The 71248-nt window shown below is 44.4% G+C and overlaps 2 protein-coding genes and 1 long non-coding RNA gene across 3 annotated transcripts; all 3 read left to right on the forward strand.

Annotated features, from left to right (window-relative positions):
• Positions 1-9728: 9728 nt before the first annotated feature.
• On the forward strand, positions 9729-17877 carry LOC131573379 (elongation of very long chain fatty acids protein 4-like). Its single transcript, XM_058827292.1, has 8 exons — positions 9729-9800; positions 10422-10487; positions 11957-12144; positions 13286-13366; positions 14115-14174; positions 15288-15396; positions 16299-16426; positions 17707-17877. Exons 2-8 carry the CDS (start codon positions 10430-10432, stop codon positions 17875-17877), a joined length of 795 nt encoding a protein of 264 aa, XP_058683275.1. The 5' UTR covers positions 9729-9800; positions 10422-10429.
• Positions 17878-24944: 7067 nt separating this feature from the next.
• On the forward strand, positions 24945-27305 carry LOC131572684 (potassium voltage-gated channel subfamily A member 5-like). The gene has a single exon (XM_058825947.1). It carries the CDS (start codon positions 25052-25054, stop codon positions 26936-26938), a length of 1887 nt encoding a protein of 628 aa, XP_058681930.1. The 5' UTR covers positions 24945-25051; the 3' UTR covers positions 26939-27305.
• Positions 27306-28368: 1063 nt separating this feature from the next.
• Positions 28369-51749, forward strand: LOC131573413 (uncharacterized). The gene is made up of 3 exons (XR_009276191.1): positions 28369-28438; positions 49739-49824; positions 51632-51749. It is a non-coding gene; the product is annotated as an uncharacterized LOC131573413 (long non-coding RNA).
• Positions 51750-71248: the final 19499 nt, after the last annotated feature.

Raw genomic sequence — 71248 nt, forward strand, 5'->3', positions numbered from 1 at the left:
GATCTACAGGATATCTCTGGTAATCTGTTTAACTAAGGTGTAAGGGCCCCAACAGAAGTGATTTCCTGATAGTACTGAGGGGTGGGTTATTCTGTTAATTTAAGGCTGAAGCTGGTCTGTCCTCTTTATGAGAAATCCCTGCCATTCATGGGGTGGAAACCTTGCTGCACTGCTCCCACAGTGCTGAGGGAGTGTCATCAGCTCCCCAGGACACCACTGGGAGCTCTCAGATGGGACATGAGGCCCTTCTCTCATAACCTGTTACTGGTGGCAGCTGGTTTTTGGCTGACACATTGCTCCTGGGGAAGGGGCTGGGCAGGTGAGACCGTGAAATCCTGAAGTGAATACTTTTGTAAGCAGATGGTGATCTGTTGGTGAATTGTGTGGAGGAATTCTGGCCCTGCACAAACCAGCCCAGTGACTGCCTGTGCTGGCACTCAGCAGAGTCCTAAATGCATGCCTTTGGAGATGCTTTTGCAAGGGGCAGCAGGAAGCCTCTAAATCTCTTTTGTTAAATCTTCTTCCTTACCTACTTAGAACAGAGATGGAGCTATCAGCCTGGGGCTGAGTAAATTATCCTAATTTCAGTGCACAATCTCTGTAGTCTTAAGGAAGTCCATGAGCCATGTAGACATTTTTTTTTTTGCAAAAGGAGGCCCCTTTTTCTTCTGCCTGCTTTCTTTATATCATTAGTTTGGGCCTTGCTACCTACAGAGTAATTGTATCATATTTTAATTGTCTGAATCTCCTCCTGACAGAAAGTCATTAAAAGGCTTCCTTCATCCTCTGTAAGACAAACTGTACACCCTCCAATTTTTAACAAACAGATGAGACAGGGATGTGTGACCTGCATACTCAGAACCAGGCTTTCTTTGCAAGGTCAGTGCCTGCCCTGTACTCCATCGTGTCTCCTGTGGCAGAGATCAGTGTTTTCCTCTCAGAAGGGTGGTTTCTTGGCTTCCAGCTAGAATACTCTATCATTGTTTTTCCCACACTGGAGTGTAGAAGACTGTGCCTCAAAGAACTGCAGAGCAACAAGGACAAATCCACAAACCAAAGGAGAGTGTACAATCCCAAATGGATCAGTTCCAAATGTCTCAGAGTGATCAAGATAAAAAGGAAGGACAAAGTCTATTGAAGTACAGTGAGCTAGCCCACATCATCCCTCAGGGTTTGGTCTGTAGAGTGGAATTATGACAAGACCTGTGCCTGTAGGCCAGGTTAATTTTCCCTAGTACCTAATACAGTTGTGGGGAAATACAAAACAGCAGGAGAGGGAATTCATACATGTTAGTCTGGCTCATTTACTGCCACTTTTACCAGGACTGTACTTGCCAGTAGCAGCAAAGATATTAACAGTTCTTGCCATGAACAGATTGCCTTTCTGTAAGGATCCCTAAGAATAAAACTGTAGCTAAACCTTGTAATGCCTCAGGGAGTTGCAAAGGACTCATATCACTTTTATGATGCAGCTCTGCAGCTGTTTGACTGTGTATGGCCCTTCTATTATTGACTGATTCACCACAGGCCCAAGGAATCTGAACTGGAGGAGTCCCAGCCACATTGTTTTTCTGCAATAAGTGGAGGGGGAATGACAGTTTTTCTCCAGTGATTCACCCATGCTGTTTTCAGAGAATCCCAAAACTATTTGGATTGAAAGGGACCGTAAAGACCATCCAGTTTCAACCCCCTGCCTTGGGCAGGGACATCTTCCACTAGACCAGGTTGCTGCAAGGCCTGAGCAAAACCTGGCCTTGAGGATTTGAACAGAGTGTTCATCGTTTTGAGAGCAATACATAAAATCCAGCCAAAGTCCTGCCCAGCAGAGATGTTACCAGTTTTTTTCTGCTTGGAGGAGTTTGTTGCCTCAGTAAGGACTTCATGTCACTGTCTTTTGAGTGCTGCTTTAACTCAAGGCAAAAATCTTCTATTTCACACATAGATAGAGATTCAGAATGGACCATGACAAAACAGAATCTTTTTTGCTATTGTAAATATAAGGCAATTTCAGGAAGGTGTCTGCTGTTCTCCACACAGTAATTGCTTTAGAGGACAGAGATCAGGACACTCTGTGCTGCCTATTGGCTTCAGAATCCACCATTGGAAGCTGGAAAGTCAAACTGCTCATTTTCTGGCTCCTATAAATATCTGCTCTATTTGGCTTCCAGATCACTGGGAGCAGATGTACCAGATCATTAGAGGAGGAAAGAGGATTTTGTATCCTCAATTTTTATTGCTGCCATAAATACTTTGGTAGTCACTGCACAGGGAATCAGACTCTGCAGAGCCTGCAATCTGTATGTTAGACTCGATCCAGTGCTTTGCAGGCATGGGCAAGAGAACAGCAGGAACAGGCAAAATGGGAATAAAATGTGAAGTGGAAAAGTCAGGGATACATCACTTTCTGATTGACCACCACATGTCAGAAATTTGCAGGCATAATTAGGGTGAAAGGTTTGATGATGAAAAGGAGCCATACTAATTTCAGTGGGGAGGTTTCTCCAGGTGTAGGGCAGGAACAGAAGGGGATGAAAGCATGGTATCATCACAGAGGGATCCAGGTAAGTTTAATTTGGTGGACACACCTTTGCAGAGAGAGGATGATATGGGCATCTGCCAGGCAAACAAAAAAAAAAAAACCAAACAAAAGAACCCAACAACAATAAAAATAAAAAAAAAAAAAGTTGTCTTAGACTTTCAGAATCCCCATGAGGCTGACAGATGTTGGTGTGGGTATTCAAAGCATTTGATTTTAAAAACAGAATACACATTATTTTCTTTTAACAGCAACATTTCAATTACAAGAGCACCCTCTTTCCGATAGTGTGAACTCCAGAGATTTGCAGGTGGCCTGCACAATATTTGGGCACCATTTAACGTCTCTCTTCAGCTTCTGAAGTAGCATCTGGTATGATTGGCATGTTTGATCAAATGAGTGCACATATCAGGAGGAATATCAGAAACTAGAGGGAAAAGAAAAAAGAGGAAAAATAATCCCTTCCCTAATGGCAGTGGATGTTCAGTGGCAAGTTCTATTATGTGCTCTCCCTTCAATAGGAACGGCTGGTCAGAATTAATTTCCCAGCTCAGTGCTGTTGGGGAGTTTGTGTGGGAGTGAAATGGAAGAGGAAAGTTCTCAGAAACACAGAAACATTCAAGTATTACCAAGAGATAGGTATATGGAGATTCCGTATTCTCTTGATTTCAGATGGGAAGAGACAGCAGTCATCAGCACCGTACTTGCATTACGTGGGTACTGCACTAATTATAGCAGGAATTAAATCTGTGCTCTACCCATGACTCCAGCATATAGGAAATGCCATGAGGTCTGGGTTTGGAGACCCACAGGCTTCTATTGGAGCCGTTGGACAATCAAGTTTGTTCCATGTTCTTTGTAGAGCTGTAGGATTAGACCAACATTCCTTGGGTGTCTAAATGAAGGCTCATCACCTTCTCTTTCTTTTGGCTTATCACTCCTTTTATGACAAGATCTTGGCATAAAAACCTTGTTGCTACCACGCTAAGGTTTGGTTTTTGGTTTGTTGTTGGGTTTTGTTTTGGTTTGTTAATTTATTTTTTTTTTTTTTGTAAGAGGTTGTTATTACCCAATTGATCAATACATAATTTTAAGCTCATTTCTGGGAGGTTTTTGGATGATGCTTGGGATCAGCATTAATTTCCGTCTCCTGGCCAGTCACAGTGCTACTTTGAAATAACACTGATTCAACACAGGCTAAAAAGACAGCAGATTTTTGGATGAAAGTCAAAGGTTTCTGAGTTCTCTAGGCCTGGGAATTACTTGGGATTGCAGTTTTGGAGATAGAGCTGTTTCGGACTCCCACAACCAAGACTGATGCTTGATCACAAAAGCACATCACAAGACAAGGTTCTTATCTCAAAGAACCGGTCAAGTAAGCAGGCAAGGCTGACAAAAGGTGGGTCTAGAAGCAAAAAGGATTCAACTAAGATACCTTTACATAGGTAGATGTCCAGTGCCACTGGAGGTGCCTTAAGACAGCTCTGATATCCACATGGATGTCAGAGTCTCACAGATATGGCACAGAACTTGCAGGAATCCTTTGCCTACCAGAACAGTGGGAGCTCAGGTGAGATACCTTGGGGCACCCTGAATGTCAGCATATTCCTTCTATGTGGATAGCTGGATCAGCCCTTACAATTCCCTTATGCCTCCCAAAAGTTCATTAGGGTAGACACCTAAATTTAGGGCTTTTGTTAGATGATTCACACTTGAAATTACTGGTCCATGGTCACAAAGACAGCAGCCCCGGAGCCAGAAGTATCCTCCTTTGCACCCAGATGGGTGGAACATGGCAGATTTGGCTCTCCACTCACTGCAGGTCACCATCACCACACTCCTGTAGGAGAGACAAGGTTAATTTCTCCTTTACAGTTTTGGAAACTGAGGCACAGAGAAGCCGAATGGCTTTTCTGAGACCCCCTTGGATTAATTAAACTGAAAAATTTATGCTGGTAAAATCAAAATATTGGGGTTTAAGACTGCAATTTGCATGAGAGTTGATACAATCTCCCAGTCCTATGCACAGAGACAGGCTGCTCAGTCCCTCTGCCCTTCCTGTAATCTCTTCTAAACCTTTCAAGATCTGTGCAATTGGTTGCATGGTGTATAAGCGAGGCAATCAAGAAACAGAATCCCTGCTCCAGAAGCATCTTCAACTGCTTCACTGTGCCTCTTAAGGGCTTCTTTTTGCTCTAAATAGGTGTGAGTTTGGATTTTTTCATGCACAAGAGCTTTGTGGACTAGACCTAAATGTGCTGAAAAGTTTGGTGAGTGTTTTAGTGATGGCTGATTGTCACCTGAAACCACTGTATTTCCCCAGAAACATATATAAGCCAGTAATTGCATATTCGCAAAACTAACTCAGCCATTCAGTTGTTATTCTGGAAATTCCATTGCTGTAAAAACATCTATTATTGTATTCTGCATTGTTGAGAGAGTACTCATGAAACCAGCTGTCATTTATTTCTGTTGCAAGCAATTGAGAGGTGAGGTGGTTGTTAAAAAGTGAATTAGGGGAGATGACATGAACCTCCCTTGGCAATATATTCACAAAGATACTATTTCAGGAGTTTTGAGCTTGCTCTGGAGCACACTCTTGCCATGGAGCAAGGTAGTGCTTCATCTGCTGAAAGTGTTGACAATACGCTCCTTGAACTGTTCCTGACTCATAAATGGGTTATCCCATAAGCAGCTTGTCTAGCAAGAGTTCATCTATGAGATGAGCTGAGTAAGAGATTTGTGGGTTTGTCATCTTCCTTCCTGTTCTGTGGCATCCTCAGCTCTGATATTTACCTCTCATTGAAGCCAGTTCCATACATAAGTTACCAGTAATTTTTATTATCTGCATGTAAAACACTACTGTCTGAATATCTGTATCCATCAAATACTTGAGCAGTTTGATCCACTTGAATTGCATAGGAAGTGGATTTGATGCTATTCAGGACTTCCAAGGGCCAGGTGTGTGTAAGTTTGAGAAGATATGTGGCCACCTCAAATCATTAAGTGTGTGCTGGTAGCTAAGGTTGTGATGGCTAGATATTCTCTGACACAGCTTGAAATTCCTGCTGCTATTATTTGGTGTTTTGTTGATTTGAGCAGGTTGGTCATATCACTTGAAGGTGTATTCTGCTGCAGAAGGGATCAGAGAATCACAGAATGGTTTGGGTTGGAAGGGACCTTAAAGATAATCTTGTTCTTCTCCTTGGGAAAGAGAAGGCTTTGGGGTGATGTCATTGTGGCCTTGCAGTGCCTGAAGGGAACCCACAGGAAAGATGGAGAGAAACTCTTGACAAGGGCCTGGAGTGACAGGACAGGGGGAAATGACTTCACACTGACAGTGAAAAGTTTAGATTGAATATTAGGAAGGAATTGTTCCCTGTGAGGGTGCTGAGGCCCTGGCACTGGTTTCCCAGAGCAGCTGTGTCTGCCCTATCCCTTTCAGTGCTCCAGGTCAGCTTGGATGGGGCTCTGAGCAACCTGGACTAGTGGAAGGTGCCCCTGTCCATGGCAGGGGTTGGAATTGGCTGATTTTTAAGGTCCCTTCCAACCCAAACCATTCTGTGATTCTGTACTCTGCCAAGTCTCTGCGGAGGGGTTCAGAGCAGCACCATGACATAGCCCGTGTATCCAGATGAGAGTGGACCCCTGCTCCTTGCCTATCTCAAGCATTAAAACAGGTCTACCTTGGTAATTTGTGCTTCTCATACAGCTCTGGTTGGAAGCAACAGAAATTGTAGGACCAAAGAGCAAAAACTGCATGGTCTAGAAGCCCTTAGGATTGTTTTGCTGCTGGTATTTACTATTGATAATGATTTTGTGGCAACCACCTCTAAACTATGCTGGAGATAGCCAGATTTTTCATTAGTTAAAATATTTTTTAATCTCTGATGGAGTTGTCAGAGCTCTCACATGCTCTGCATAACTGAGTTCCTTATTACTGTGCCTGTCATTCATGTCTCTGCAATGCCCTTTTTTCTTGCCAAGTCACTGAATGAAAGACCCAATTCACTTTGGCATTCAGAGCTCCCCTAATACTATTTCAGTGAAGGAGCAATATTGGGGGTTATTTTTCCACTGAGTTCTTGCTGAAAGTTAAAGCCCTGAGGCTTTTATGTGCAGTCCCTGCAGACCTGCCCTCACAGTTGTACTGACATTCATCAAAGGACACCCATTCCTGGAGTGTAAAAGCACCAAGCTACTGATGACATCTCTCCATCTGCCAGCCATGCTGGTGAGCATCTGCAACAGCACCACTGGGAATACTTCAGGAACAGGGAAGGTTTAAAAAAAATTAAATATGTTTCATGGTATTAAAAAAAAAAAAATCCAGTTTATGTGAACAATGAAATAGTTTGCCCCAAATGAAATTTGTGGGAATTCACTGAAGGTGAATTATTTTTCACCAGGATAAAAAATAATGGATGGAAAAGTTTTGTGTCTGTAATTCTGAGTCATATGCATCAATATAAATAGCTGAACAAACATTACTTAAATTACCAGATAGATATAATAAAATACAGTCCCATCTACATGTGACAGATAGAAAGGACTCGTCTGATTTATCAGTTCCATTGATTCACACAGATAAATCACTGAACCTTTTTAAGGACTGGGGCACCAAAAATATAGAAATGAAACCTGCTGGTTCATGAGCAATTAGAAAACTTCAAGAAAAGATCTTAATAGGAAGCTCTGCAAAAAAAAAAAAAAAAAGAACCACAAAAAAAAAAAAAAGAAAACAAACCCAAAAAGCCCACAAAAAATGTGTATAAAGCTGACTATGATTGCAAAGTTCACTATAATTGTAAAGTTCACTACAGTTGTCTCCCTGACCTTGAGTCAGCAAAAAACCCCAATGTGAGACCAAAAGTCGGTTAAACCCTCTTCTAAACTGGATTGCCCTTCTAATCCCCTGACCCCCAAAATTCCAAACCTTCATCCTAAATCACCTTACCCAAAAATATTTATTTAAATTCTTTCATGTTTTCCATAAATCATAGAAATGCAGTAGCTGTCCATCAGCATCAGCACGTGATGTGTTTCAGTGAAAAGCTCCCAGCACATGATATGCCTAATTCCTAAGCTGCTTTGAAAAGCTAATCTTTGGTGCTTTGCCCTTCAGAAAGGTTTGTCATAGATCTGGTGACAGACACAATGCAATGGTATGAGAAATGGTGCTACCCTCTGTTTTATTTGGGGTCTGTTAATAATCTGTGCCCACTGCATCCACACACCAGGTGACCCAGGGTGACCAAGCTGAACCCCATCACTTGGCTTTGGGCTGTTTCTTGGAGGTCCCTGGTCCTAGGGGTCCAGGGTCCTGGTTCTGCATTGGTACCCCCACATAGGACTGAATCACTGCAGCTCTCTGCAGTTTCCCTTGATGCAGTTGCTGGGATCACTTGGTAACCCTGTCACACCCCTCCAAATATTTTCCTGTCTCATTAAACAGGCTAGATGTGACTCCCCTGGGGACACAGGCTGGATATGAGGGGTTCACTCCAGTTGAGTTTTCCCTGCCTTCTGTGAGTGAGTGAGTGAGTGAGTGAGTGAGTGAGTGAGTGAGTGAGTGAGTGAGTGAGGAGTGAGTGAATGAGTGAGGAGTGTGTGAGTGAGCGAGGGAGGAGTGAGTGAGGAGTGAGTGTGAGTGAGTGAGGAGGGAGTGAGTGAGTGAGGAGTGAGTGAGGAGTGAGTGTGAGTGAGTGAGGAGGGAGTGAGTGAGTGAGGAGTGAGTGAGGAGTGAGTGTGAGTGAGTGAGGAGTGAGTGAGTGAGTGAGTGAGCGAGGGAGGAGTGAGTGAGGAGTGTAGGAGTGAGTGAGGAGTGAGTGAGTGAGTGAGTGAGTGAGTGAGTGAGTGAGTGAGTGAGTGAGGAGGGAGTGAGTGAGTGAGTGAGGAGGGAGTGAGTGAGGAGGGAGTGAGTGAGTGAGTGAGTGAGTGAGTGAGTGAGTGAGGAGGGAGTGAGTGAGTGAGTGAGGAGTGAGTGAGGAGTGAGTGAGTGAGTGAGTGAGTGAGTGAGTGAGTGAGTGAGTGAGTGAGTGAGTGAGTGAGTGAGTGCGTTCCCACAGTTCTCTGCCCCCTCATTTGGTGGTCTGGACCTATTCTGAGCACACAAATGGCTTGCTGGCAGCCCCTTGTGCTGGTCTGAAGGAGTGCTCCAAACAGACTGCTTTCCAGCCCTGATCCCTCGTTTTTTACTATCGGCAAAGCTGTCGTGGAGCGTCCTGAAGAAACCTGCAGAAGAAATGCTGGCCCGGTTCTCACTTAGCCGGGCTCCCGAGCGTGGCACTAAAGGTCAATGCTTCACTCCTGTGGAATCCCAGTCCTCTTCTGCATTCGTTTCCCTCTTCTTTCCAGTCCCCTAATGTGATAGACCGTGTGGAGAGAGGCAAGAGAGGGCGGGGGAGGAGTGTGTGATGTAACCTCTGACTCCGGTGAAGTTGCGCTACAGCCCCGCGGTGCCTGCCGCTCACGGTGGGGTTTTGGGGGCCGCCGCTGGGAGACTGAAGAGGAGGCATGAAGATCCACCAGGGCTGTGGGAGACCTAGCCTGTGACTCATCTCCCTTGTGGAGAGGAAAGCTGAGCGCAGGCTGCAGGTCCTTGTCTTGCCGGCTCTACCTGCGCCGCGACCGGCGGGTAGACTGACTGGGGACACCTCTGGAGAACGGGATGCTCGGAGGCAGCTGCGCTGCTGCGGTGAGTCTGCTCCTCCTTCCTGGCTTTTCCCGACGGTTTGGGGGGGCAAGGAAGGGAAGCGGAGTGAGCTGGAATGCGTGTGGATTTTTTTGGGGCATATAACCATGTGGAATCCCTGCTGGATTGACTCTGAGCCAGTTGATAATCACCGACTAATCTGGGTGCTGGCAGAGTCCACACGGATTACAAGGGCATGTGGCTCTGTGTCAGGATGGGTGTGACACCTCCCAGGGGTCTCGGGTTTTGTGTCAGAGGGTCACCCCAGAAAAAGGGTCGACTGCAAAGATCAGCCGCAGGAGAGAAATTTGGGGATGTCTGTCACTGACGCGATGTGGGGCGTGGATTTCACAGCCTGTGAGGAGGAGTCAAAGGAGAAAATGTGTTTTTCACAATGCCAGCAGGAGATTAAACTGGGAGGAAGCTGGTCCTGTATATCTGCTAATGGATCAGGTAGCACTAGCTGTTGAAACTAACTGCAGATAAGTGTTTTCTAGGAGAACTTACAAGTGCCATTGAAAACATCTCCCTGCTAAAGGAAAGAAGTGAAGGGGAAGACCATCATAATATGTATGAGTATTCTACTTTATGTACTATATTCTACTTTATCTACTATATTCCAGAATCTATACAAGATAAAGGTAATGTATAAACTGGGGCCTCAGAAAGCCAAATAACACCTCTGGAGCTGTGCTGAATGAATCCCTAGCTGCCTTCCAGCACTGGGAATATCCAATAATACCTGCAGAAGGATGCAGTTATGACACCTGGTGTATGTCCTCACGTTAATGTTATGCCCACACTGATTTAGGAAAAAAATGCCACGTGATTGATTTCCCAATGGTACTGGCAGTTCCCTCCTGGCTCTGGCAGATCACATGCAGCTGCTCAGAGCATTTTTTATTGTTTTTGGAAGTGAAACCTCCATCAAATATCAAAATCTGGAAATTGAATAAGTTATTTAAATTTATAAATAAATAAAACCTGGAAGTTAAATAGCTAATCATTGCAAGGGGTGTGTGTGTGTGGGGGGGGGATGTTCTCTTTCTTCTTTTTTTAGAGGGAACTTTAATCCTGATCTAAAAGTTAAATTTTTAGAAAGCGAGCTATTGCATTTTCATTAGCTGTAGTCCTGAGCCTTGTGTAAGGAGCCTCCTTACTCTAGACTCAGTTGAGTTAATTTCTTTCCAGAACTTGGGATGGCTTCAACTTGGCAGAAAATTCAGGAATTCTACAACTGGATTCTTGAAAGTGGAGGTAGGTAGAGATGCTGTCTAAAGTGGGAATTTCTGCATAGATAGAGGGATCATGAAAACCAAACCTAGAAGGAATGCAATCATTATACTTGCCCACATTTTCTTCAGTAGGTAGATTTCCACTTTTCCTTCTCCATGATCACAAGCTTCCCTTAAGTCTTGAAACATATCTCATTGACCCTCCAGTTGGATAACAGTGAGGAATGAAGGGATGGGGGATTTCCCAGTGGGTTCTGACATGAGAAGCAATAAATGCTTGGGATTGCCTGTTAAGTCTGGAGTATGGAAATTATTTTTTTAAATGCATATTGATGTGTCATGGGAAAGCTTAGTTGACCAAAGAGTTAATACTTTGGGGTTTAAATTCTTTGTGATGCCAGTAAAACCTGTTATCAAATGAAATATTGACAGTAACCACTCCTCAGTGCTTGAAATCTGACACCTTGCCATGAAGAGACATCAGATCTTCAGTAGTTAGAGGTTCAGTTTAGTCCCAAAGGGCTCTTTTGTATCTCTGGATGTAAAGAAAAGCCACAAAATGCCATGAAGATAGACCAGCAGGCCTGCATGATGGCTTTGGCAGGAGGAGGACATATAATGCTCAGATTGACAGGAGCGGGTATAATGCTCAGATTGTAAATGTTTCAGGACTTGAATTTTGCAAGAGTGAAAATTGAGGTTCAGGACTTCTGACAAACTGTTAAATTCAGAAATGGAATATCAAAGAGCTCATGACACAGCCCTCATAAAGAACTGGGAGGTTTAGAAGGGATGGGGATTAACAGAGTTGTCCAGACTGGTATGGCATTTTAAAAAAAATGAGGGAGTTTGGCAGAGTAGTGATCACACTGGGAACAGGAAAGCATGAATAGCACCTGAGGACATTTTTGCTGATATAACATATCCTGGGTGATAGCAGGATTAGGAGGAGGCGGCATGACAGAAAATCTGTTGAGCTTCCCTTTGCTGTAGGACCAAAGAGCTGTTTCAGCAGGGATAAGTGTTTTGGCACTTCCCAGTGAATTCATGCTTCTGAAGAGAGTCCACTCTATGGGCAGGTATAAAAATGAAGGAGTGGAGAATTTCAGATGTCCTAAGGATTTTAAGGAAGTATTACCAGTGATTGAAACACTTCTATTATTTAGCTGTAAAGATTTACGCTCCTGAGGAGCCACTGTTGCTTTGGCGGCTCCTGTGCCACCCTGCTCAGTGTCTGGGATTGCTCCTTTTGCCCAGAGAGGGCTCCAGCTCATTCCAGGAAAGATTTGCCTTCCAGTACTGCAGTCCATACCCAAAAATTGGGCTAAAACCTTTGTGCTAAAGCCTTTTGGCAAAGTCAGAGCAGAAGGACTGGGGTGCATCTCTGTAAAGACACAGGGACACCATTTTCTTTCTCCAGCAAGCACACTGAAGGGAGTAATCAAATACAATTAAATATATGGTGCCAGCTGTGGCTGTTTTGCTTCGCAGATGCAAGGACAGACCCATGGCCACTGGTCTACTCCCCACTTCCTGTCACCCTGATCTTCACCTCCTACCTCTTCATGGTGGCACTGGGGCCGTCCTACATGCGGCAGCAGCAGCGTCTGGAGCTGTGGGCTTCGCTGCTCACCTACAACCTGGCCATGGTGGCATTATCCAGCTACATGTTCTACGAGGTGAGGAGGCAGGATTGGCTCCTGGGTAAGCACATGGGAAGGGTTTGAATTCCAGAGCCTCCAGATTCCAGGGTTTGAACAGCCTTTGATGAAGGGAGTGGGAGCTGGCTTGGACATGTCCATGTTTTACCACAAGAGGAGCAGTGTTGTCCTGCTGTACTTGATTTCCTCAATTTCTCAGTCCTCCGGTCATTCATGAAATTAACACAGGACTTCCTTCATCCTGAATGAATGATTTGCAAGTTGGGATCTCCACATTAGGCACAGAGTGTGTGGAGGATGTGGAATGGCCTCATTTCACCTTGAGTTTGGCTGGTGATGGATCCATCTCTGAGGATGAGAACCACTGGTCTGGTGGAAGGTGTTCCTGCCCAAGGCAGGGGGTTGGGACTAGATGATCTTTAAGGACTCTTCCAACACCTTAACATTCTATGATTTTCCACAGATGGCAGTTCTCTCCAGGAGTCCCAAGCATTCTATGTATTCCTGCTGCTGAGAGTGTAGTGAACATTTTTTTCTGCTTGTTCTTTCCACAAGCCTGTCCCACCTAGTTTATGTAGACCACTGAAAATATTCACGGGAGCAAGGCCAAAATAGGTTTCAAAAACACTCTGATGCAAACAAATACGCCCTTTTACTTTGTATCACAAGCATTACATTAATACAAATTGCCTTTTTTTTCTTTTTTTTTTCTTTTTTTTTTTAACAAATTCTGCTCCATCTGAGGACAGGTGTGAAAATTGCTTTTCTGTGCTTGGTTGTTCAGTTATACTAATTACTTGGTCCAATTTTTGGCTTTCAAATGAACAGGCAAATTCAACCAAAACAGAACAGAACAGCCTGGGATCTTTGAGGAGGAGAACAGTGTCTTCTCAGAGAGCCTCAGAAGCCTAGAATTCACTATTACTGCTGAAATAGTTGTGAGCCTTCCTGCCATTACACAAAGAGTTACAAATCTTCCCGGGCCAAATTTGCTTTTTAAGATTCCAAACAGAATGTGAAGTACTTTATTTAAGGTTTTTACTATTTGTTCATGGATTTTCTGCCAGTAACTGTAAGACTGAAACCCTACTACTTTAGCATTAAAATGTCCTTCTTTTTTAGATCAGATTGATTTTTATTTGCTTTTGATTTGTTTCAGTTTCTGGTTACTTCAGTCTTGGCCAACTACAGCTACCTGTGCCAGCCGGTGGATTACAGCCGGAGTGAGCTGGGAATGAGGGTACAGTTCTGGAGAAAGCTTGCCTTAGGCCCTTCCCTCCCATAGCTATGCAGATTCTTTTGCTCATAAATAGCAATTTGCATGGCTAAGAAGGCTTTGACCCCAGCTTGTTGTTGCCTGTGAATCTATTCCACTAAATTGTCTGCTTCAACAGTTCTTGCACTTTGCTTTAGCTCTCTAAAATTAATCATCTCAGTCAACCCAGCCATCTAAGTTTGCTCTTTGATCACTGCAAAGAGGGTGATCTTACCAGCTGAAGTATCAATATTGCAAATTACCTTTGAAATAGATGTGATTCTTCACATGGATTGTAAGGATTCTGGGTGATCGCTTCCAACAAGAAAACTGATTTTTATATCCTCTGCCTGGTGTGACAAAAATCTTACTCAACACTTCTTTTAGTAGAGGGGCTTAGCTAAAACTATTTTTTGGTCATCCCAAGGGGTTGTGTCCCGCTAGCATCAGCTTTCCAAAAATGCTGCATGAGTTTTTTCTCTTTGAATTTGGAGTTACAGTACCTTGCTTTGAACAGATGTAAGCCTCATATTATCTTTTCAGTTTTTCAGTTTTGCCATCTAGACAAAACAAAACAAAACAAAACAAAAAAATAAAATAACAAAACAAATAACCGAAAAGAACCTCTTAATTTTACCCCTTGCTGCAGACCCCGGGTGGGCGGGGATACAGCATGGTTGAAAATGTGTCGATTTTGGGTAAAGCTCTAACCGCTGTGCCTTGTGCTGCCCAGCAGATGGCAAGAGTGTGTTGGTGGTTCTTCTTCTCCAAAATCATCGAGCTGCTGGATACGGTAAGGAGGGCTCGGCTCCTCAGCGGAACCGGGGCTGGAAACAGATACTTCCTTGTCAGAAAGGAGCAGCGTGCCAGAGCTTATGTCCTGGGTTGATCCCGTGTTGGTTCGCTGCCTGTCTTCATCCCTTGGCTGCACACACTCCCTCCTCAGCATCCTAACTGAGGCTGGGCACAGTGCTATGGGAGAAGCTTTAACCCTGGCTGCTGCCAGGTGGGCCACCAAAATTTTACCTGCTGGTGCCACACAGGTTCTGCTATTGCCTGGCTGGCTGATTAACAGTGGGGCAAAAAAGGAGCTGCAAGTGGACAAGTTCTGGCGTCTCTGCTGCCATGGATTATCCCAGAGCTGTGCGCTAAAGGTTTATGTCCTGGGGGAATTGAAAGTCCACCTCTTTATGGCTTGTCTTCAGGTCTCCTTCTGCAATGTAAATGAACTAAGTGGCCTCTGCTTGGCCACCAGAAGAAAGCTGTGTCCTAGCCTGAAACTTCACAGCTCCTTGGGGTGTAAGTTTGCAACCCACCTAATGTGAATAAACATGTGGCTTCTTCCTAGGCCTATCGCCAGGGGTTTGGCCAATTCTCTGTTTGCATCAGCAACAAAACCAGCTTTTTGCCTGTCCTGAGTGCCTGAAAAGTAGATTCACTTTTTGTTGTGTGTGTATGTATGTACATGGTGAAATGTAACCTGACATGTATTCATCTGGCAAAACCATTCTCTTTACTAATGCAAATTCCAGGAGGGTTTGGCCATTCAACACAGTGGGTTTTTTTTGTGGATTATTGTCTGGTAGCAGTAAATATACAACTTGTGTCCTGAAAAGGAGCAAACACAAGCAGCTGTGAATTGTATGGAAGCTCAGTCAGAGTCTGAGATCCTCTTTGGACTTTGGGCCCTGAATCCAGACATAAATATATCTGGGGCTTTGTGGAAGAAATTCTATCTTCCAGTTCCCCCTATAAGTTCTATTGTGTTTTACCAATTTTTTTCAACAGCAGAGGAAATGGGTGTGGGAGATTCAGATTCATCATTAGCTATTTGTATAACTTTTTACTGTGAAATTTTTGTCTAAACACATCAACTCAAAGTTTTCCTTTGCCTGGCTTATTTCAGGTTTTCTTGATTCTGCGCAAGAAACAGGTGACTTTTCTGCACGTGTACCATCATGGCTCTATGCTCTTCAACTGGTGGTCAGGGGTCAAATACGTGCCTGGAGGACAAGGTATGCTTGTAAGAGACAACCTGGTGTTTCTCATGTTTTTTTTGGGCTCTGGAGGTAGTATTAACAGTGCAGATGGGCTGAGTGGCAGGTAGGAAGTTCACCTGCTTCCAAAGGTGAGAAAAGCATGTGCATTTTAGATGATCCCATCTGCTCAGCTCTTGGGGCTATTTAGGCTGCCATGTTCACTGCCTCACCCAGAATGAGAGTGTGCCATCAGAGTGGGTCCAAACAGACAAAAATAACATCCTACAGGTCTGTGTATATCTCCTCCCAGAGCAGTGCTCCCTCACTCCCCAACCAGAGGCCCTGGGGCAGCAGCCCAGGTTTTGGCTCTGCTTCCTGTTCTGGCTGTGCCCATTTTTGGGCCATATCCAGAATGCTGCCCCGTTTTCTCAACAGAAAAAGAAGCATCTGGGCACTAAGCCACTCTCAGTAGGCCCTATACAAAATGCTAGGGAATTCTTTTTTGGGAAGTCATTTTGGCTACATGGACTTGACACCAGAATGGCTTAGGTCAGACAGTCATGTCCCTCCTCTGCCTTTGAAGCTCTCCTCTGTCTCTGAACACTTGGTATAGGATGGGTATATTGTGGATGCCACAACCCTGGCAGTGTTCAGTGCCAGATTGGATGGGGCTTTGGGCAATTCTAGTGGGAGATGTGCTCTGGGGGCTGGAGCTAATGGCCTCTAAGGTCCCTTCCAACCCAACTCATCCGATGATTCTGGATGCTGAAGGAAGGGAGAAGCTGGTGTGCTTCCATGGCAGAGCCTGGGTGGAATGTTCATGCACAGGGTGGATGTGATCTATTTCGGAAGCATCATCATAGCGGCTGTGAGCCCCTCATAGGGCTAGCCTGGAATGAGTCATGTCCCTCATTCACCCTCACTTCTTCCCTCCTCAGCCTTCTTTATTGGGATGCTGAACTCCTTTGTCCACATCTTCATGTATGGCTACTACGCCCTGGCCAGCCTGGGACCGCAGATGCGCAGGCACCTGTGGTGGAAGCGTTACCTGACCGTCCTGCAGCTGGTAATTAGCTCCAGGTGTTCTTCCCTGCCCTCCCACGGGTGTGATGGCCCCTGCTGTCTGTCACCTCACTGCCTCAATCTCTGTTTGCTGCCCATGGAGAGCAGCATGTCCCCAGGTGCCCTCAGGTGCCACTCTGAGACCTGAAGCCATGGGTGACCTGCTCCAAATGCTGCTTTCACAGGACTGTTCGAGGCCTTCAGTGACCATATCAAATGAATTATCCACAGCTTCATAATGGGAAGGGAAGAGAAAAATTAGCAATTGGATTCCTCCTTTTTATGTTGTATAAGGAGCACTAAAAACAGAGCTTGATATGAAGAGGTGGGGGCAGTGATTCAGGGAAACTTTGCGTTCTCAATAGGGCAGCAGATTGGGGAGCCTTGATTCAGTTCCTTCAGAAAGGAAGAGAGTCTCTAAGTGCAGGCAAACAGGCGAGTTCAAAAGAAATATGTGAATTTTTCTCTAGAAAATCCCTTTGGATTTTCTTTCTCTCATCTCTGATGAAGTTACAAATTTGGAAAACCCTGTGTTTTTCGAAGAAACAGCATCGATGCAGTGATCCAGACAAGGACAGTGGTTCTAGGAGAGGCTTTTTTCACTCAGAAAGAGGCTTTGCAAACCAAAAGTATGCAGTTAGAAGGGAAGAGAAAGAGGATATGTGTAAAATAGTGGTGTAGTGGAGGCTGATCTGGAATTCTAACTTAGCCTGCATGGCAAAGCAGAACAAGAAAGCGTTGCATGAAATAAAAAGGTATTTGTAATGCAAATTATAGCACAGGAAAAAAAAATTAATAGCTTTTTGGTAGGTAGAACTCATTGCTTCAGGCTATTGAGACAGGTGACTTAGTAAAATACAAAAAAAAAAAAAATGTTTAAATGAATAAAGGTAGTATCTGGAGTTCCTCTCTGCAAGCTAAAATACAAATGAAAATAATTATGGGTATAATAACCTGATTACCACTGGGGAAGAGGAATCTCCCACCTTCAGTTTCCATATTCCAACATCTCAGTTACTGCACTGTGGCAGAGAAATGGGCCAAGGGCAGGAGAGGCTGGATTGGTTAAACCTTCAGGTTTGATGGGCATCTTTCCTGGTAAGAAAACATTGCTGGGCTTGAGAGGCAGGTTCCCAGGGATGTCAGGAGAGGCAAAGCAGGTGATCCTCTGGGTTGAGGACACTGCTAGGATGTTGTGATAGCTGTGATGGTCTCAATGGCCAGCTGAGGTGTATCTCGTGTAGGTTCCCTAATCTGGCTGCTTCTTTTTTCCACCTCTTCCAGTGCCAGCTGGTGGCCATTGCTGCTCATTCTTCCTACAACCTCTTCACAGAGTGCCCGTTCCCTGATGGCTTCAACACTGCAGTCTTCCTCTACATCCTCAGCCTCCTAGCTCTCTTCCTACACTTCTACTATTGGACCTACGTTAGGCGAAAGCGGGAAAAGCTGACTTAACGGAAATCAAAGAGGACAGACAGCACAGACCGATGAACGTGCATATTCTCTGCTGCTTGTGATGTGGTCTCAGGAAGAAAATGTATCTTGTGAGTGTGCGTGAGCCTCATGTCTTGCCTTCAAATATCCCAGTTTAGGGAGAAGAAAGGAATGATGTAAACTCAGGGATTAAAGCACACTTAATTAGGATGAGGCCAAGCTAAAACAAGTAGTCACCAGCATAGCAGGTTTTGGGACATTTGCCAGATAAGGTCTTTTTCCCTTTCATCTTTAGCTCAGTGTCCCAGGTCTAGCAGCCAGCTACAACTCCCTCCCTCAGTTTTTTAGGCTGTAGAGGGTTTCTTTGCATCCACAAAACCATCTCAGCTTGGTGTTGTAGATCAGGCAGGGTCATGTGCCTCCAGCCTGGAAATCAATGTCCAGGTAGCAGCAACAGCCAGGAATCCACAGGGACTGCAGGATGCACTCTGCTGTACACTGTATCCCACCCTCTCCTGCTAAGGAAGCTCCTGCTAGGCCTGAGGTGGTCCTGGTGGTTTAACTTCGTATCATTATAAGCAGCAAGGAAACTGGACATTAGGTTGTCTGGCTGGACAGGTGTCTTCACTGTCCTGAAGCTAAAGAAGGCATTATTAGCACTTTCATCCTAATAAGAAACTGATGTAGTAAGAGTCACCATGTCCCGTTTTCTGGAATGCTTATTTCTCTTTGGTTGCTCTCATAACAATAGAGTATTTTAATGCCTGAAGATACTTGGTATTGGTCCTTATAGGTACCATAATTGAACTAGAAAGAATAGATTGATGTTCCCTATTCATAACTTTTTTTCTCTAATTTGTTATTCTTTTTAATACTGTTATTTTTAGATTTTGCTTCTTGTCAAACACAAGGAGTTTAATAACACCATAAGCAACCAGCTCTACTACCTAATTGTATAAGAATTAATACAAAATGTATAAAATAAATTCATTGAGTAGTGCAAAGCTGCATAGCTCCTTTGATTTTAAGATATCCTAATTGGCTTCTATTTTTTTGCTCCTAAATCAGTTACAGCTAGAATCTGGCACTTATATTCATCTGCAGACTGTTAAATACTGTTAGAGTTTTGATGTGGTAGTGCTTTGAAAGTCCTAATTAAACTACAAAGTGGTGATTATTGATTGAATCCTGCTCAGTTGATTAAAACAGGTATTACAGAGTAGTGGTATTTTGTGAAATACAGAGGTGTTGGAGGAGAGGGTTGGAGTTAGTGACATGGTGCATTGCTGTTGCTAAGCCAAATCCAGCTGAAATATAAAGAAGTCCAACTCCACTGGGAATGTCCAGAGGACTAGAGCTAGCTTGAACCTAGCAAATGGATGTACCCCAAAAAACCTGTGTGCCCTACACCAATCTGGCGTCAAGTGGCTACAAAAAATAAATTCAACTTGCTCCTCACTGCTCTGTGTTCATACCCCAAATGTTTCCTTCAGCCCCTCTACACACATGGAAGATAAAACATTCTGCCATTCCTCACCCTCCTCCCCTTCACACACAGCCAGCCACAAGGGACTTGTTCACGCTGTCACAAGGACCCATCACAAATATCCTTCCTTTGATTTGAGCAGTCTCTCTTCTGATTGTCATTGGTGAGTATGAAAATCACTGCATCTGTGCTAGTTGGTTTTCTTCCTGCCAAATATTTTTCCATGCTAATTAATAAATAAATAGTGACACTTTTGCATACTGGAGTTTACTGGAATTCTACTTTTGTCAGAATTTTAACTAGCAAATCCCTGGGTGGATCCTTCGTCCCTCCCTTTGTTTGGAAAGACAGGAAAAAGGGATCTGCTGTGTATCTAACATATCCATGTGGAGGGTTTCCTCTGGGGACTCTCCAGAGCTGAAGACTCCATGCAAGTAAGCTGTTTCATTATTCCTGTCCACTTAGTGATTCATTTATGTCCCTCTCCTGCTTAAACCCGTCAGTGCATTTGGCCCTCTAGTTTTTTGGTAGAGCATTTCCTGCAGTTGGCTAAATTATCTGCACTCACAAAGCAAACTAATGCTCTTTTTCCTATACATGAGTAGGTTTCAGCCTCAGTTTCCCCTCACTTTAATGATTTCAGAATGTAGTAACTAAGTTCAGTCATAATTTTATACCAGAATAAGCATCATGTATTTTGATTTTCCTTGATTCATGACTGCTTAAAAATTAGAAATCAGCACAAAATCTGAATGAGACTGCTTGATGCTTTTCCACTCTTAAAATATATGAATTTGTAAACACACCATTTGGCTATAAAAGGCATATAAAAGGAATTTCCTATAAAAGGGCAGTCTACGGAGTTTGTGTCTGTGTGTGACAGAGAAATGGGTTCTGGAGTGTCACTGGCCACTTTGTTGCACAGGTGGTAACAAAACATGCAAGTACAAATATGATGCCTGACACCTTAATCAGACACCACTGTCACCATTTATTCTAGACATGAAACCTTTGATTTATTCCTGTTCCTCTTCCGCACAGCCTGAGGGAGTGGCCTGATCTTGAGTGAGTAAGAGCTTTTTGTTGGTATGACTTTGATGGCATAGGATGAAAATGAAGTATTTTCAGTTGACTGACAGGAGGGCTTGAGTTTGCCCAGAAATACTATGCCTTCCATACAGGAACAAACACTGGCATGGAGCACAGCTGTTACAGAAGCACTGATGCAAGCAAAATTCACTTGTGAAGGCATTTGCACTGGCAGTGAAGAAAAAACTGCAGTGGTATAGCTCAGTGGCTCTGCAGGTTGCTGCTTCAGATTGCACTTGTTTGTGAGAGAAAACATTCTCCTCGTTTTAAAATTGTATCTATATATTAAAATATATAATATATATAAATGTATATATTAAAATATATCTATCATATTATATATGTATGTATATATATAATATATATATTTATATATATATATATTTATATATATAAAAATATACCAGTAGGAAAACCCACCTGGGCCACCCTGTTGTGACAAAAAAGCTGAGAGCACAGCTATGTACTCCTGGAATTTAACAGAGAATGAAGGCACCAAATGGGATTTCCCGTCTAAGATCAAGTCCCTGGAATTAAAGGTTACACCACAGCAAAGCACTGGAAGTCAAAAGGGGCAGGAAATTATAAATTGCAAGCTTGGATGGCTCATACTGTCTGGTGGAGTCCCAAGCTATGGGAATGAACTGAAAATATCCTGTTGCAGCTGGATTTGTGAAAACCCTCTGGGCCAAATCCTGGTTCTACCAATATCAGTGACAAAGGCTGCAGATTCCTCTGGAAGGAGACTGGCACAGCTGTGTGGAAAACAACATGCTCAGCTCCAAAGCCATGTTTGCTGGGAGCAGGCTGGAGTGTTATTCAATCTTAAGAGATGACTTTTGAGGGCACGGTGGTGTGTAAGTCCCCCCTTATAAAATGTGGGTTGTGAGATGTTTGTAGAGCAGTTTACATGAACAAGATGTAAAGCATAATGTAAGTAGGCTGCTGAAATGAATAAGCTTGATATCTGGTAGTACTCAGCATCTTTCCTGCTGTTCCAGTCAATGTAAATTATGGATGTTCTGATCAAATTGCTTTTGAATTAACCAGACCATTTACTCAATGCTTACTTTCTCTCTGAAGATAAATGAGAGGGATTCTCATTTTAATCAAAACAAAATGCAGAAAAGAAAATCAATTACTATTTAATGTTTTTTCCATCCCTGTGTGATGGAAAGTTTCCAGAGGAACTTGGGCTTAAAACTGCAAAGCAATATAAAATACAGGGACGTGGTTTTAGCTATTGAGTTTTTTATATACTATCAGAAAATAAGGCTGTTTGTTGGTTTTTTAAAAAGGTGAAAGATTTACTCTAAACAATTAAGCTAAAGCAGAATACTGTAGATTGCTTCACCTCCCCCCCAAAAAATCTCTTGATGCAGATGTAAACCACCTAGAAGCCAAACATTTAAAAAGATCAGCCAGCCCTATACATAGAACAGTGTGAATGTGCTGAATTCATTAATGAATGGCTTTGTGGATTAGGGCTTGATAGATGGAGTGCTCCATCCAGATGTTTACTGTGATTTGTCAATGGCCTTGTACTTAATCCTCCTGGACAGGAAATACGAATCTTTTCTCCAGGGTCTCCGCCGGGGACTGTGGCAGTGCCTCTCTCTGGCCTGAATCATCTCAGCATGGGATCAGGCTGCTGAGGAATTAACCAAGTGGGGGAGGCATGGATTTGCCTTTAACCCTTTCGGTTTCCTCTCAGCTTCAGATGATATCCTCACCATCTGCCACAACCTTGCTATTATTTAGTCAACACCGTGTCACCCTGGCACACAAAATGTGCCAAGAGAAACAGTGAATAAGTGTGTTTGGGTGCGGGTAGGCGGATGCAGCCCCTGCAGACTGTCCCCACGGCTCATTTCTCAGCATGTGGGACCTCTCCATGGAATGGGTCCTTCATCTCACTGTGGGACACTGAAGGACAGCTCCCAGCAGCCACACCTGCTATGGAATGCCACAGTGGGAACCGGAGGAGCAGAGGGAGCTGCAGTGAATGCTAGGTTTTGTTGTGGATGTGCTGGAGTGTAAAGGACTGACTTCTGGCTAAATCACAAGTATGTGGACAAACAAATTCTTTTCAGGGAGTGCCTGGTTAAAACATTAGTAGCACATCTCAGCACTGTTCTTCGCTAGTCTGCATGTCATCCTTACTCTCCAGTACCTTGGCTTTCTGCTGCTTTTCAAGAGAGTGTTCAGGGTCTTTACACTGAGCTGAAAAAATAAAGGCTATTAAATAAAAATTATCCATTAAAATTCCCTGCTTGGAGTAGATCTTCCTTTCCCTTTAACATCATCCTCCCACTTTCTCTTGTCCCTTTTCTCTGCTCTTCTTTTGCGTCCACACATTCAGACACTGTGATAGATTCTCAGACCTTTTAAAGGTGTAAAGAAAGTAGCTACAAGTTATTCAAACGCTATACAAGCAGCTGCATTTTTCTGATCTATCAATTACTAATGTACATTTTCTCCATAGGGGTTTCTGCAAGGCTTTCATTCAGGTGAATTTGGACAAGTCTTTCTTTGCACTAGCATAATCCCATCTGGCTTCAAATTCAGGATGAACACTGCAACTTGATACTTAGGTTAGAAACTTGAACTGGAACTTAAATTCTGCATGGTCCCTCCCAGGAATTCTCTGCTATTGATGAAGGAATGGCAGAATAAATACAAGGATATGAGAGGCAGCAAGTTACTCCTCCTCTGAACACTTAATTCTGCTCTGTGTGGTGCCTGCTATCACAGATGTCTAGAATGTTTTATCCTGAAATACATAGTTATTCCTGAGGCAATATTTGGAGGGAGAATGCCTTGCAGTTACAGGAGCTGAGCGAGTTGGAAAATGAAAATAGTTTTCGAGTGTGCAAGCCCTTCTCTGGTTGTAATCCCTGATGTGCATTGATAGCAGATCAGCCGCTCCTTGCTGGGGTGCACAGGTCTATCTGTGGTGCGTCTGTATTTATTATGGGTTTTGCTAGTCCCAAAGGATGTTATCCTACGTTTTGCCGGTTTCATGTGTTATCTCACTAAATAGCTGTAAACCAAAGGACCGTTATTTTCGAAGAAGAACTTATCTTCTATGTTATTTTGCTTCTAGAAATTGTGTGAGTAAAGCTGTCCTTTACTTCACTGGCATGGTGGCAAGACAGGTTGGCATTTCTCAGTTGTCAGTGCTCAGTTCTTGGAGATAAAATGCAAGCCACCACTTATTAAAACAGTTTAATACAATTATGGTTTTCTATTTTGGCACTGCTTTTAATATCATTGGGCATATTTCATACACAGAGGTAATGTTTTAAATTAAGGGAAAGCCACTAGTCACAGTGAATCTAAGTGGAGTGTTTGATGGAGCTATGTGTAGTAACATAAGGATTTAGGAAAAAATGTCACTGTGATGCCAACTGGAAGGCAAAATGGCCACACTCAATTTTGTTAGAAAACCAGAAACTCCACAAGACTGTAGTGGTGCATATATACCTACATGTTCTGTAAATATATCGTGTATTTCCCTGCAGACCTTGAATAGAATGGATGAGTTTGTGGCTTGAATATAGAAAGTAAGATCTTGGCATCAATTGTATTACTGAACTGTAATTGAAGTCATTGTGTAAAGCTGCTCACTTCTCTCTAAATAAAAGGTACATCTACTGAAATATTTTAGCCTTGGATATGGGTTTAAGAATGCATCAATGGAAAGTGTTTGAAAATGTTAACACGAAAGCCGCATGGCAGAAATGTTATTTGCTGGCTTGGGAAGCACCTTTTGGAGCCGCAGTAATTCAGCGAGAAACTCGAGGGAGCAGGAGCGGGGAGAGCAAACGCAAAACGGAAAAAATTAATACCCAATCCCTTCCTTTGTTCTTGTTCCACTGGGGAATGGGGAGGGGGGGACACACGCCAAGAGGCGCCAGGAATCCCCGGGGATTTCAGTTCTGATTTTCATTAGAGGTGACTGGGGGTTTGCAACCAGAAGCGCTCGCTGCGAGCAAATCCACGCGCGGGGGCCGCTTCGTAATCCCCCGGCGCGGCGGGGGCGAGGGCTGCGGAACGGAGAGCGCCGTGCCCCGGTCCCCCGGCCCGGAGGGCAGCCCCAGCCCCCTGCCCGGGCGCAGGTACTCCCGCACCTCCGGAGCGGTGCCCCCGCCGCGCATCCCCCGCCAGGGCACCTGTGCGCATCCCCATGGCCGGGCCCCGCTGCCCGAGCGCGTCCGCCTCTATACGCGGAGCCCCTCGGCGGGGCGGGGCGAGGCGGGGCGCGGGGGGATGTGGCATCCCGGCTCCTCGGGGGATGCTGCCGCTGCCTGCGCGGGGGCGCAGAGCAGGAGGAATCCTCTTTGACGTCAAGCGACCATAATATAATGATCGCTCGTTCATATCCGGGTCCCCGGGCGGCTCCCCCGGGCCGCGCTCGGCCGCGCTCGGCGGCGCAGTGAGGGGAGGCGGGCAGGGCAGGGCAGGGCAGGGCAGGGCAGGGCAGGGCAGGGCAGGGCAGGGCAGGGCAACGCGGCCGCCCGGAGGTGGCCGGCGGCGGCAGCGGCGCGGCGAGCGCAGCATGCCCGCCGCCTCAGACGCGCTTGCCTCCCGCCGCCGCCGCCGCCGCCGCTGCTGCCCATGGAGATCGCGCTGGTGACTCTGGAGAACGGCGGCACCACGGCCATCGCGGGCGGCGACGATGCCGCGGCCGCCGGTGACCGGGCGCGCTGGCGGGGCAACTTGCTGCACCTCGCCGGCTCTCCGCAGCTGAGCGACGGCAAGGAGAGCGCCCCGCCGGCCCCGCCGCCCGCGGGGGACGAGGAGCGGGAGCGGCCCCCGCCGGGTCCCCGCGCAGGAGGCGGCGGCGGCGGCGCGGGCGGCCCCGACGAGCGGGCGGCGGAGCCCCGCGCAACCCCCGCGCCCCCGCCGCGGCCACCGCCCCGCGCTCCGCGCCCCGCCGCGGACATGGGGCCGCCCGAGGAGGGGGGACACCGCCGGGGCATGGCCATGGCGGCGGCGGGCGACGAGGAGGAGGAGGCGGCGGCGGCGGCCAACCCGGGCCCCATGCACCACCAGCGGGTGCTGATCAACATCTCGGGGCTGCGCTTCGAGACGCAGCTGGGCACCCTGAACCAGTTCCCCGACACGCTGCTGGGCGACCCTGACAAGCGCATTCGCTACTTCGACCCGCTCCGCAATGAGTACTTCTTCGACCGCAACCGGCCCAGCTTCGACGGCATCCTCTACTTCTACCAGTCCGGGGGCAAGCTCCGCCGACCCGTCAACGTCTCCATCGACGTCTTCGCCGACGAGATCCGCTTCTACCAGCTGGGCGAGGAGGCCATGGAGCGCTTCCGGGAGGACGAGGGTTTCATCAAAGAGGAGGAGAAGCCCCTGCCTCGCAATGAGTTCCAGCGCCAGGTCTGGCTCATCTTTGAGTACCCCGAGAGCTCCAGCTCAGCCCGGGCCATCGCCATCGTCTCCGTGCTGGTCATCCTCATCTCCATCATCACGTTCTGCCTGGAGACCCTGCCCGAGTTCAGGGACGAGAGGGAGATGCCCGTACCCCTGCCCCCCCAAGGGGGAGGTTTGAATGGCACGCCTGGGGACTCCCCACCCATGCAGCCACCGAGTAGCCTGGCTGATCCCTTCTTCATCATCGAGACCACCTGTGTGATCTGGTTCACCTTCGAGCTCCTTGTGCGCTTCTTCGCCTGCCCCAGCAAACCCGAGTTCTCCCGCAACATCATGAACATCATCGACATCGTGGCCATCATCCCCTACTTCATCACCCTGGGCACCGAGCTGGCCCATGAGCAGCAGCAGCCCGGGGCTGGCAGCAGTAATGGGGGTGGGGGCCAGCAGCAAGCCATGTCCCTGGCCATCCTCAGAGTCATCCGCCTGGTCAGAGTTTTCAGGATCTTCAAGCTCTCCAGGCACTCCAAGGGGCTGCAGATCCTAGGACAGACTTTGAAAGCCAGCATGAGGGAACTGGGTCTCCTCATCTTCTTCCTCTTCATCGGGGTGATCCTCTTCTCCAGTGCTGTCTACTTTGCTGAGGCTGATGACCCCGAGTCTCATTTCTCCAGCATCCCTGATGCATTCTGGTGGGCAGTGGTAACCATGACTACCGTAGGCTATGGGGACATGAGACCTGTCACTGTGGGGGGCAAGATTGTGGGCTCCTTGTGTGCCATTGCTGGTGTGCTGACAATTGCCCTGCCTGTCCCTGTCATTGTGTCCAACTTCAACTACTTCTACCACCGAGAGACTGACCATGAAGAGCAGGGTATCCTCAAAGATGAACACAGTAGTGCTCAGGGCAGCACTGGTGGGGGGGAAGTGAAGAGAAGACCCAGTAAAAACTCTCTGAACAAATCTGTTGTGCACTTGGAAAACAGTGAGGAGTTCAACAGTGGCACCAGCTCCTTAGAGAAAGCCAATATCAAAGCAAAAAGTAACGTAGATCTCAGAAAATCACTCTATGCTCTCTGTCTGGACACCAATAGGGAAACAGACCTGTGAGGAAAGGAGACAATTAGAGTTCAGAGGGGCAGAAGGATTTTCTGGTGTCAGAAACTTGCTACTATAATTATTCTTTTATTACCAATTAGTTTTTTAAGTCAGGCTGTATTTTATAAATTGATCACTGTCCTGAGCAGTCCTCCAGGAATACATGTTTTTATGTTCTTTTTCCATGACACAAAGGGTCACCTATTTTTAAAATAGACTAAGAATAAGCTACGCTCCATGATGCAGGAGCTGGTAAATTATGACAGTGAAAAATCTAATTTGTAGAAACTTATTTTAGCAAATGGTCATTGGTTTTAAATGGATAATTTGTAACCAATTCAGTTGCCCCGAGTTTAGTATAAAGAACTGGGGGATGTGTGTGTGGAGAATGACTGGATTGGGGATGGGAGGTGGGAGGTTGAAGGGTTTTGTACTGTAGTTTCAAACTGAAATTATTCAGATATATTTTGTATCTGTATGACTGTATTTATGGTTGAAAGGAGATTTCTTATTCCTGTGAAATATGATATCATTAAAGCACTAGGAACATTAGCAGATCAGCACTGAGTTTTCCATTAGTGATCAGTACAGATCTGGTTATCTTGTATGTGAAGTGAATTTGGTGCTTTGAGCCCTAGAGCAGAAAACTTCTGTTGTCATTGATATGTTAGTTTCTTGTGAGCTTTAAATTATTAAATATTGTAGATATACTTCTTTATAAATAATTTTACTAGTTACCTTCCTCTTTCAGAATTTCTAAGTAATTCAGTCATGTGCTTACCGGCCCCACTCAAAAAAGTATGTGCAGCTTTTTTTTTTTTTTGTGGTTTTACAGTTATATACCTTTGTTATATTTTTGAGACTGAAAGGAAAAAAACACACTGTTACTGGTTTCAATCCAGTGGACAACAGTGATCTGAACAGATTTTCAAGTGCACAACAGATCAAAAACATGAGAGAGTGAATAGGCACAATGAGAAAGTAGAATACTGAGTGCAAAATCTGCAAAACTCCTTTCATTATACGCTCCAAATTTCTTGAGCGTGTGTATCAATCACCTTTATGTATGCAAACACCATTTGTGTACAGAGTTCTCTGGATTTGGTTGTCTTAGACCGGGAGTCGATGGCACTTCAGGAGTTGAACACAGCGTACCATCGCGTGGCTTTTCTCTTTGACATGGGTGGAAAGCACTATCTTTTCATCAAAACACACCCCTGGTTTCTTTTATTTCCAAACAAAACCTTCTCAGTGCTGTGGATTTTACAGTTGAGGTGTTGTTGAGAGATGAGTGACACATTATCTTCATCAAGATCACAGCTTATTCTGAAGACTGACACAAAGTTGCACCTTTAGCTGGAACAGCTTTCTTACCATTTCTCTTGAAAAGGAAATCTGTTTCCCCCTCGAACTTCTCTTTTATTGCTGAAGGATGTTCCGTGCCTTTCCCACATCCTGTGGCACAGCAGGAGTAGCAGGGAAGAGAAGGCTTGATTGTCAACATTGCTCAAGGTTTGTTTCTAACAATTTTTCTAATATAAATAAGTGCTCAGTTGGGATTATAATTTATTCAAGTATCTCATCTATGTCCTGAGATAAATTGAGATCAGCTTTCCAGAGCAGCGCTCTGACACTCTCTCCCCCAGACACAAATCCTGCTTTCCTGTGCCTGACCATGCTCTTTTATGATAATGCCCATGATTAATTTAATTTAACTTAAATTTAATTTAATGATAATGCATGATGATTTTTTCCTTCATAGTCAGTAAAATAAGTGCTAAGCAGTCATGCTTTTCATGAACAGTGTGCTCAGCCCAAAACCCAAGGCTGAGGGGAAGGACTTTGAATCTCATAATAGAGAACAGCATCTTTCACATTAATTTTAGAATTTCAGATGTTGGTTTCTTGGTTGGTTTGCTTGTTTATTTAGATGGGGACTGAGACTGTAATGTGGTGAGGGGCTGTCTGAAACAAGACTGACAGGCAAAGTGCCCAGTGCAGCTGCACTCCAGACTCAGGGAGATCTCCACTTTGCTTTGGTGGCAGTTTTTGCACCAGGAGGAAGTGCAGAATCAGCTCTTTGGTGAGACTGAATCTCAGATGAAACAAAGAAGTGGTGTAACTCCACTGCACGTGCTGAGATCTGCGTCATTGATGGACTTAGAGTAAGGCTTTTGCTCAGACAAGTGCTTTGATTTGCCCTCAATGATCACATCCATCTGACTTGCCTGAGTAAGCACCAAACAATTGCAGTGAGTCTTTCAGGGTGAGGTTTTGGGGTGGTTTTTTGTGAACTACTACCCCCACTTTCCTGACCACCAGAGTTTGGTCTTCCAGCTGTATGTTGTGTTGGATTGGGCTGTTGGCTCCTCAGAGCAGAGGCAGTGTGTCCATGCAGCCATTTTTTTTGAATCCTGTGAAAGGATTTTAGGAATTGGGATTACATCTCTGTAGTATTTACTGCAAGCTGATGTCAGTGAAAGCAGATCAGGGCTATGGGGCGTGGGTCAAACTGATCTTGGTGATACAAAGGGAAGGCCTGGACTTCCTCCTTTTTTACTTTTCTTCTTCTACACCAATGTGTCCATTTGTTGCTTTTGCTGAACTGGTTCTCTCCTCATGGAAGCACAATTTCAAGTGCTGCCTTCTCATCCTGGAGCTGCCTGAGCTCACTCATCTGACAGAAAATTAAATTCAACCTTCTGTTTGAATATGCTGTGGTTTTCCATAACAAAAACCCAGAATTTTTCATTAGAAAGAAAACAAATAATTCTTTTAGTATGGTTAAAAATATTTGCTTGGTTTGTGTTTCTAAACAGTTGTTAAGCACAGCTCAGGCAAATTCGGTTTTGACACCTTTACAAAATATTTTATATTTTACATTACATTATTTATATTGGCTTATAGAACACTAAAGAAATTGCTTTCTGATGAGAGGTACTGCTGCCAAATACTGAGTAATGTGACCAGGAACATGGTCAGAGCCCAGTTCAGCAGAGCATTTAGCATGGACACATGCTTAAACCAACACAATTTTCAGCAGGTGTTTCAGATGCACCGATCTTTATGATTTTGAGGTTTGAGATCATGAGTTGGACTTGGATGTTCCTTGTGGATCCCTTCCAGCTCAGGGTATTCTTTGATTCTCTGATGGTTATTTAAAGATGAGTTATAAACTGAGCTGAAAGCTTGGAGCCATTGTTTCTTCTTGGATTTTGGGGCAAATATGTGGGTTCGTGATACAGTCACGTAATGTGCCGATGCAAATTTGTGCTGCAAAAGAGTGTGAAAGTAAGAGAGAACTGAATCCCTCCAAGAAGGCTCCTGGAAATGTGAGACAGGAAGAGAGTTTTCTCTTCCAGGCCCATCACAAGAAGGAAATACATCCTAACCACTATTGATTTTATGCTAGCTGACCTGGAATGAACTGCAGGCTGAATCAGACCTCTTTCCCATATCAAAAGCATCAAGATACCAGAGCTTAATGAATAGCAATCATTGCAGACATAAAAAACTCCAAACAAACCCAGCCAAACAACCAACCAACCAGCTTTTTTTTAAACTCTTTTGGCTAGGAGCTGCAACAGAGAAGCTCCCTCACCCCACACTTGCTGTAGTTATTAATGGCTTGTCCTCTCACATGAGACACTGTGCACTAAAATGCATTTTTGGAGATGCTGAAGTGAATGTTCATTTGGCTCACTGGTAATGTAAGTTCAGTTTGCTTAGCCTGGCCCCAAGGGTAGTCCACATTTCCCTTTTACTTTTCCATCATCCTAAAAAATGATAAAACAGTAACAAGCAGTTATATAACACCATTCATCTCCCGGAGCTCTATGAACAATTGCACCATGCTCTGTGTACAGGCAGGGTAAAGAAAAGGCTGTGGAAGGGGAGACCAAGCCTTTTAAAAGATGAGAGGGCTCAGAGAGGCTACAAATAAGAGTGGAAAAGTGGAAGAGAGAGATTCCCCCTATGGTCTCGTGGGTGGCTCTGCAGGCAAGGACTGGGTGCCAGCAGCTGTGCACTGTGACCCATCTGGTGTGGGGTCACTGGACACAGAGGGGAATTAATGATGCTCTGAACAGCATGAACATATTCCTCTTTTGTGTGCTCTTTTAATTTGGTCTCTGTAAGGAGAATGTGGCACTTCTGCTGGCTGCTCCCTGGCCTCTCCAGCTGCAGACACTGCTGGTCTGGTGGAGGTGGTTCTGGCTGCAGTGCACTGAGCCATTCTCCAGGCACTGCCCTTCACCTCCCATTAGGGAACAAAACACATACCAGAGCACTGTCTGTGAGAGATATGTGTGTGCACAAAAAGTCTGTGTCTTCTGAAACCTGTCACAGAATCACTGAGGTTAGAAAAGACCTCAAAGGTCAGTAAGTCCAACCTGTGACAGATCACCACTTTGTCAACTGAACCAGAGCCCTGAGTGCCACATCCAGGTGTTTCTTGAACACCTTTGAGGATGATGACTCCACCACCACCCTGGGCAGCTCATTCCAATGCCTGACAACCTTTCCTGTAATGAAATAATTCTTCCTGATCAGTGTCAGTGAAGCTGGTGCTAAGGTCAAATGAGGAGAGCGTTTAGTGGCATGTGGTAGTGCCACTGAGCCGTGGTGAGGGATGAGCTTCCTCGCTGACATCTGATCCAGACATTCAGCAAGATGCCATGAACAGGAGTGGAATTTGGCAGGGGCCTCAGGGTGGTTGCTGCCATATTTAGGGAATAACTGAAGGAGGGCTTTAAGCACCTCATCAAGACTTTGGCCTTGCCACTTGGCCAGTGGTGGGATAGGAATGTTGTGTGGCAGGCAGAGTGTGGAGAAAGCTTCGGGAATAACGAGGCTGATCCAGTGCAGGACAGAGGGGCAGCAAGGAAACTGGGAGATAAAGCTCTAACAGCATCTGCCTGCCTTTGGTTCAGCTTTAGATATGTCACTGTGTGACCACCAGCCTCACTCCACAGCTACAAATGTCCAAAAAATGAAATAGAAAATGTCTTTATAATAATATAGCCTATGTCCAATTAAAATCATTGTTCCAAAATCATTCTGCCATGACTTTTGCTATAGACAGCGCCATTAATTAGTTTTTTTAGATTGTGCCATTTAGTCTTTTTGTAGGTTCACTAATGTATGGTTTTCAGTTGGTTTGTTTGTTGGGGTTTTGGTTTTTTTTTAATTTTCTTTTATTTTCTGTGTGCACTAACTGGTCACTGGTTGTCCTGGTCAGCTTGTTAAAGTTCTGTTTCTCTGGCCTAAATTTGGGACCTCGGGGTGCTGATACTCTTCAGTGGAGCTGGGTCATGCCATCTGACATCAGTGTGTCAGCTCACAAGAGGTGTAAACACAGAAATTCTCCAGTAACTCTGTGGGCCCATTGACCAGAACATACACAACATTTGTATGATGAAATATTGTGAAAAATATGGTTATAGTAACCATTGAAATAATATGAAATAAAAAGTTTGATGGTAATTGGAATAGGAAAAAAAAATAAAGCTGATAATGATATGACTAACAAATTCATTGGAATTAGAAATTTTGAAGAGAAATACCAACTTGTTTAAAGAAAAGCTTCAAACTGACAGGAAATAGGTTTAGATTGGATATTAGGCAGAATTTTTTCTCTTTGAGGGTGATAAGGGCCTGGCACAAGTTGCCCAGAGAATCTGTGGATGCCCCAGAAATGACCTGATAGTAAAATGAATATCCTTCCTAGATGGCAACAAAGTGTTTTCATTAGAGCTTGGGCTTCCTAGCACACAGTCCTTATGCTTATTGCAGAACTAATAATTTTCCAGATAGAATTTAGAATTTACCAAAAGTCATCTGCAAGTTGTCTTCTGTATAAATAAATCAGAGTCATCAGGGGGATGTTTCCAAATAAATTGGTGTAGGTTTTAACACCTGATTGACTGGAAGAGGAGAAAATAGAAAGATACATCTTATTTCTGTGCTTCAACTGTGGTGTACCATGGAGATTGTCATTTGCAATTTTGTGGAAAACAGCTGTGGTTATATTAAAATTGACATTGGAAAGAATGTTGCTGGAGAAGCCACAATGGATGGAAACAGATAATAATTTCCCTCTCAAGACACTGGTTACTCTGACCTCCCCTAGTTTTCTGACAAAGGCAGTTTGGGCATAAATGCTGAAGTATAAGGTCTCTTCTCTTAAATCCCATGCCCAACCCTGGCCAGGAACAGTGGTTTCCTCACTCCTGTGGGTGAGCAGTGCAATGAAACCTTGCAGCTCTTCTCATGACAATACAGCTGCATAATAAATACTCATGTCAGGGTTGATGGATTTCCATGAAGATGCTGGAGGAAAAGCTGTGATTTAAATAGACTACATTGGTCTAAAGGTCTGGTGTGTACAAGGAGGAGGTAGAATTTCTTCCTTCGTATGATTTCACTCCAGTGGTGGTGTCTTAGCATGTAGTAATTCCCGCAGAAAATATCACAAAATCCATACCAGGGCTTGCTTTGCTCTCTTCAGTTAGTAGAGATTAGTTACACTATACCATACTTAATTCTTTCAAGCAAGTTCGACACATTTAAAACCTCTCCCTTTCCCTCCTCCCTGCTTAATTATAGGTAGAAATGCCTGTGGTTTGAAAGGTGAAAAATTATTTAAGCAGCATAACCTTATAATTTTTTTTCTGTCTTGCTTTAAATGATTTGAAAATCTAATGGGGTGTGATTGAATGTGATCATTTAACATGAATTTGCAGAGCAAATTGTATGAGTTTCTCAGTTCAGCACACACAGTAATTTTCAAGGTAGTGCTGCACAAGGGGGCTGTTTAAAGAAAGTTTATTGTGAAAATACATGGTGTTTTATTATGCAAGAGAATGGTGCAAAGAAGCAGGGAGTCTGGAGGGTGACAAGGCTTGTTCTGGGAAGGAATACCCTCTAGCTTAAGTTTAGCCTCTGTGCTAGGAGACAGCGTTCCTTGAGCCAAAGAGGAAGCAAAGGGAAGAGGAGGAATCCACAGCTGAGATATCAGAACATTTGGCTGAGAAAGGGATTGTGGCTTCCACAGTTGTCTCTGGATTTCAGCCACTGGGAAAAATACCTGCACAGTATGTCTCAGGATCATGTTTTAACAGTCTGCTCAGTGCCTTGAAAGGATACAGGTACCTGCCTTTAGGAGAATGTGTGGATCTAAGGCAGCCACTAGCAACTCCTGCAGGCCTGGCGGAGTAAGTTCCAGTAACCAACAAATTTTGATTTCATCAGATTTCCCTTTCGCACTTGTTTCCCAGAGTATCTCCATCTTAGTGATACATATTTACAATGGAGCAGAGGCTGAAAAGCACCGAATTCTGGAGCAGGAAAGAGAAATCTCTCTGGAAGGCTTGGAAACACTGGGCATTTCAAAATAGCATTTGAACTTCTTCTTGCTAGTGGAAAATGGGGTAGCTCTGTTCTTAAAAAGGAAGCTGGATAGTCACTGAGAGGGAGATAGACATTCTCATAGACATCCTGACTGCATCTATATTAGAAAACAAAATGTGCCCAGGACCATTCCCTGGCACTGAGGCCAGCTGGCAGGACACAGGCTGTGCTCCTGCTGCCAGAGGCTCGCTCTGAAACAAGGTGTTCGGCACTCAGCCTACTGGGCTCCCTTCCTGGCCCCTTCTCATTCCCACATCGTGCCTAGGAAGTATTTTGGGAGACAGTGCTTGGGTACAGACTTACCAGCGTGACTAGGAACCTTGAAGTGTAGTTGATAGTGATTAATTGCTTGGGAACATTCCCTCAAACTCTTGAGGTGGCAAGTGTAGATCCAGCCCTGCTTTGATGCCTCTTGCACTCAGGCAATTTTTGGGGGTATCTTAAAAGCATTTCCCCCTTTTGGCACATTCTTAAACAATAATCAGTCTCTATTCACTGAGAACAGTTATTCCTGCCAAAATCTTTTCTCATCTAATTCTGCTTCCACCTGCACTCCTCTATATGCAACTCTAACTAAAAATCATTACACTCTTCCAGCTGCACAAAGAGGAGCATAAGTGTATCTGACAGTGGGAGGGGGATACTGTTGCTTTGGTTTTGGGCTGATTTTCCTGTTTGCCTGGCCCTAGTGTAGGCAGTACCTTGTGTTTCAGTTGCTGCATCTTCTAACTCTGCTTAGAATTCCAGTTCGGGCCCTGGTGGCTGAGCATATCCCCTGGTCTTGCTATCCAGCAGGATGCACCAGGAAGTAACTATTAAAAAAAATAATTAAAAAGATAAATAAAGGAAGAAAGGGGTGGGGACACACTGAATTCTAGTGCTGAAGAAACCACAGACCACCCAGCACAGGCAGAAAGTGGACCAGCACTAGAATTCTTCTGTGGTTTCAAGATGAGCCTATCTGCCATTGGTCCTCAGGTAATGGAACATGAGTTAAATTCAGTCGGAGGGAGAAGAAAGGGTGCATGTCTAGAACCAAACTTCCACTTAAAATCTTTTCTATAATCTATGGGTCTTGTCAGCTCTAACTACAATAGTTTAAGGTGTTAATGCTGTCAACCATTTCAAGAAGGGGGTGAGAAGTCCCTCTGAAGGGACAGCTAAGGACAAGTTGATAGGATTTTTCCTTCAGCAGATGAGAGGGCACATGGTTTAGTGTGGGCGTCAGAAAAGACCACCAGAATGTGGAGGTTGGAATGCTGAGGTGCATCACCTGGGAAAAAATGATGGAACTTTTTGTGTCATGGTATCACTCCTTGAGGTCTGTTTCAACAATGAGTAAGGCTGAAAACTCTGTTTATTGTGTGTTAACATTTAGAGACAGGACATATAGTGCAAATGCACATGTAGAAAACATGAACATTTGCAAGAAAGCAAAATTCAGGTGCCAAACACGTCCTGGAGGTGAGCAGATGCAATCACTGTCAGAGCCAGTAAGGGGAGGAGGGCTTTCTAATTATTTCCCAGAGGGAGAGCAGTTGTAAAGTCATTTTTGCAGCCCTCATGGAAACATATATTTAAAATGTCTCAGAAGCGTGCCCTGCACTCTGTTCACTCTGTAGCTTCAGATTAGTCCTACTGAAGTCAACAGGATTCCATTCCAGGAATCCTGCTCAGATAGACTGGAGCTCTGCAGTCACATCCCTTGTTTTCCTTGAGTCCTGACAGCCCAAATTAAACGGAGATCTCTCTTAAGAATGAAGGAATGCTGATGGCATGTGCTATGGGCACAGTGTGAAAACAATAATTTTCTTGCCTGGACTCAGCATGGCCAAATGGCAGTGTGGCATGTCCTGGCTGCATTCATCTCTCAGGCAAGGAAGGTGATGCTGGGGAGGGGTGTGAAGGGTCTGAATTTGGAAGAGAAACTAATCAGAGACTGAAGACTGGAACAAAATGCTCAAGCCAAAATGCTTTCTCCCCAGGGAAGCTCTCCCACAGCCAGATGCAGTGTTGTTTAGCTGTCTGGATTTCATTCCAGGACTGCACGTGGCTCTTAAGGTCCTGCCCTGGACTTTTTTTGTCTGCTGTTGGGTAGCAAACCCAAAGAAACAGGAAGTCAGGCCTGAACAGTAATATCACATATTCACTTCTCATCACTGGAAAACCCATCCCCATTCCCTTGTCTGATTTTCTAATTGAATCATCATGGGTGTAAAATCACACTGTAACATTTCCTCCTCTAATTTGCAGAGCCCAAAGACAAGAGCCAGTCTAACATACATGGAATTTGCTTTCCTTTTTGGAAGGGGCTTGCATTTTGGGTGTTTTTTTCCTGGGCTAATGTACATCTGATGTCAGACTCCCCAGATGAGAATGGTTAGACTGGTGTTGACATTTTTAGAAATATGTGTGAATGTAAAAATATTCTAGGAGTGCTGCCAGTGGCTGATTTTGTAAAGTTTTAGTCTCTGTTGGATAGGAACCATGAGGCAGGTATCTTACTGAAAAAAATCTTTACTCATAAAGTGTTTTGTTCAGGCATGTGCCAGACATGCCTTCTCAATTTAAAGAGAGGGCAGGAGTGAATTTCAGCAGGTTGTGACTCAGCCAGGCAATATTCAATTCCCCTTTCTGAATAGATGACAAACAGCCAATTAGCATCTTTCCCAAAGGGAGGTACAGCAGCAAGAGAAGTTCCTGGCAATAAATGGATTTTCGAAGGTTGAAGTGTGAAGTGGTGCAGACAAATCTGCCTGACCTGTGGCTGTTCCTTCCAGTTTGGTGCTGACATGACTGGGACAAGACAGCATAGAGCTGAGCTGGTTTGTAGCAAACCAAACCTGCAGTTTTCTAACTCCCGACGAGCCGAAGGAATATGGAGGATGAGCGCAGCTGACTCACGGCGCTGCGTATGTCAGCAATTCTTATAGGCTTTGTGGGGGGCTCGCTTTTGCTGCCTCATCAGAGCAAATGCCTTTGTTAGCAGCTCGTAGGCTCGCACGGAGCGAGCAGGGGCTGGCACAGGGGTGAAGGCAGCGCAGGTCGGGCTCTGAGGGTGCAGCATCAGCTCGCTGGGAACAGCCCGGCTCTGTCTCCAGCCAGGGCTCCAGCAGCCCCCGCTGAGTGCTGGCTCCGGATCGCGGCAGGAGCCTGGAGCTCTCCACTGAGGCCAGGCGGTGCCCAGGGAGTGGCGGGGTCCTGCAGCAGGGCAGAGCTCCGTGCTGAGCCTGCCCTGCTGCCCGGGGGGATCAGGATGTGCTGAGCTGCCCCTGGCCCGGCGCTCCAGAGAGCCAACACGGCTCTTCTCCAGCTATGGTGGGCACATCAGCCATCCCAGGACAGTGGCAGGGTGCTAATGTGTGCACCAGCACCATCCTTCTCCCAGCCCTCTCTCTTCTGCAGGCTCAACAGGCTCTGCCTCATCATCTCCCTCCCGATTCCCATAGTCCAGGCTGAGGGGATGGGGCTGTGCCTAGTGCTCCTTATTGAACAGTTGTCTACAATTATTATCAATAACAATTCCAATATTAGTCATCTCCAGCATAACCACCTGGATGCAGGAGTGGAATGCCCATTCAGCAGGGTTGCTGGTGATGCCAGTGTGTGCCATGGAGTACATGTTCTGGCACCAGCAGAGCTCCTAGGGTTGGCTCTTGTTGAGGATGATTCCCCACACAGGGACACTGTGGCTTAGTGGTGGCCTTAGCAGGAGGTTCAGGTACAGCTATTTTCACACATGGTTGGCTTTGTGGAGCACTGGTTCATATCAGCTCTGCAGACGGTAGTGGACTGAGCTGGGTTCAGTCTGGAGAATGGTTTGGTGGTTTTTTAGTTCCTCTTTTGTTCATCAGGAGCTTTTGAACTCGTCAGTCATTTCCAACCAACTTCGGCAAAAGGACACTGGCCTTGAAGAAGATAACTTCTTTTTAAAGCTTTTGGAAACATAGCTGGCTGCCCAGGGGAAAGAAAGACCAAAATTAAAACTGCTTCTCATAGGCAAAAGCTGTGGCATGACCTGTCCTAAACTGTAGCTCTATCCACACAGGAGAGACCATGGTACATTCACAGACTTTTCTGAAGTGCTTCAAATGCTAATTAGATGGGATTTACAGGGTAACAGCAAGCAGCAGAGTTGTGCTTAGAAATAAGGCAAACAGTGCCTTGTATCTTGAGTCCTTCCTTCCTTCCTTCCTTCCTTCCTTCCTTCCTTCCTTCCTTCCTTCCTTCCTTCCTTCCTTCCTTCCTTCCTTCCTTCCTTCCTTCCTTCCTTCCTTCCTTCCTTCCTTCCTTCCTTCCTTCCTTCCTTCCTTCCTTCCTTCCTTCCTTCCTTCCTTCCTTCCTTCCTTCCTTCCTTCCTTCCTTCCTTCCTTCCTTCCTTCCTTCCTTCCTTCCTTCCTTCCTTCCTTCCTTCCTTCCTTCCTTCCTTCCTTCCTTCCTTCCTTCCTTCCTTCCTTCCTTCCTTCCTTCCTTCCTTCCTTCCTTCCTTCCTTCCTTCCTTCCTTCCTTCCTTCCTTCCTTCCTTCCTTCCTTCCTTCCTTCCTTCCTTCCTTCCTTCCTTCCTTCCTTCCTTCCCTCCTTCCCTCCTTCCCTCCTTCCCTCCCTCCTTCCCTCCTTCCCTCCTCCCCTCCTCCCTCCTTCCCTCCTTCCCTCCTCCCTCCCTCCCTCCCTCCCTCCCTCCCTCCCTCCCTCCCTCCCTCCCTCCCTCCCTCCCTCCCTCCCTCCCTCCCTCCCTCCCTCCCTCCCTCCCTCCCTCCCTTCCTCCCTTCCCGCTTAAAGCTCATATCCTTTTCTGCTGCACTGCAGTGGCCAGCATGGAGATGCAGGAGGAAGAGAGGGAAGGCTTGGCCAGGGACTAATTTACAAGTAGAATGGATCTTTGTGTACATTCTTAGGTTGTGTTCATCATGGATTCTCTGGATGAGGCCCTTCCAGTGATTCCATATTTAGGGTGGCTTGTAGTCCTCATGTATTGGCTCTCAGTGAGCAGTTAAGCAGCTGGGTGTTTTAAAAAGAAAATTTAGGTACATATATATTAGCAATGTGTGATTTCTGAAAGGGAAGTGCATCTCAGAGCTGTCCTTTGTCCTCAAAACTTTGGCCCCTGAAGGAAGTGCCATTTCCTGGTCCCTTATGGTGGGAAGGTTTACTGTGCTTGAGGGAATAATACCAACTATCAGCTTGGGGCTCTGAGCTGATGGGAGTTTATACCTTGGGCCTTGTTTCTTCAGGATTCAAGTCTAAAGCCAGTCCTGTTCAACTATTTATCAATGACCTGGATGCAGGAGTCAAACACAGCATGAGACATTTCCTGGTGACACCAAAGTCGACTCTCTTCAGGGCCAATAGGCCTTGAGAGGTCAGAGATTTGGATCTGTGAGCCACTCAGTGAAGTTTAACAACCACAAATGTTGGATTCTGCACCTGGAACAGAGGAATGCTGGGCACAGTATACACTGGGAGAGGGGTGCTCAGACAGTTGGGCCTTTCCAACTGAATATTATATTTTTTCTTCTATTTTCCAAAGTTATGAATCACCCTGGAGAGAGGGCAGTCATGCTTGATTGGTTCACACACAGAAAAACCTGGCTGAGGACCAGAAGGCATTTGATGTGCTGCCATTGTTAAGAAAGGCTGAAGAATTTTGTCAGTCACGGATTTCTAGTGAAATCTGTTCAAAACCAGTGATTAAATGCTCACCACACGGGACACTTGCAACACTTAACTTTATACCACACAAAGCACACGGTATCTCTACCAAACCAGTGGTGAACTGGAAGAACCTCCTGTTTGAAATCCGATTTTTACGTTAATCTTATGATGCTGTGAAGTCTGACTCATGATTGTTGAACACTCAGCCTGTGTTGAATACTCAGCCTCACTCAAAAAGCAACCTGATTTTGAAAGGTAAGAACTGCTGCAGAAGAGAGACAGAGGCCCAAACATCCTCACCTTGAAGCCTGTCATGGCTTCCAGGTCTAGAAAAATCTTCAGTGAAAGCTGTATAGGTGCTTTATTTTCCCATTATGTTCTTTTACCATGGTAAAATAAGTGTAGTAGCCTGCTGCAAAACTAATGGAATACAATCTGCCATTTTTCGTCTTGACCATTTGAAGTAGTCTGTTAAAATAGCCAAAGAATGGCATGCAGTTTCATGATGTTTGTGAAATCATTTTGCATGAAGGGATTTCAGAAAGCTTCCCAAAAGCTACCTACAAGTTATTAACTCAGACTTAGGGGACCATCTGCCCAGTGGATATTCAAAATAATGTATAAGCACACAGGTTAAAAGCAAGAGATATCTTACAAAAGCATATTTTCCAGGAAAAAAAAAAAAAAAAAAAGAAAATAGAAAAAAGAAAAGGCAAAATCTGCAATAACTGAGCCTTACCTTTTGTTATACCCTAGGTGCTAAATCAAAAGCTATTTGGGAACAGAAATGTATCTAGGGCTTTGACACAACACATGTATGTTCTGAGAATCATCTTGTAGTTCCTGTTGCAGAATTTTGACCTATTTCGCTCTTGCTACATTTGTCTGGGGAAAATGCAGTGCATGTAAAAGGGACATTACTGTGGCTCTTCAGATTTTACAGGCAAGAATTGACAGCAAGTTTTCTTCTCTAGGAACTGACGAGAGATTGGAGAGGTTTTTTTCTAAATCTGTAAGGCTTCACATACATGGGAATACTTGGGAAGCGTAATCTGAATGAGAATTAGAAAAAAAATAGTTCTTAATTACCATGACTCAAAGTGTTGCACACTCCTTTGTGGATAAGCATATCTGGAATAAGGGTAGGCCTGGCTTATGTGTAACTGTGTCCACTTTGAAATACTAAAATAAATTTAATCTTTATTATTTTAAAGGAGAATGGCTGTGCAGGACTAACCAGGACAAATATGGCTCTTTCCTAGATAGACAGTCCCCATTTTTAAATATCATCTCAGAATTCAGGGAGGACACTGAAGTCATTGCAAACAGAGATGCCATCTCCATAATTTTCTGTCCACAGAGGGAACATTTCAACAAGGTGCTAAGCTGTTGCCGCTGAAGATGAATAGATCACACAGACACAGGTCGAGGTGTGGTGAAAGAAAGAGAGAGTTTATTTTTCCTCCCAGGATTTATAGGCTTCTGACCATGGCCAGGGATTGGATGGTCAGGATAACACTTTCTCACTGCACTGGCCATGAGAGATGCCCATCACAAGACGTGTAACAGAAAGAATGTACACATATCTATGTTTATAGTTACTGTCCTGGGAAAGTCTTTAGAAAACCATGTCAGCAAGCTCAGAAACTGAGTTTTCAGGGTGACATCTCACCCTTTTTGGTTCAATAAAAAGAAAAGAAAAAAGAAAAATGAACAAAGAAACTAGCAACATTATAAACAATCAAAATAATAAATAATAGAAAAATACAATACTCCATACAATCAGAAGGCTGTAATTTCAGGGTGATATCTCACCCTTTCGTTATTACAAAAAAAACCCAGAAAAACAACAAAACTCAAAAAAAATTAAATTAAACAAATGTCCAGCATCACCACCTGCTTGTGGATGGCTCTCAATTTGGTCACGGAAGCAAAATCCATGGCCAAACTGAAAGGTGCCTGGGAAAACGTATGAAATGCTACGACAGCAGCCTGTAATTCCATCAATTGGGCTGATCCAGCCTCATGACTCTCTAAAAAAAAAAAACCTAAAAACAAAACAGCGACATCAATGGAAAGATTAATGTAATAAACTTGAGGAGCAGAAACTGCTCGCAGAACCTCCTCCAGCATCTACTGTGCCTGTGGGGTCAGTGTCAGAGGTGACTTTAAATCAGAGTCCCCCTTTAATAGACTAAACAAGGGAGACAGTTCTGTCATGGTCAGTCCCATATAAGGACACAACCATGTAAAAGCCCATTAATATTTGGACATCATTCATGCAGTGTCTGCACTGAATGCAAAAAAAATAATTGCACCTCCAGATGCGGGACTGTTTGTCCCAAAAATTATTTTGACCCTCAAATAATTTCAGGGAGGTTGTAGAGACAAGCAGCAGGAAACTGTTCGCAAACTCCAGAGAGGGCTAGAGCCCCATATCATCAGCAAATGCCGGCAAAATTTGCATGCCTTATGGCAAAATCTCCATTGATATCTCTGTGTGGGCTCAGCATTAATAATAGCTGGCACCAGAAAGACAAATTTTGGTCTGTCATCGGGATGCAAAGGAATTGCAAAGAACAGTCCTTCAGATCCACAATGAGGACTAGCAAATCAACAGGAAGCATGGCAGGTAAAGGCATGCTAGCCTGCAACATCCCCGTGCTTTCCATCATAGCAGTAACTTTCTGGAGGTGTTGTAGCAACCTCCATTTCCCAGACTTCTTCTTGATACAGAAAACAGGAATGTCCCAGGGACTGGCTGAAACTCCAGATCACTGTGATCCAGCTGTTCTTGCATCAAGTCACGGAGGGTGACTAGTCTATCATGACAGAAGACAACAGAATCTGCTGAACAAAGAGTCAGTCTCTAATTCTTCCTTGTGTTGAGTGTCTCAGCATCGGGTCCAAGGGTCCATCAGCAAACCAGACAATGGTGATGTCCATGCCAGTGTCAAAACCCACAGAAGCTAATCTCTGACAGCATCTCACCAAGGATGGACAGGGTGCAGACCCGTTCAGGATGATCCCTGGCTGCAGAACAGCAGTTCAGTGACCCAGGGAGGTCCAGGGAACCCAGAGCCGCCATCTCCCCGCAGCTGGTTCTCAGCTCTGCGAACATAAAACTCAAAAGGCACAAGGTGAGCAAATCTAGGAACAGGAGGGGTGAGTGTGGAACCCATGCCAGAAATGCACCCCAGGAAATCCGAATCAACATCCCCTAGGTGAGCAATGATGCCCTGAGCAGTGGAATTCAACCACGCCACAACAAGAGCACTCACGGCCTCATCCACTGGACCAAAGCATTCGGAAGCACATGGAATGCCTGATATGCTCAGCTGCACAGTCATTTTACAAGAGGACAAAGTCCACAGGCCAGCCGAAAAGGCTCCAGCAGCCTGGGACCCCTGGCCTGTCAAGGCCACTGGTTTTGCCCCCGCGGCATCACCACCCGAGCCAGTGGTAAACAGCTCAGGACCTTGGTCTGCCACAGCCACAGGAGGTGATGGGGGAGGGCCCGCTCCAGCTGCAGGCTCGGGCCATGCCCGGGAACCCGAGGCGGGGGGGGCTGGAGGCAGTTCAGCACAGCCCGCCTCCAGCGCCGGGAAGGACCGAGGCGCCGGTACAGGCACAGCCTGCGAAGCCATGGCACCGTCCTGCTCCGCTGCCAGGGAGCAGGCATGGGAATCCGGCAGCATGGGACCGGCAGAACCTGGCCCGGCGTCGGCACCACTCGCAGAACCCGCCCCCACGCCCCACGAATCCGGCGCAGGGGGGACAGCGCTCGGAATCGCCCCTAACAGCATTTCTTCAGGGGCGAAAGGTCCAAGAAGCGGTGCCGGCCGCTCCTCCGCTGGAAAGGGGTGCGCGGCCACCGACGCGGAGCCTGGCCCCTGCCCGTCCCCCACCGCGGGGCAGGGCACGGCCCCGCCGCAGCACGGACACGGGACAGATCCTGAGGCATCCCCCAGGGCCGGCGCCGCCCCCCGTTCAGGCACCCCCTCATCGGTCTGTGCCGGGAGGGCACGCGGAGGCGGCGACCCCGCCCCGGGCTTCCACCGCCGGGGCGCGGGCCGAGGCGGTGTTACACCTCCCGGGTCCGCGGCGCCCCCGGTGGCCCCCTGGCAGGGACCCAACCCCGCCTCAGGCCTACACCGCCGGGGCGTGGGTCGAGGCGGGGCTACACCCCCCCGGGTCCGCGGCGCCCCCGACGGCCCGCTGGCAAGGCTCAGGCTTACGCCGCCGGGGCGCGGGCCGAGGTGGGGTCACGCCCACCGGGCCCGCGGCGGCCCCGTTCAACCCGCCAGGGGCCCCGGCGATCCCGGGGGAGCCGACCTCGGGACCTGACCTCAGAAAGCCGCACCTTCGCCAGATCCCGAGCAGCCGGAGCACCCGGGGCTCATAACCGACCAGCAGAGCCTCGATCAGGGAATCGCCTAAAGCCTCCCAAGCCGACTGAGAAAAAATCGCTTCAACCACAGGGAAAAAACCCTCAATTTTGCCATACTCACACAATTGCTGAAAGTCAGCATACGAAACATCAATCCCTCTCTGATCATGCACTGCACGCCATATCTCCAAAACCAGGCCCTCCGTAGGAGAAAGCCCAAAACCATCCATAGCCACAGGCTAGACAGTACCCTGTAACACACGTTCAAGACACGTCGGGGTTCACCAGATGTTGCCGCTGAAGATGAATAGATCACACAGACACAGGTTGAGGTGTGGTGAAAGAGTTTATTTTTCCTCCCAGGATTTATAGGCTCCTGACCACAGCCAGGGATTGGATGGTCAGGATAACACTTTCTCACTGCACTGGCCATGAGAGATGCCCATCACAAGACGTGTAACAGAAAGAATGTACACATATCTATGTTTATAGTTACTGTCCTGGGAAAGTCTTTAGAAAACCATGTCAGCAAGCTCAGAAGCTGAGTTTTCAGGGCGACACTAAGCAACATTTTTTTTTTTTTTTTAACGTGTTACATTCTTTTATCACCTGTGTGTGTTGAGGGCCATTGGTATCACCCATGATGAAGTACAGGTGGCATTGAGGGTGACCTGTGCTGCTCAATACCAGTTATGGCATAGCTGTTACCAAATTTCATGGGCATCAAATGAAGAGCAACTTAATCCTGTAAGGGATGAAAAAACCTTTACCTTTATTCTTAGCTGCAGAGCACTAACCCCTGGGATCAGTCCGAGAAGGGGATGGTAAGTATCCATACAAAAAGGCTGAGAGAATTGGGGTTGTTCAGTCTGGAGAGAAGAAGGATTGCAGCGAGCTCATTGTGAGCAGTGAGCTGCAGTGCCTGAAGGGAACCCAGAGGAAAGATGGAGAGAGACTCTTGACAAGGGTCTGGAGTGACAGGACAAGGGGAAATGGCTTCACACTGACACAGAACAGGGTTAGACTGGATATTGGGAAGAAATTCTTCCCTGTGAAGGTGGTGAGGCGCTGGCACTGATTTCCCAGAGCATCTGTGGCTGGCCCATCCCTGGCAGTGTCCAAGGCCAGGTTGGATCGGGTTGTGAGCAACCTGGGATAGTGGAAGGTGTCCCTGCCTGTGGCAGGGGGTGGGAATGAGATGAGCTTTAAGGTCCCTTCCAACCCAAGCCATTCTGGGATTCTGTGACTGGAATTTGGACCAGAGAGATGCCCACTCCACCATTACCTGATTCAGATTGCGTTTGGACTCTGGAGGCCTGTTCTGTTGTAGAATTGAACGGATGTTTTGCAACTGGCTTCAGCAGACAGAGAGAGGATGAAACAGCACTGCTGCTGGTTTTGGTAAACCTTCCCAGTGCTGGTTGGATGGAGCAGGGGTTAGTCTGAACTAACAGAACAGGTGGCAAAAATCACTTTGGAAAAGGATCAGGATGAGGCAATTATTCCTCACTGTCAGCTTCAGACTAAACTATGAATCTGTCAGTTTCTGTGGTCTCTAATATGAGGCTGGGTATCACTGTCAGTCCATAATGCTTAAACTGGGAAAGCATTATGGGAAAAATGGAGCTGGAGAAGGTGGGAACAATTTTAGGCAAATGGGACTTTTGGACTTTCCTTAAGAAAACTTATCTAGGGGGTTGCAAGTGCTGAACTGATGTGTAAAGACCCTTTACACATCATGTGTAGCATCATGGGATACCAGATTAGTGCTTACTATTTGAAAAGATAGTGGAAATAACAATCTATTCCATGTTTTTATTTTCTGTAGTTAATAATATGGATATTCCCTTTAGTGTCCTGGCCCTTTGGAATCCAGTGAGGTTTTGGCTCCTCTGATTACCCATGTCGCTGAGTTCCATAGCCTAATTACATCTTTTGTTAAAAAGTAATTCATTTTCCTGCTTTTATATTTTCTGCTGTGGATCATTCACATATCTCCTGTAAGGCATCTTAGTTTTAACCTCCAGCACCTAAAGCTGGATCCTAAAATGGGCTGATCCACAGATTACTATAAAGGTGATATTTTCACTTTCACTCTCTTTTTCTCATGCACCCTGTCACCTTTACAGCTTTGACCACACCCTGTGTCGTGAATTCAAGCAGGCAGTGAAACTTTTCACGGGTGGTCTCTCATAGGTAGAATTTAGAGCACGGACTCTAAATTCTAAGTGGTGGCAACCAGGTCTCTTGAATATTCACTGTTGGTTAAGTTTTAGCCTGATTCAGATTTAAATTTGGGATGGCTTCTTTTTAACCAGCATCACTATAAATACCCAGAACATTTTTTTTCAGAACACAGACAGAAGTTTAGATCTCTGTGATACACGTGAGGATTTTTTTCTTACACCTTATGCAGCAAATTTTTCTGGCATTTTGCTGTGTGCTGACCCAGCTTTTTCCTCTTTCTCTGAAGAATCTCAACATTCCTTTTGTCCCAGCTACTGTAAATGAATTGAGCATTTTCAGGCTACTCTGTCTCATTTCTATCTTTCCAAAAAATATTTAAATATTTAGTGGAACACAAGCACCAGGGAGCTTTGTCTGGTCTTCTCCCATGATTACACCAGGTGTGTCACTCATTGAGACAGGACATTCAGCCTTTCTTTAAGCCGGTGTAGCCTTCACAGGAACCTGAAGGGACAAAGATGGAGAGGAATTTTTTATAAATGTGGTGACAGGACAAGAGGCAATGGCTTCACACTGACACAGAGTAGGTTTAGATTGGATATCAGGAAGAAATTCTTCCCTGTGAGGGTGGTGAGGCCCTGGCACCCAGTAGCCCAGAGGAGCTGTGGCTGCTCCCATGCCCACTCCTGAAACACCTTATGCTCCTTTTCAGTTTGTGAATGGCGTGTTCTTCGTACAGCCACCAGTCATTAACAGGACTGTCTCACCAAGCTGCCCTATTAGCTCTGCCAGCCTCCATGAGTCACAGCAATACCTCCCACAAGCTCTAGCAACACCTGTGGAAGTCACACTGTCAGACTCAACACTGCCTTGTGCCAGCCTGCATTTGCCTTTGTCACAGGCAAACCTGACCTGGTGCTGCATTTTATGAGGGGAGTTGCTATTGTTTCAGTAAAGCCTGTGTTTTTCTGATGGGAAGCTGCTCCTGGTCTACATTCCCAATTCAGGGAGAAAAAATCTGTGCTCACAGAGCCTGTGTAGGAGCAGGAACATAGGAAAGGCAATGCTACAGACTGATTGCTCTGATAGTGCTGAACATACTAAGGCTGGTCTGCTGGTCTAATTAAACTGGAGGTGAAAGAGTTAATCTAGCTTGCCATGGCAGCCAAAGGGTGCACTTCAGGTAATTGCCAGTGTCTGACTTAGAAACAGTAAGTCACAGTCCTGATGCAGTGGAAGACACTTGGTGTGGTGCCACTGACTTCACAGGGGTCAGAACTGAGCTCAGGGCTCACTTTAGACATTTTGCACAACATGGTTCAAGAAACGATACTGATCTCTGCCAGGATTTTAAAACTGAATCCAGCCACCACAGAACCAGGCAGTTTCTTAGGAAAGTTTGTTAGGCTTCTCAGAATTGACACTGGATTTCAGATGTATATTTGCTTAATTACTCTCTCGATAAAACCCCTTATTAAGCAAGTCTGCTCTCCATCTGGTGCTGATCTGACTTAAAATACAGCAAGATTGGCAACTCATTAATTCATGGACAGGTTAAGTATAAAATTTGCATAAATCAGTTAATACTCGAAAGTACAAAACTTGTAGTTTCTTGAAAAAGCAAACTGTGAACCTTTCCTCTTAGGAGAGAAACTCTTTGTGAGATGGAGAAATCTCACACATTTCTCGTGATGAAATATTGAGTAGTGATGTTTGGGTTTTTCAGATTCCTTTCCCATTAATTCTTGTTCCAAATATAGAACTAGTCTTGAAAATGGTGACACTTCATGTTCAAGACAAAATTCCTGCTCTTTAATGATGTGGTTTTATTTTTGAAGCTTTAATCTTACATCAATAATTTTAAGTGCTTCTCAGTGATGCTCTGAGCAAGGAACTACCATCCTTCTTGGTTGTTTTTAGTGACAAATGACATTTTTATCCAACAGTAGGCATCCATTTGCAATGAAGATTGAGTTCCAGGAATGCAGTGTACAGATGTGAGGCAATTTTGATCACTGCTCTCTGGAAATTATAGTGATTATATACATTTTAATATTTAGTTTACCCTCTGGATTACAATTCCTTCTTCTGAATCACTAGAAGGAAATCACACTAGTTTGCTGGGTTTTTTTTCTGGAATATTAAAAATCTTGTTTAAAATGAGCCACCCTGCTCCAGCTTGTGGGAACTGCTGGTCACTGTCTGTGAGAGGTGGCAAAGTGCTCATCTCCCATATGATTGAGAAAACCTTTGCCAGAGAACTCTGGATTGAGTCAGAAGTGTTTCCACGAAAAATGTATCTTGCAATAACATCCTCCAGAAAAGGAGAAAGAAAAGGACTTTCATGGAGAAAGTCTCTTGCTTTGCCCTACCCCATGTTCAAGCTGACAAAAGTGTCCCTGCATCTTCTTTTCCTTGTGTTTGGAGAAGAGTGGGAGGAAGTGCAGAGACCAGCTCCGTGTGAATGGAAAGCTGCTCTTTGCAAGTAATTTCCTGACTGTTCTAAGTGGTTGCTTTCACAGAATCCTTAGGGCTGGAAGGGACCTCTGGAGCTCATCCAGACCAACCCCCTGCCCAGGTAGGGTCACCCAGAGCAGGTGACGCAGGAATACATCCATTGGAATGTCTCCAGAGGGGGAACTCCAGGCTCTCTCTGGGTAGCTGTTCCAGTGCTCTGCCACCCTCAGTGGAAAGAAATTCTTCCTCATGCTGAGGTGGAACTTCTTGTGTTTAGTTTATGGACATTGCTACTAGTCCTGTCACTGAGCACCACTGAAGAGAGCCTGGCATCAATCCTCTTGATACCCTCTTTGAGATATTCATATGTCCTTTCTTGACCTTTTGTGCACCTCAGGTACTAAGACAGAGTTAAGAAGCAAGATATAGAAAGGGTTCCTCTTGATTCAGAGAGTCTGTTTAGAACAGCAGCAGACAAAGACAGGTCCAGGAGATTGCAGCTCAGGACAAACCTTACTCTAAAGGACTACTGACAGGTGTCTGACAGCAAAAACTTATTTAACTCAGTAGTACCAAGGAGCCTCTCTGTTAAACAGAAAGCTCATAGCAGGACACTGCTGCATTAACAAGATTTTCTCTGGCTGCTCCAATTCCCTTTAGCTTTTTTTAATTTTTTTTTTTTTTTTTTTTTTTGGTAATCCTCTTTCAAACTGCAGCAGCATTTGTTGTCCTGAGGTGCTGACTCCAGTGGAAGAGATTTTAGTGGAAGCTTCTCCTGCAGTGCGCACAAGCTTCATTTCAGGTCAGTAATCACATCCTCCTCAGCCTCTCCTGGGGCTCTCACATTGATCATCCTCCAGCTGGAGGAATTGTCTGAGAGGAAGAGCATGACTGTTGTGTTAAGGTCACATTTCTAGACTGAGGGTGGACTGAGGGAAGCTTCTGCCCTTTGGATTCGGGGGAGGCCTGACATTTGGATGTGGTGTAAATGTGCAAGCCATCAGCCTTCCTGCTCCATCATGCACATCTGCCCCTCTCCAGGCAGTCAGTTATGTCGAGAAGGAACAAGAGGAGAGGGCAGAGCATGTGACGGGTGACTTGAGCTGGTGTTTGGGTTCTGAGCAACAAAGCCTCTGCTGGATGAGGCTGTTTCACCAACAAAAGGCTTATTGACTGTTCTGAGTCATCATCAGCAGTCCCTATGAAGGACTTCAGTTGATGTGACAGAGTAGGAAGTTTGCGCCAAGACAAATCTGGAGAACAAAACATCCACAGAAATAAAACATGCTTTATGTTTCCAGTGTTACCTGAAGAACCAAATGGGAGCAAAAAGAAAAAGCAGGAGGCCAGGGTATCTAAAAACTTGTGAGAAGGAGCTATTTGATGTCCTTTGCTGAGTTTTCCTGTGAAAGCTGGAATAACACAATGGATCGCAAAGTGATCCTTCTGCTAAACTGACTCCAGAACCAACCTGACTCCTATCTACCTTCTCAGAAAAAAGGGCATTACTTTGGCTATATACACTCTAAGGTCCTGGAGAGCCCATTGCTTCATTACCTGCGTGAGGGGAATCTTGCTACTGAGTGGAATTCTCATACCCAAGTTAGGATTTTATTCCCCTTTCCCCAGATAAATGTTCAGATTTTTTGGCAAGATATAAATATTCTTTGACACCTTTCAATGAAGTTCAGTTTTGAAAGTGGCAGGGCAAAAGAGGAGGAAATATATAGAGGGAGATTTATCTGCTATTTTCTGGTATTAATTTTTTCTTTTTGAAGGGTGATATGGTGTCCACTTGCTGCTTGAAGTACTCCCTCTAGCCTAGAGAATATTTGCTTGATCATATAGAGTGAACCTTCTGTGCTCTTGGCTTCTGACTGGTTAGGAAATGCCCTCAGGAAAATGGAGATGAAAGTTCAGATACAGAGAAAGGAAGGAATTGTGATTCTTGAGCAGGGGTTGTTGCAACTCAGTGAGGAGGTAAGAGAAAATGCTTGCTCTGATCAGCCTCATTTCTGGGAGGAGGTAGAATTTAGGTTCCTAACTAGCAAACTCCATGTTACTTCTGGATTTAAAGAGAAGCCAGAGTCCAGGCACTTGGGAAACTGAATCCACTGGGAAGTGTGAGTGCAGGATTCTACAGCAGCAGACTGTACTGGGGTTTAGATGTTCTGCATTTTGGATCACAGTAGCTATATGTACAATTAGTAAGGATTTCAACATCTAATTCCTCCTGTGACCTGGCCTTCCTTTCCCACATCAGGGAACTGTGGTTTGGCCTTAGGAAGCACCCACCCTGGATGGCCAGCCTAGTGTGGCATAGAGGACCATATCCCTGAGGTGATAACCAAGAAATGTGTAAGAAGCAGCTCTTTTACTCATCTTAAATTACATTCACCTGTCTCTCAAAAGCCCTTTCTCACCTCACAGGTTGAGCCCTGTACTTTTACTGAAGGCTGGGACTTGCATCCAGACGTGTCCCTAAGGCTGTAAAAACAAGGAAGAACTGTAACCCTGACAAGAGCTGAATACAGTTTGCTAAGGAGGCTGCAGCAGCCAGAGCAGGTATGTGATAAACCAGTAAATTTTGTTGCCTCTGTGTTTTCCAGAGCAACCTGGAGCTCAAGCAGGAGAGGTGCTCTGCAGATGGCTCTCCACATCGTCTTCCCTAACACACCAGTGAGGCACGAGACCGGGGCAGAAATTCCAGTGTGGGGAGGGTGTGAGTCATGAGATGGTGAGTGAAGGAAACAGCAGGATAAAAATAACAGAGCCCAGTGTGATGCAGAATATTAATCTCTTGCCCTGTGTTATCCTCACTTGTATTACAGGCACCACTCTGCTGTAGCATAGATGCTCTGCTGCTCAAAACAGATCCCTCCCTGCTGCTCGCAAAGATTATGGCTCAGGATGCCAGATTGCAGGGACTCCTAATACTCATGCCTTTAAGTTGGCTGAAAATTCTTAATCAAGAAATTCCTGCTGTAAAAAATATGTAATCAAAGAGCATCAAAATGCTACATTTGTATTTTTCATGTTTACATGAAAATGTCAATTTAAGTTAAATTGACTTTAGCTGAAAAAAATTTATTTCTTCAAAATTTAAATGAGTGAAGTCCCTTTCCTTTTCCAACCTTCTTTTTTTCCCCTCTCACTCTTTCTTCCTTCAAAAGGAGAAAATAAAAGAGAAGAGTGTGAAAATACCATGAAAAACCCCCACAAAATTCAGGTTTGATTCTAGCTAACATAAATTACAAGGGAAAAAAATAGGAAAAATTGAATTGGTAAAATAATTTTTTTTTAAAAAGCACCAAATATTTTCTTTTGAGATGTGAATCTCTCTACTGAAATCTGCCATCAGATTTGCTGAGCTTCATTCTGAGATCACTCACAACAAAATCGGGATCCCTTCTAAGGAGCACTTTCATCTTAGCCAGTGTGAGGTTTCTAACCCAGTCCCCTTAACATCTCCTCTAACCACTGGCTAGTGATCTTCAGAGAGCTCTTGGGAACTTAAGAAGCCTCTTACTCTGATATCTTTCAATCCAGTCAGGAGTCTGGGCACAATAAAGACAGCAGGAGCTTTTCCTTTAACTTGAAAAGGTGCCAGCTCTGGCACTGAGGCTTCACTGCAGATTAACATATGGGGAGCTCTTCTGACAGAAACTGCCTTTGGTATTTCAGAGTGGGGAGAACGGTTTATTTCATTTCACACAGGTTCAGTTCAAAACCTTGCCAAAGGATTTCACTTGGCTGTTTGGTTTTTTTGTGGATTGGTTGTTTGTTTGGTTTTTTTTGCTGGTGTTTTTTGTTTTTTTTTTTTCATGTAAGTCACCTTGGGCTTAAGTTCACCTTCAAGACTTTTGGTAAAACTGGGAACAGCCTTCTGAGACAGGCAGGGAAGTGGCTGTGTGGTCCCCATGCTGCAGGACTTACAGGGTGAAGGACCAATATTTGTAGAGCTCTCTCTCCTCTTTGCCCTTTCAGGGCTGCTTTATGAAGTGGAGCATTTGCACACATGCTGAAAGAAGGCACCATTCAGTTGTGATGGATTTAAGGGGAGTATGTGTATGCGTGTGTGTAAGAGCATGTGGTTCAGGTGTGCAGTTATGGTCAGAGTACTCCTTGCTCCCTTTCAGACCCTGTTGAAACTGACTTCTTTCATCCCACTAAGCTGAAAAATCCCTTTTTTTCTGCTTCTTTTCTATTTTGTCTTACAGAAGCTGTCTGGGAAGCTACTTGGGAATAACTTTTCTAGTTTTAAATACTCTTCTTAAGCAATCTCCTGTTATTTTTTACTTTTATATTTCCATCTATTTAACTTACTCCTGTATACCAAGTCTTTTTATATTTTCCAATGCATAAAGAAAGAAAGACTTATTTTGGAAGTTCTACAAAAATGGAAGTCATTGTAATCATGATTTGATGTCCTTGGAACACACTTTATTTACTATTTGTTTTTACTAGGACATTGTTTGAACATAACTTTAAGCCCAATAAGGTTCCAGGACTAATCTCCTGGGAGAAGATATTTATGGTCCATATTTTCAGAGAGGGAGATTGGAAGTAGAAAAAGGCTTAAGTATTTAGGCCTCGCTTCAGCTCTGAAGGCAGGGGAAATCTGCAAATAGTCACTTGACCAGTTGAAGTAGAGGGTGGCATGTGCAGATGCCCAGCTCCAAGGGGCACTTGCATTCCATGTGTGCTCATTCCAAGCAGAAACATGGGCCTCAGATTGTGTGCATTACTGCAGGGGAACTGACCTATTTTTCTAGAGAGGAAAAATCTACCATAAAAATCTAATTTGCAAGGGCTGTTTTTTTTTTCTCTAGGATATTTGGTTATGCAAACAAATTGATGAAGGAGAAACTTTCAGCAGGAAAACTGCTGATGGTGCTCAGTGTCATTCAATTAATTGTAACACGCTTGAAAGGAAAGTAAAATAATAATGCACCTTTCAGAGAATCAGAGGATCACAGAATGGCCTGGGTTGGAAGGGACCTTAAAGATCCTCTGGTTCCAACCCCCTGTCATGGGAAAGGGCACCTTCCACTTTGTTCCAAGCCATAATTTTGCGTCCACTGTGGAGCCTAATGATTTTTCCTCCTTAATTACTGCAGCTTTTTGCATGACACTCTCCTGATTGCCTTCCTCCTGCAGGCACCGACCAGTAGGAAGACACTGCTGCAGAGTCTGAAACCAAACCAGCCTATTCCTTGTTCTCAAGTCATCTTGGGTTGGAAGCTGCTGAAAACTTCCTTCTGGATAAATAACTGTGACGTCCCCATCATCCCCAGAATTGGATTTCTTCACTGGGATTACTGAAACACTGGTCTCCTCCAAGGCTTCTCTCATAGAGGAATTGTTCAGCTCCACAATAGGAGTGAGAAAAGTTTAAATGCTTTGGGGCTCACTCCCAGGCACAAGACTTTATTATTTGAACTTTTGTTTGGAAATAAATTGAGTTCTTGTCATAGATTGGGCATCTTCTCCCGTGGTTCTTACATATCAAACTTTCTCATCATTCTGGAAGAAGATTCAAGTGTTTGTTCTCTTTCTTTTATTGGCACTCATCTTTATTTATTTTGTATTCTTGAGATGTGTGGCATCTCTGGAGTTTGTATTTCTTCTTTTAGTAAAAAATGCTGTACATACAAGTCTAGAATGCATTTGAAGATTAGTCTAATTTTTCATGTGACTCTGACTTGAACATTTTTCTGTTTATGTTTATATTTCTATTTCAAATATGTGCATTACCTGTATTCTTTAAGCCTTTTCCCCATCTATAACTCAATAAAATAATGTCCACGTTCTTCAGAACCATATTTTGTGTGCCTGACAGTGATAACAGTTTCTGAATAATAATGATTGATAATTTTAAATGTGTTCATCTATATTTATATCTATTTCTATAACTATATCTGTATCTATATCTGTCTGTCACAACCTGAAATTCTTCTGATGTGGGATTTGAGATGGTGGAAAAATTACCAATGAGTGGGAGTTCAGCTCAGAAACAATTCTTCCTAAGTCTGTTTGGACTTGAAAGGTAGATTTTCCTGCTCCATAAAGGTCTATGTTGTTTATTTCAGTTCTCATCCATGGCTAAATTTACAACTGCTATTGCATGAATCAGTGGAGTGTCACCCATTTCACCAGAAGTTTGTGTGAGAACAGTACTTCCCTGTGCAGCTCTTGGAAATGGATACTGTAGGACCTGGCCCTGCCTTGTGAGAGTCCTTTAGGCAGATTCTCAGCTGGCATGAACCAGCCTCGTTTCCTTGACATTAGTGGAGCTCTTCTGTTTTGTGCTCACTGAATACCTCAGAGTTTACCTGCATTTAAATGAAATTTTTTTCTGTGAATCACAAGACTTTTAAAGGAATTTGGTTGGTATTTTTTTAACCCCCTCTACTAAGGAAAAAGAGTACCATGACCTAGGAGATCTGCAGGCTGATGCAAGCCTTAGGCCTTTAACTGGAGGACTTAATCCTTGTCACGTGGATCTTCCCATTTCTTCTAACTCCCTTGATTTTCTTTTGCTGGATAGATCCAGTGAGGTGCTCAGTTCTGTGCTGAAGCATAGTCCTGACTGACGTGAACGGGTGCACAAATGGATGCAGCACTGAGGCTTTAATGAGGATATTTCTGAGTCTTTGGGAACAGGCTTTGATCTTAGAGTGAACTTAACAAAATTCTGAGCACTCTGAGCATGTATGGACATTAAAGTCCCTCAGAGCAAGGGCATGAAACCATTCAATGTCTCTCTTGCTTTGGGGAGATTCAGCTTTTTTTGGCTTTTTCTTTGGAAAAGATATTCACTGCCAGGAGAAACTTGAGGCCATTGTACAATGCTGGCTTTTTACTGCTGTAATATTCCTTTGGGTCTCAAAGGTTTAGTGAAGTCAGTGGGAAATTTTCTATCACATGCAGTGTGTTGGGAACATGTCCTTGCTGCAAGTAAGACTCCATCAAATATAGCTGTTTACAAAGCAAAGAGAGAAGGGCATTTCTCATCCTTTTCTGTTTAATGCTGTATGCCAAGCCTCTGTTGAGGATTTTAAATCACACAAATTGCAAAATGTCCCATTTAAATATAATGAATGCTGAACCAAGTCAAGCTGTGGGCTATTCACCACAGGGAATGGGCAATAGGATCTCCAGGGAATAGAAGCCTGAGGGTTGTGAGTGGTGACAGGTGACTTGTCTGACTTACCTACTACACCTCCATCACTGAACTGAGTGGAGCTCTATTTTGTTATGTACCCCAAAATGAGAGCTCCTGATTCCTCTTACATCTTGGAGGCATAGTGTACACATCTAGACATCTCTAATTAGAAACAAGGTATGTTCTTGCAAACAGCTGGGGCTGGCTTATAACTAGGGTTTCTATAAATAGGACACCTTCTTTCATTTAGGTGAGCTACTGCTGCTGTTTTGCCAAAAGCATGTTCGTTAATTTCTTTCCAGCTTCTTGTCATTATTAGAGCATAGGAAGCAAATTCATGGTTTAACAAGCTTGCGTTTCAGACTAGGCTAATCAAATAATTTTGATTCTATTTATCAGCTTTTAATTTGCAATCAAAGGTCAAATTTAGATGAAAATATCTTCAAACTGAAAAGGGAATTTTGCTTAGAAGTTGACTACCCTTAACCAGCACCTAGCTCTGTGCTTGAACTTTGTGCCTGTAATTACAGGAAAAAACATCCAAGATAGTCAGGAAACACAACAGAAGCCTCCTAATGGTAAGAAGAGTGATGGACTGAAATCCACTGAGGTGAAGGTGTTGCAAAGACCTGTCTAGGACAGGATTCTTAATCCCTGGATCCAGTCCCATACCCTTGTGAACATGTTTGCAGCAAGGGAAACTTGCAGAGCACGTGCCTGCCATCAGCCTGATTCGGCTGCCAACACTGCCAAACGCCAAGTTCATTCATTATTATTGCTGGGTTTTCAGGAGGCAAGATGAGAAAAATCAACATCAATCTCCAACAGATGGGACTAGAGGAGGGCAGCTGCAGGCATACGCTGCACTACATACAGCAGGCGAGCGCACGTGGAATCCTCTGCCCCCAGAGCTCCGGCGTTTCCATTACACGGGCAGCAGGAAAATACAATTATCCGAATTAACTGCCCGCAAAGCCCTGCGCTTTCTGCTGCCCACTCGGGAATTCAGGCAGGACCCAGGGAACACTGAGCACAGAGGTGCCATTCCTCACGTGGCAGAGGTGGAAAAGCACATTCCTCTCTACATGAGATGAACAGGGGCATTCCTGAGAGCCTTCTGCCGTTTCTTTTATGCTCTTGGTAGCTTGTTCTATTTTGTTTTTACCTTTCAGGCTGCAAATGAGATTACATCACAGGCATGCAGAAAAGAAAATGCAGCGGAAATATGTGCAAACAAGATTACTAGGGCAAAACAGTGCCTCTCAGCACATTAACTGCCCTGGGGGATGTGAGGCTGGGGCAGGGCTGGGAGCAGTTTTTGCCTGGGTACAGCAGATGCAGGCAGGAAATATTAATGATATGCTCTGAAAGAGCTGCTCAGCCTGCTCAGAGTGCAGAAAAACAGAAGGTGTGAAAGAGTTCAATTTTTTTGAGGTATTCTTCTTTCCCCCCAAAACACTGTCTTGAAATTCTGTTGGATTTTGACAACTTTCAAAGGGCCTCAGCTGTCATTTTGCTGTCTCTCATGCATAGACCCATATACACTTGGCTCTGTGGGACATAAAGGTAGGATGTGAGAGCTGTCTTAAAATGAGAAATCTGATAATGACCAAAAATGTTTTAATGGTGATAGAGAGGGGATACTTTTGGTTGGATTCTTTGCTGTTGGTTTAAAATGCTTGAGGTTGTTGATACAATCCCTGTCTGCCCAGTCTGTGTCAAGAGCTGTGAACTCTTACCTTAGAGCTGAGAGATCTACATGAGGAAGGGGCTACAGGAGAAATAAAATTAGCTCATGTTTTGAAAAAAAAACCCCAATATAACCACGTCACAACAAATCCTCCACCTTTCTGCTTGCTGGCAGAATCTCTGCTCCCTCCCACGCAGCCCCAGCTGGAGAGCCTTTACTTGCAGCAAAGCCACTCTGGTTGTGACAGTCCCTTTCCAGTCACTGCTCCCTTTTCATTCCCTCCCAGGGAGCAGCAGCTGCCACCACAGCCCCTCTTTTCTGCCTCCAAGGGGCTCCCCGCTTAAGTAATTTGCAGAAGGCAAAGGAAGAAAATATTGAATAGATACTAGACAGGATCAGAGTGATCTTCCTAGCGGCAGAGATTAGCAGGTCCAGTGCTGCAGTGAGCATCCTACTCCAATTTCAGGTGGAGTAAATCTTTCACCCAGGCCCTGAACCTGCTACACCCACAAAGCCAGGGCAGAGAAGCTCTGTGCTTGTGTGCTTCTGGGTTTAAAAGTGCCTTTCAGGCCAGAGTTGAACCTGGTGTTTGGGGCCAAGCTTAATTAATGTGTTGGGGGGAATGTGGCTGCATGGGAGCTTTTTTGCACATGTCTGACCAAAATCTGGTCTCTTTGGCAGCACCAGGATCAGTGCTGCTGCTGAGGGGCCATCTAGGGAGAGTTTCCCTTTACTCCCCTCTCTGTCAACCAGGAGAAGGATGGAATAAATACCTTGAGCAACCTGGTCTGGTGGAAGGTGTCCCTGGCTCAGGCCAGGGGATTGGAATGAGGTGGTCTTTAAGGTCCCTTCCAACCCAAACTGGTCTGTGATTCTGTGACCTTATTGAACCATGCTGAGTGCTGGCTGAGTCAAGGGCCCTTAGTTTCTGTCCTTAAAGAGCAAAGCTCAAAGCAGCGTTTGGAAACGATGGGGTAGAAGGCACTAATTAATTTTCCTCTGCTGACTCTGGGGTCTGCCCCATTCCTGCCCCTCGGTGAGGTGGATGCCAGTGTGGAAGCTGGGAACAGATGTGTGCTCCAGTTGCTAATGAGGTGTGGGTGATTGCTTCCCTTCTTGCTTAGGGAACACCTTCTCACACCTTCTCCTTTCTCTGCCACAGGCCATCCTCCAGGACATCTGAACAGGGATTCTAAGGATCCAGTAAGGGGAAGTGTCAGAGAGTGAAGAATGAGAGGAGCAGGCTTTGGGGACTGAAAGTGTGGCAGCAGCCTCAGTGCAGTTTGTGTGTTGGCTAAGGACTATTTTATAAATGGAGCACAGCTATCATCCCTCAGCTGCACAGAGGTTACAAACCTCTGTGGAGGATAACCAATCATTTGGATTGGCTTAAACAGGACAACTCACTGCAACAGTGTGGAGCCAAGATATTCATGTAAGCACCTCAGCAGAGAGTCACAAACAAGACTGAGGGGAAAAAACCCCCATCTGTCAGTGCAGAATTTGCACAAAACCACCTGACTGCTAGAATTCCATATCCTGGTATTCCATGAGGTATTTTCTGTGAGGAACATGAACAAGAGCTGATGGGAAAAAGAAAGGGACAGGCAACAGTTAATGATACATTTTAAAACTGTCCATCCAGACTAGTGCAGCTGAGAAAATGTGACAGCTAAAACCCTGACTTCCCTGGCTCTGTCCATATGAATTGCTGGTAAAACTTCCCTTCCCCTAAGATGAACACTTAACAACTCCATGGTGAGCTTTGCTATTCCCTGTGTTTGCACTGCTATGAATCAGAATAAAAATTTCTCCTCACTACATATTTTATTCACAATATAAGAAGGCTCTAAGAATAAAATCTGACCCACTCTCCAAAAAAACGAAACTCAGGTCTAGGGCGATCTTTACATGTGGTTGTGTGGTGAAAAAATGTTCTTTTTTTTTTTTTTTTTTTTTTTTCCCCACAATACCCTTAAGTAGAGAATAGGCATGAGAGAAAGTCATCCTCTGGAGAGATATAGTCCAAGTAAAAGCAGAAACACCTTTAAGAGAATGGATGGGACATGGACTAATAATAAATTCTTTCACCATGGCTCAAGGCCAAGAAGATGGGATTGCTAATAAGCAGGTGAATCATGTGAAAATGAGGTAAGAATATTCTTTTTCTCCCCTTGGACACAGGGAGTCCATTCAGAGGAAGGTACTTTGATTAAATGGAAGTTGTTTCCAGGCTACACAATCCCCCTTTCTCTGTGTAGGAGTAAGCCCAAAAGATCCATCTTAGCAAATAAATGTACCAAATTCCTAAAGGAATAGGCTGCTAACAGCCTTATAAGGAAGGTATGAAAGGCTTGGGGAAAGAAGGTTGTACAGAGGGGAAGTAATAGGGAAAGACTTTGGAAAAATAACAAACCTTGAAGGTCCAAAAATTCAGGGTAATGAACCTCCCAAAGAGAGTACTCACAAGTCCAGCCAGTGAAAACACCCCTTGGTGACCAGCTTGAACCTCTCAAGATATGAGGATGGGGTGAATTGAAAATCACCCCCCATTTCTGCTTCTTCATTGTTACCCTGTCTGCTTTGTGCTGGAAATGTGTCTCTGTTAGTCACAGAACAGCATGCAAGAGAAAAGAAGGAAAATCTGCACCGATTAGGGTTCCATGGTCAGTTGATTCCACGGCCACTGATCCCAGTGAATTTTAACAGGCTGATGCCAGCACAGTGTCATCTTTCTTTCACAGGGTGAATTGATTTCATCAGCCTTTTCCTTCCAGTAAAAGGCCTGACTAAAGTGATGGCAATATCTCTAAATGGGATTCTGATGGTAATATCCCAAGTGAAAAAGCTGCAGGATGTACAGGAAATTTCCATCCATCTTTTGTCTCAAGTAGCCATGGCATTGAGAGCAGTTTTTGTGACATTTCTGAAAGAAATGTCAATAAATCTGCTTCACACAAGGGCCACTTTAGCAGTGAAACCACTTTAGGAGTCTAGAAATAGTGTAAAGAACTCACCTCTGTTCCAACATAAATTTATAATTGTGAGGTACGCAACAGTGTGTGGGACTTAAACTGTTTTCAGAAAGACTTTTGGCTTTCTCCTGATATAGTTTGATGCATAAGATTAGTTTATAGATGGTCACTTGTTCCAACACTTAAAAAAAATTGGAAAGGAAGAATTTCTATTTTTTCTATTTCTCTATTCCCCCCCGCTTATATTTTGTGCAAAACTTAGAAGTGAAAGTACTTAATGAAAATATTTGAAAATTTCTAAAGCTCAAACTGAAATGTTTTATAAGCCAGAAATTTTTTGTCCTACCTGAAATGACACAGAATGCCATGAATAGAATATATAAGAAATTATGGTTACCCTTGAATAATATTATTTGTAGTAAGTGTCATAGAAAGCAGATAAGAAGGTGAAACAAAGCTTTATTGCTCTGGATGAGATGTTTCCAGTCACCAAAACCATGTTATCCAGCAGAACATTGTTCTGTTTTTTTCTACTAGCTCCATTTTTACTCAAAATCCATTAGACACTTCCCTTTTTCCAGGGAGTTAAAGGTTGAGAAAACCACATTGGTGATCAAGACAGAAACTGATAATAAATAACGTGTGGATTTATCCTAGTGTGGGGGATGATCTGGTATAATGTGTGTGGTCAGCTTTCTGTGATCCATCCAGGATCCCCATCAGCCTGTTTGTGAGCTTTTCTCTGTCTTTGTACTCTCAAAAAACCTCCAGAAATCCATTGGAAGCTGTGGAAAACCAGGTCCTGCACTAAACACAACCCTGTGCTGGAAGAGTGATGTAGAAATGTGAAGAATAATCTGTGAGGAGAGCAGTTTCATATTTCTGACTCCCATTCTGGGAATGACATCATTCCTTTGCAGATACACCCGAAATTAGAGCCCATATCTCAAAGTCAATTCGTCAATTCAGTCATACAAGGAAGAAAAGTATAGAGCAGCTGATACTTGTGAGAGAGTTAAGAATAATGCATGGGATTAAAAAAATACCAGCCCTACTGAGGTAACAGCTCTATTGTGCTCCAGCCTGGTGCTACACGCTTTGTGTTTCTCTGTTGCCAGAAAAGCTTAATGGAGGTTCAGGTTTCTCTCAGTACTTGAAATTTTATTTTGATATCTCAGATAGCGCAGAACATAACTCAGGGAAATAATACAATTTTCTTTCAGTAGCACTGATTCAGTTCGGACCTCATGTTATTTGGAGCTATAGCAAGTCAGAGAAGTTATCTTGGTCAAAAAATGAGGCACAGAAATGCCTTTGCTTTACATAAATTAAGATATAATGGTATGATTGCATCTCATTCCCTTAGTTAGTTTAAGGTTAAAACAGGCTGGCACCAGGGCAGAGCTCTGACAGTGAACATTTTTTATGCAGGCTGTCCCATCTTCCAAAGCTCCAGTTTTCCCAAAAACCTATTCTTTAAGCTTTGGTAAATTTGGTAAGATGTTCTGCCCTCACCCTTCTTAATGTCTGTCAAAATATGTTTTTTTTTTCCCTCGATTGTAGCTACTTGTCCTTTCTTCTTAAAATATAAGAAAAAGTTGTGGGGTTTTTTAATCTGATTGGGTACTTTGCCAGATTATTGTGTCCTGTGAAGTTTCTCTGTTGCTGTGGTTAGTTCTTTATTTTCTAAGAAGTTTAGGAAAATAATCTTTCCATCTCTGGCTGTGAAACTTGGATTGAATGATTGTGGTTCCCTACTAATGTCTGATACTTAAGGTGGCCCAACAATTCTTTTTTTTTTTTTTTTTTTTTCCACACGGGATTAAAATTTAGACTGTTCTCCACCCTAACACTTATAAGATGATATGCAAATGCAAGATGAGTATGAAAGACCACAAACTTGCACTTAATCAAAGTTCAAAAGTAAGGACATTTTTCATCATTTGCCACACTTAGAGAAGTTTAAGTGCTGGTCTTCAGATAAATCCATTCAGTTCATGTCAGGTGAGTGGGAGAAGATTCCAGGTCAAAGAGATTGAACTGCTTACCACATGAAGAAAACTTGACCTGACAACCCCAAAATCTGCCCTCACTTCAGCTGTGGGATCAGTGACCTCAGTGGCTCTTTCCTCTTTCTCTCCAGTGATTCTCTTCATGCTCCATGAAATGTGCATTGCTTGACAGCCAGCAGAGCACTGAAAGATGGAAAACAAATATTGCAAATGTAAAGTTCTTGGCTCACTGAGTTGATCTCTCAAAGGAGATGTGTTTTGTCCTGCATGGGATCTTCTAACTTGAAAATCATGAAATAAGTTCTAGAAGAATTTGTGACCAAAAAAAAAAGTTATTATTAGATGTCTAATTATCCCTCTAATTTCTGATTTCTTTCTGTCTTGTCTGCTGTACTTTGTTCCCACAACACTCTTCAGCAGAAATCAGGTGTTTGAAACAGCTCAAAGCAGACAGTGTTTGCTGTAGAAATTTTGCTTCTAGTCACATGCAGTCCGTACTGTTTGCTCCTTGTCTTGCTTGAAGATAAAGGATTTTCCTAAAAGCAGCTGCCTGGCTAAGAACAGAACAGGGAAAGCTGAAATTCCTGGGATTGAACTGTATTTTCCCATGCAAGAGCATGTATGCAGTGAGATTTGCCAGCCTGTTTACCCCTCTGTAGAGTCCAGTGAAGACAGCTTCAAAAGCTCACAGATAGCTCACATACCAGGAGAAGTTACTTTTCAGTGATGAATCCATACTAAATTTATCCCAATCCCAGAGCAACAGTTTATAGTGCTATAGTTTATAGCAGTTTATGTTTTAAAAAAGAACCTCCTTTCCTTGCCTTCTGAGACTTGAGTTTCACTTGGGAAACTTCTCTCAACAGCTCTGGTTGGTTTTGGTTTTTTTTCTTCTCTTTCAAGTAAAATCACGAGCTGCTGAAATGTCCCAATTTAAGTTCTGTGGGACATCAGGGCCTTCCAAATGGTCTCTGCAGAAGTGATTCAGCAAAGGCAACATGCCTGCTTTTTAAGTTGGTTTCCTGTGTGAGGGTGAAATTCCCACTATGAGGGCTGCAGAAGGAAGGTACTCTATGTCCTGGGAGATAAATAATCAAAATATTATTAATCTGAAAGTGAAAGGAGGGAATACAGACCCTAATGGGTATGGGAGATAAATAGGCAAGGGTGCAAACTGTGGGGATACAATGAGAAAGGCAGACCAAGAAGACAATGAGGGACATTGTCCTCCACTCTGTGAGAGTCCAGGGATGCTACTGAAAGGAAGAGCTGCATAGGTACAGGATATAAAAAAATGATTAGGAAGAGGCATGATAGTCAGATTGCATCATGATAGAAAATCTAGAATGACTGACCTGTAGCATTTTTATTCATGGTGAACTAGGTGTAAAACAAATGGGAGAGTCATAATCATAGGGCTTCTCATCATTCTCAGAGTGTCCGGCTGAGTGTAGAGAAAAGAACCTGTAATCAGGCTAAGCCTACAGCTGGGCTGATATCTCTCTGATATTCTGGTTTTTGGGGTAATTTTGAGGGCATTTTAATTATAAATAGTTGCCAAATTCACTTTGCAAAATGGGTACCGAGTAGCAATAGCTGGAATGTATGATGGTTCTGCTTATTTTCCTGTGAGACTTTTTTTCTGGAATCAGATCACTCTAAGTGGACCTTTATGGCCCATGGGGACTCATATTGTTCCCTCTTCCTCCAAGTCCCCTGATTTAGATGGCTTTTGAAGACAAAAATTTATCACATTAGGCCTCAGGTGTAGCTTTTCTAATTTGCATGGTTTCAGCATGTAGAGTAGTTTTAGTGGTTCTAGGATAGCTATGAGTAAGAAGGGAACATTATTTTCTGGGCTGAAGCAGTGAATTCCAGGTAGTGACATCATAAATTTCAACGGACCTTGGATACATGGGTTCAGTCATAAACTTTAGGCATTGAGCACCTTCAAATCCTCAGCTGCAGAAGTCAATCTATGGGAGGGACAGCTCCAGCTTCTGCTTGCCGATGTTTAAAAGCATTTCCTGTCTCTACATGTTGGCCATAAAAATGGAATCATCCAAGGAGGCAAAACCCCATTATTTCCTCTAGATGGACTTAAGTAGTGTGAGAGTTGGGAACATCAAGTCTCAAGGAGCAGAGATGGTCCAGCATTTGTGTTAATTAACTATTTTAAAAGTGCCAATCCCGTGAAAAGGAAAGAGATCATCTACAACCATATTAAATAGTGTTAGTAATATGTACCAGACACACACTTGCTTCCAACAGGATTTTTCCAGTCACTCCTGTGTGTGTCTGTTAAAAATGTGTCTCAATACCTGGAGTCACCCAGGTATTCCCGGAGAAAAACAAAATAAAATCATGTTTGAAACTGAATACTGCTGGCCATGTGCCTGAGGTTGCCTGTTAAAGCCAGATAAGATTGAAATGATGTGAGATAATAATTGATGATGCAACTTCCCTCTCTCATTTTAGAAGGAAATAATGACCTGTTAGCACAAGGTTCCTGCCTTACTTGCATTTAAATAACAAATGCTTACAGTCTCAAGATCTTAGGGGCTGCAATCTTCTGCACAGAGGAAACCATCTTTAGTTTAGTGATGAAAGAAAACAGATGGTCTTTCCTTTATGCACTAATCTTCCTGTATGTTTCAGAAAATTAAGGTTTGGGGAGTGGAGTTGAGGCAGGGTGAATTCTTCTCCTGAGAGAGAATATTCAACAAAAATCACTTCAAGTAGATTCACTGAAAATCCTATCTCTTTTTATGGATAAGTAGTTTGCAGGCAGATTGCCTATTGGTTTTCTAGAATATTAGCAGCTTGTTTTAACAGCTCTCTATTCTAAAACCTCTTTGTAGCCATCTCCTCTCTTCTCAATTTCATCTGGGCTGCACTGTGACAAAGCAATGTTGTCTCTGCTGCAAGTTCTATTGTGGTTCACTACCAAAGAGTTCTTCATTTTAGGGTGAGGAAGGCAGATTTTCATCTGGGATTTAGTCTCATTCTGCTTCTTTTGTGCCCTTGAGAGGAAAGGCTTTTGGAATTAAATGTGTATCTGAAGAAATTTTGGAGAAAATTTCAGAGAAAATGTGTATCAGAAAAAATCAATCAGTTATGGATTACCTTGTGTCTAATATATTTACTATCACGTAATGTTTGATCTAATCATAGACAAGTATAGTGTCAGACTTCCAGTGACCCTGCAGGAAGACTTTCCTGAGTGAGAATTTCCTCTGTTTCGTGAGTTTTGGGTTAGTGGTGGGGTTTTTGGTTGGTAATTTGGTTGTTGTTTCTTTGGTTCATCATTTTGATGCACAACTTCTTTAAAGAATGGTCCTTAAGGTCCCCTCCAGAGAACCACAGACTCATTAAGGTTGGAAAAGCTCTCCAAGATAACAAGGCCAACCTCTGACCTTGTCAGCTATACTAGGGCCACATCCAGTTATTTCTTGAACACCTTCAGGGATGGACACTCCACCACCCCTCTGGGCAGCCCATTCCAGGCTTAGCAATCCTTTAAAACTGAAGAGTAAAGTCAACTTTGCATCAAGAAACAGAAAACTGGCCAAAAATTAGGGAACCTCAGGGTTGTATTTGCCTTATGAGCAACAAGCAGTCTGTACTTACTAAGGAAGCATCAAAGGAGGAATTATACCTCCCAAATTTTTTCTATTCTCTGTTCAGAATTAATGAGCAGTGTAGGTAGGAGACACTGAGCCTGTGGCAGTGGATCTGAGAGGACACATGAGCCTTTCTCAGTCATGTATTTGTCCTCAGAATTCTTTAGGATGAAGCAGCACAAAGTACCACAGGTCATTTCATGTTATTGTGGCATGGGAGATCGAGTGACAGTCTGGAGGCCAAAAGGTGACTCAGAGATATTTCAAATAAGGGACAGGTTAGTAGTGACCTTTCTGCTTCTGCAAGGCTCAGCATGTTGGGCTTTTGGTCACAACCAGCAATGTCATCATCACATGTAAATTTATTTTGAGATTTACAGGCTGGATCCATGGGCCCAGGTCAGTGGTCTGAGGGTCAACAAGGCCAGGTCCTGGGTGCTGCCCTTGGCTCACACCAACCCCTGCAGCTCCAGGCTGGGGCAGAGGGGCTGGAAAGCTGGGAAAGGCCCTGGGGGTGCTGGGGACAGCGGCTGGACAGGAGCCCAGGGGGGCAAGAGGCCAAAGGCACCTGGGCTGTGCCAGCCGTGGTGTGGCAGCAGGGCCAGGGCAGTGACTGTCCCTGTGCTGGGCACTGCTGGGGCCACACCTCAGATCCTGGGGCAGCTTGGGAACCTCAGGACAAGATGGACATTGAGGGGCTGGAGCGTGTCCAGAGAAGGGAATGGAGCTGGGGAAGGGTTTGGAGCACCAGAGGGGCTGAGGGAGCTGGGAAAGGGGCTCAGCCTGGAGAGAAGGAGGCTCAGGGGGAGCCTTCTGGCTCTGCACAACTCCCTGACAGGAGGGGACAGCTGGGGCTCTGCTCCCAGGGAACAAGGGACAGGACAAGAGGAAACAGCCTCAAGCTGTGCCAGGGGAGGTTCAGGCTGGACATCAGGAAGAAGAGGAGTTTTCAGGTAACTTTGCTGATAAATATGCCGTATTCAATACCATAGAAATGATCCCAACCTCTTTCATAAGTAGTAACTGCCCTCCACCCTTGGAAAAGCATGAAAGCCCATATGTATCTGGAACTCCCTTGAATGACAGGAAAAAAAAAATCCTATTTCTATGCTTGAAGCTTGCCAAAGCTGGAGGTAAAGATCTTAAAAGGGGGAAAATTACCCTCAGCAAATTTAAAAACAGAAGGGGAAGTTACAAATACTTGCAAACTGTCAGTACTTTCTTGTCTACCCATTTAATGGAAATATGAAAGCTATGCTGAGGAAAGCCAGAGCAAATTGTCTGCTTTATTTTGACAGCCTTTTTTTCTGAAGACATTTCTCACTTTTCACTATGTGTGCAGGAATAATGAGAGTATGCAGGTCTCTATGGTCACAGGAGCCTGCTTATGTTTCCTTACACATTGACTGAGCATGATCATGTGAACTTCAGGAAAGTTGTGGTTATTTTTTTAAAGAAACACTTCCCACATTTCCAGCCTCCTTGTTTTAATCCAGACAGGTAACAGGAGGAATTGTTTAGTTCAATGGTAGTGCCATGCTGCAGCACAAGCTGATCATGTTTCTTCAATATTTGATATGATGAGGCATTGCAATGCCTTCAAAGCAGGGTTCTAACACGCAGATGCACACACCATGACTCAGGAATTAGTTTGAGATGATAAAGCCCAGGGCCTTTGCTATTAAGTTGACCAAGACTTGCTTTTCTTAAGTCCAGCTGTTGTATTTCACTTCAGTCACCTTTGTGGCTGACTCTAATGAAAAACATTTGCAATGATACATGATACAGCCTGCTAATGTTCTGCAGAAGGGAAAGGTAAAGGCAGGTGTAGGGTTTCACTGAAGTGATTTCATAAATTAACTTTAACTTGACCTGTAGCTCCTTTGCCAAATAATAGGTTAGCAAATTAATTTGAATATGTATTATTTGAAAGATGAAATCTAATGTTAGCATCTGAAAGGAACCTGAAAACCTGACAGGTTTTTATTTAGCCTTCTTATTATTTCTAGTGAATAATTCATGTCCTGAAGGTGGTTGTAGCAGAAAGCCTGCATCACCAAACATGGGACAAAACCAGACATTTATCCCATCCCATTCACACTTTAAGCACTCAGTAAAGAACACTTTGTGCATTCAGATAAGAGCAAGACTGAAATCCTAATTCTCCTCGGGGTTCAGTAATTCACAGCATCTGGAAGCAGCCTGGTGTAGAGCAGGCCCTAGGGAAGACAGCAGGGCTGTGAGGCCAGAATGGCAGTGTTTGACGGGCAAGAGGGTGCAGTTTCCTACATGGACAGCATTCCACTGCACAGGAGCTTCTCATGAGCCCAGGGTGTGCCAGAAAATTTTCTTCATGCACCTGACATGGCCTTTCAATGTGATGTGGTCTATTGCAAATAACCTCCTGCGTCCTGGATATCATTTAGTGGAGAGTTATTAAATGATATCCTGATATCCTAAATTATATCAGGGAAATAAAATGCGGTTAAAACACAGAAATGATGGATTCTGTTGCTTGAAAGCACCCACTGAAACTGATGCCATGACTAAGACCAATTTTTTATTCAGCAAGTAAAATGTCAAACACAGCTCTATTGATACACCAAGAAAAGGGTTCTTGGTATAATGCCAACATCAATAATTATGAAGGGGAGACAGCAGGCTAAAAGGCATGGCTGGCAGCACTTTTAAAATATTTGTCCTTGGTGGGACCAGAGACTGTTTTAGTTTAAATTTAGATTCCAAAGAAAAATAACATCTCAAAGGGCATATCATAAAACTTAACTGGTTTATTTGTTGCAAACCAGATCAAACAAAATACAGTAGAATAAACATTTATTGGTTTTAAAATAGTTGAACAGCACTGCAGTCAGAGGAGTGAGTAGATTCAGTACACAGTAGGTGAGGATTCAGTAGATTGAGGGAGGGGATTCTGCCCCTCTGCCCTGCTCTGCTGAGCCCCCCCTGCAGAGCTGCCTCCAGCCCTGGGCCCAGCACAGGAAGGACAGGGAGCTGCTGCAGCCAGGCCAGAGCAAGGACACCAAGGCAATCAGAGGGATGGAGCAGCTCTGCTGGGAGGAAAGGCTGAGGGAACAATTGGGATTGTTCAGCCTGGGGAAGAGAAGGCTTTGGGGTGACCTCACTGTGGCCTTGCAGTGCTTGAAGGGAACCCACAGGAAAGATGGAGAGAGACTCTTGACAAGGGCCTGGAGTGACAGGACAAGGAGGAATTGCTTCATAGTGACACAGAGCAGGTTTAGATTGGATGTTAGGAAAAAATTATGAGGGTGGTGAGGCCCTGGTACAGGCTGCCCAGAGCAGCTGTACTGTACTGCCCCATCCCTGGAAGCATTCCCAGGCCAGGTTGTGAAAGATGTCCCCACCCATGGCAGGAGGTTGGGATAAGATGATCTTTAAGGTTCCTTTCCAAGCCAGGCCAATAGTCTCTCTTCATCTTTCTGTGTTTAAAATCTCTGTCTGTTATTGTCTATGAGTATATGATGTGTTCTAGACAGTTCCACATGATGAAGAGAAGAAATTTAAATGGACAGATTCTGTCTCAGTTATGGCTCATCCATTTATGATTTATCTCCAAAATGAAGCAGGTCCTGCATGTGGAGGGCAGACAAAAGGTCTCCAAGCAAATATTGGCTATTAAAGTCTATTGAGTGGAAATCTGCCTTTAGTTTATGGAGTTGTCATGTGCTTAGACAGTTACAGCAGAGCCTATTGCCAGTGGGTGATCTAAACATTTTCTGGCATATCCTGAGAGAAATCACTGACTGAGGTTTGTGGAAGAAAAGGCTTTTTATTTCATTCACCATTCTCCAACCAGTTGTGCATGAGCCCATGGTAGTGCAGAGCACAAACAGGGGCTGAGCTACATTGAACGTTCACAAGTGACAGTGGTGACAAGTACCTGGGACAAGGCAGCTTGCCCAGATAAGAGAAATAAAGTTTATTGTGACTTCCTGCTGCTCTGGCTCTGCAGCCTGTTGTTTACAATGAAGAGAATACATTGCACAGGCAGGGAGCTCATCTCTGGGGCAGAGAAAATAATGTCTCTGGACATGATGGAGATAACTCAGGCCTTTGGGACCAAGTCCAACAGGCCTGCAGTGGATGATCTTTCCTAACCATTATTTGATAGATCCACATTCTCAAACTCATATCCCCCCAAGAAAGAAATCATCATTATCCTTTCAGAGCCAGTGCAAGACTCTTCCATTCAGATCAATTTTCTACATGTATTTTGTCCAACTTTAGCTAGGAAGGAAATTTCTACAACTCCCCTAAGAAAGACAGTTTTCAAGGGGGATTTCTTGGAGCTCCCTTATAAAACAGTCCTCTTACAAATGATGTACCTCTATTTTGGGGGAGAAAGCTGTTTCTGAGAGTGCTGCAGCAATGTTTTTAGTTTTCACCACTATTTCATTAATATGTACACTGGCTTCAAATGATCTCATATTCCTTGATACTTCTTGGGCAATTTACAAAATAAGTTAAGAGAAAATGTTCTGCACCAAGCCAATGCCTGCTCTGATGTGGTGACAAATGCTATTTTGGGAATACTACCTCTCTGTGTCTGGGAGATGTCTCATTGCAATGCATGGGTGTAATAACCCAGAGAATCCTCTCCCTCTCCTACTGGAGTCAGATCAGCCCTGAATTTTATGCACTTTTTCAACTGGCAATCACCTGATCTCACATATTGTGCCTGGTTTGAGTGTTAAAAGAAGAGTCTGATCCACTGTCTGA

Source organism: Poecile atricapillus, chromosome Z (assembly GCF_030490865.1).
Source record: "Poecile atricapillus isolate bPoeAtr1 chromosome Z, bPoeAtr1.hap1, whole genome shotgun sequence".
NCBI classification, from domain to species: domain Eukaryota; kingdom Metazoa; phylum Chordata; class Aves; order Passeriformes; family Paridae; genus Poecile; species Poecile atricapillus.

Coding starts and splice junctions, on each gene's coding strand:
- LOC131573379 (XM_058827292.1), top strand. CDS start 10,430: ATGGCTTCAACTTGGCAGAAAATTCAGGAATTCTACAACTGGATTCTT. Junction 12,145..13,285: donor CCAGCTACATGTTCTACGAG/GTGAGGAGGCAG, acceptor GATTTGTTTCAG/TTTCTGGTTACTTCAGTCTT. Junction 16,427..17,706: donor ACCTGACCGTCCTGCAGCTG/GTAATTAGCTCC, acceptor CACCTCTTCCAG/TGCCAGCTGGTGGCCATTGC.
- LOC131572684 (XM_058825947.1), top strand. CDS start 25,052: ATGGAGATCGCGCTGGTGACTCTGGAGAACGGCGGCACCACGGCCATC.